Raw genomic sequence first — 72,089 nt, forward strand, 5'->3', positions numbered from 1 at the left:
CATTCCTTCACAAACAATATTTTAAGCTTAGTAATTAATTACTTTACAATAATGAACACTTTGAACTATTCATACAAATGCAGGCATTTGTGGTGATCCTCTTCCCTCTGTGAAATCACTGGGTTCCATATCTCTCTGTTTTCATAAAATATTCAACAAAAAACTTCAATATATATATTTTTTCTTTTCCGCTTGCCTTCCTTTCGTTTCTGTTATCTTTTTGTTTCTTCCTATCCTGAACAATTCAGTCCCAAATGTATTAGTAGAAGCAAAGTAAGATAGATGTCCATGGTTCAGGGACATGGGGACCACAGAAACCACAGACCTAGAGCAGGAGGTAAGGCCTTGAAGAGGGTGGGGTGGGTGTCCACACTGAAGAATGGGCAGTCCATGTGAAAAAAGTAGAGTGAAGATGGCGGCCTGGTTTGAGGTGTCACATCAAAGCACCATGAGGAAGGGCTGCATGTTGGGAGAATGACGACCGTTTTGTGATACTAGAGTTCAAGAAGTGAGCATAGGGGTATCTGTATGGAGCCAGTGATCTGTAACTTGTTGTAACTTGATCAAAAGAAGAGATGCCTCCTAGAATTGTCAGATTTGGGTTGTAATAGGTTGGGTGGGTTTAGAGTGTGTGATCAGACTGGTATGGTGACTTGGAGCTCAAATGAGATGAGAAAGTCATTCATACATTAGCGAGGCTGATATGCAGTTCCAGAGACCGAGAAGGGTGAGGAAGAATTTCCCATAGAGATTTAATGGTGTGAATTTCAGGGTCTAAGCAAGGTCAGGAGGGTGTCTAAGTGGTGCGTGGTCTGCATAAGAGGTCAAAGCCCAAGCAGAGGAAGAAGAGTAACTAACTACATAGGGGAAGCGGTGACAGTGAAAACAGGACATTTGTTACATATGAGAGAATTAATCAAGAAATTAAGTATAACAAGTATAATGTAAGCCAGATTTCTTACTGTTGAAGGAAGAACTAGTAGATAAAGAAAGGTATAAAATATACATTAATTGTGATAGTATATATTTGTTAGATACATGTATTTGTTGGATATATTTCTATATATTTTTGAACACATAAAGATATACATATATGTGTATATTTGTGCATATGGGTGAATACATGGATACACACACATATATAAAATGTAGATCTGTTCATTTAGAAAGTTTGGGAATAATCTCAATAGCAATGAGTAAAAATATTTCATTGGAAAAGAAACTAGGGCTTTATAGAAATGACTAATTTGGAGGCTGAGCCAGGGAAATGACAGGAAAATGAGCCTCTAACCTATTTTCATACACCTAAATATGAGTGTTTAAAGATTTAAGGAGTTATATTTAAATAACACAAAAACCAGTTTTGTTGGTTCCCTCTGGCCAATTGGGAATAACGAGTATCAAAATAATAGTAATAACAGATTTTATTTTGTAGTGAATAAGAAAGAAAATCATGAGTCCATACAAATGTAAGTAAGGGAATAAATAAGATTGTTTGATAAGCAATGGTATAGGAATGGTAATCTATATGTATAGATTAAAAACATCACTCTGTAAAAATTGTATTAATTACAAAGGGGTAAAAAAGTAACTTTATAGTGGCGAACCCTGGCAAGTAAAACCATAAGTGATCCAAGAGAACATCATCAGTAAGGAGACAAACTGATATTATGTATCACTTGATGGAAACAGTGAAAAAAATGTGCCATCATTGGTTGATATTTCTTCCTAACTTGCATAACGTAAATCTTAAGGAAATATTAGAGAAACCCAAGTAGAAGCACCCTCTACAAAGTAAATTACCTATAGCCTTCAAAAGTGTCAGACTCATGAAAATCAAGGAAAGATTGAAGAAATATTCTGTACTGAAAGAAACTAGGGAAACAAGACATTTAACTGCAATGGATAATACTAAATGGGAACTTCTTGCTATAAATGACATTATTTATATCCTTGACAAAATTTGAAGAGAGAATAAAGATTAAATGATATGGGACATACCCTCACCTTAGAGGGTACATAGGATTAACATCCTAATTCAGTCTCTTCCTTTCAGTGTGACCTGGACTTAAAATCTCACTTCTAATGAAAACAATATGGCAAGGCTTACCTGGTGACTCAGACAGTAAAGAATCTGTATTCAATGCAGGAGACCAGGGTTTGATCCCTGAGTCGAGAAGATCTCCTGGAGAAGGAAATGGCTACCCACTCCAGTATTCTTCCCTGGAATAGTCCATGGACAGAGCCTGGTGGGCTATAGTCCATGGGGTCGCAAAGGGTCAGATACAACTGAGTGATTAACAATTTCACATTCTAATGAAAACAATATGGCAAAAGTGATAGCATGCCTTTCTCAAGATTAGGTTACAAAGAGAATGGGTCTTCCATATTGTTCATCACTTGCTATCTTACTTTCTCATTCTGGTGGAAGAGGGCCCCAGGTTGTCATCTGCTCTTTGGAGAGGCTCATTTGGCAAAGATATGAGGGAAGCCTGACCAATAGCCAGTGTGGAACTGAGTTCCTTAGTTTAACAATCTGTCAACAATCATGTGAGTGGGCGTGGAAACAGGCCCTCACTCAACTGGTCCTTTAGATGAGACCACAGCCCAAGAGAATACCTTGACTGCAACATTACGACTGTAGACCCAGCTAAGCCAGTTTCCTGACCCACAGAAATTGTGAAAATAAAATATATTTGTTGTTTTAGGTCTTTAAGTTTTATGATTTTTTGATGCTACAATAGATAACTATTATGAATAGTTTTTTTTTTTTTTTAATTAGTTGGAGGCTAATTACTTCACAACATTTCAGTGGGTTTTGTCATACATTAATATGAATCAGCCATAGATTTACACGTATTCTATTATGAATAGTTTTAATAATATGTCATTGCTAATTTCTAGATTTTGATGTGGAAAATACATACCAGAATATATATCAATTATATTTTCTGCAGAAATTCTTTCCTTCTTTAGTACAGATAACCAAGAATTAACTGAGCAGAAATAAAGTATAGGAAGTGGGAAGGGAGTATTCTGAACCCAAGGCAAGTTCATTTCTTTCCTAGTTTGACATTAACCATTGCTGTTTAGGAGCATAAATTCAAAATTAATTATATTTGTTGTTAGGTATCAATCTTCACATTAGATATTAAGAAATTTTATTTTCCATAATTATGTTTTAATTCATGCATTTCAGCCCCTCCATAATTATATTTTCACTTATGCAAACACTTCTCTTTAAAGCTGTCCATTTGATGACCTATTTAAAAGTCTACCTTTTAATCATAAAATAGAAAAAGTAGAATTGCTAACATATAATAAACCTATATCTATAGAATTTTATATTCCTATGCTTACATTAACTATTTTGAAAGTATTTTTATAAACAAAATTTTTATGTCAATGCCTTCTTTCTTCAATTAACTGTTTATAAGCAATTTTACTAGGTGGTTGATAACTCATTAGTATACCTGCTGAGATAAATATTTCTAGGCTGAATCCATGAAGACCGAATGAGACTCTTGGTCTCATTTTACATTATGTGTCCTTGATTTTTTCCTTTTCCTTTCTACTCTTTTTTTTTTTAATACTCTAGCTCCTGCTTTCTTCATTCATACTTTCTGACTCTTTTATTCTGTCTTTGTTTTCTGAGCCTTCATATTCCTGCTTTTTCTCCATCATTCAATACTGCTCTGCAAAGATGGATTCAGGTCAGATGTTTATCTTTTTCAAAATTACCTATCTTAGTGATATTGAAAAAAATTATGGAACTATATGATTTAAAAATCATTACAAAGCTTAAGAAAGTGACCATTAATTGGGCCAAATGTAAGATTTCGTTATAGTTTTTATTGGAGTATAGTTGATTTACAATGCTGTGTTATTTTCAGGTGTGCAACAAAGTGAGTCAGTTATACATATATGTATTTCCACTATCCTTTTATTGTTTTAGATTCTCTTCCCATATAGGCCATTGCAGAGTATTGAGTAGAGTTCCCTGTGCTCTACAGCAGGTTCTTATTAGTTATCTGTGTTATATACAGTACTGTGTATATGTCAATTTCAGTCTCCCAATTTATCCCTCCACCCTTATCTCCTGGTATCCAGAAGTTTATTGCTTACATCCATGACACTACTTCTCTTTTGTAAATAAATTCATCTGTACCTTTTCTTTAGATTTTACATATCAGTGACATCACATGATATTTGTCTTTCTATGTCTGACTCACTTCACCTAGTATAACAATCTCCAGATCCAACCATGTTTCTACATATGGCAAGATGTTTGCACATGTTTCTATCCTGCTAATACCACCACCATTTTTAAACCCAATGATATTATCAGAACCACTTCTGATATCTGGGCTGCATGATGTTGCAGTCAGAGGGAAAAGTCATATAGAGTAATGAACATGTACATCAGCCTCAACGTCAGTTGTCTTGCTGTTCTCTAAACGTACATAGTGATATGGGAGTTCTGAAACCCTTTATTAGAACATCAGTCTTGAAAAATTCTTCTTGAAGCATATTGGAAGTCTGCGTGGCTTTTTGTAAACATCTTAATTTTAGGAAATTTGGCAGAACGTTTAATTACCAGAAGGAGATCATGCTATTAATCAAATTTGGAATTGCTACCATTACAAATAAATGATTGTAGGCAAATTGAGGATTTAATTACTTCTTTCAGATGCAACATTCTGTTTGCTTTCTCTTTTGAAATTGTCCCCAAATGAAGACTGTGCAATAACATCTTGAAGGGAGTACTGATAAACCTCTTTTAATTTGTTTCCATGCCTTTTAAGATTCTACTCCTATTAAAAAGGAATGGCTTGTTGATAAGAAAGCAGTTCAGTATTATGACAGATTCAATCTCCCCAAACAACTGACTTTCAGCTTGGCACCAGTGAAAGATTACTGCCTCAGATGATATTTATTTTGCTGGCTCTCATATAGTTTACACTCCATAGTTGAGTCAAAAATGTTAAAAGAATAAAATGGTCAGAGAGCTCTAAGAAATCTTATTAATTTTGTAATGGTGTTGAAAGCTTACCAAAGCTTTTTGTTCTCTAAAGCTACTGTGTTGAGCAAATCAGAGGGGGTTTCTTTTTCTTTTCTTTTTTTTTTTTTTGAGGGGGTTTCTTTTTAACTGCTGAAAACAGGCAGGGCTTTCTCTGGTTTGCTGTTTATGAAGTGGCAAATGTGGAGTCTATGGAGGTCTTGTGGAAGCTTTTCTGACTAGTTGTGATTTTTTAGACACACACACATGTACATGTGTTAACATACATGCATATACACATGTGCACACACATAAGTACACATATGCACATATATGAGATACACATGTATGTAAACACAAACATGTGTGTGTGTGTGTGTGTGTGTGTATGAAAGTAAAAATGGAAGTGTTAGTGTCCAGTCGTGTCCAACCCTTTGTGACCCCACAGATTGTAGCCCACCCTCCAGGATCCTCTGTCCATGGAATTATTCCAGGAAAGAATATTGGAGTGGATTACCATTCCTTTCTCTAGGAGATCTTCCCAACCCAGGGATTGAAACTGAGTCTCCTGTGGGCCACCAGGGAAGACCTTAAATAAATATATATGTATATGTATGTGTGTGTGTGTGTGTGTGTGTGTATTCATACACATATGTATATGAATATTTAGCAGTACAAATACGAATAAACACAAAGTATAAATAAACCAGTTGAGGGAAATTGTGTTTATGACTGTGATGAACACATACCTAACCTTAGCTATTATTAAAATAACAGAAATGCCACAAGTGGTTGCTTATGAAAAAAATGTGTTGTATTTTTAGGAGTAAATATAGAAGATGAATTAAAAAGCCTCTTGATGAAAGTGAAAGAGGAGAGTGAAACAGTTGGCTTAAAGCTTAACATTCAGAAAACTAAGATCATAGCATCTGGTCCCATCACTTCATGGGAAACAGATGGGGAGACAGTGGAAACAGTGTCAGACTTTAACTTTGGGGGCTCCAAAATCACTGCAGATGGTGATTGCAGCCATGTAATTTAAAAGACACTTACTCCTTGGAAGGAAAGTTATGACCAACCTAGATAGCATATTAAAAAGCAGAGACATTACTTTGCCAACAAAGGTCTGTCTAGTCAAGGCTATAGTTTTTCCAGTGGTCATGTATGGATGTTGAGAGTTGGACTGTGAAGAAGGCTGAGCACTGAAAAATTGATGCTTTTGAACTGTGGTGTTGCAGAAGACTCTTGAGAGTCCCTTGGACTGCAAGGAGATCCAACCAGTCCATCCTAAAGAGATCAGTCCTGGGTGTTCACTGGAAGGACTGATGCTGAAGCTGAAACTCCAATACTTTGGCCACCTCATGCGAAGAGTTGACTCATTGGAAAAGACGCTGATGCTGGGAGGGATTGGGGGCAGGAGGAGAAGGGGACGACAGAGGATGAGATGGCTGGATGGCATCACCGACTCGATGGGCATGAGTTTGAGTAAACTCTGGGAGTTGGTGATGGACAGGGAGGCCTGGCATGCTGCAATTCATGGGGTTGCAGAGAGTCGGACGCCACCGAGCGACTGTACTGAACTGAACTGAACTCCAAGATCAAGTTGTATGACTGGCTTCCGCCTCGAGAAGAAGGCTTGTCTCTCTGGCTTGCAGATGCCACCTTCTTGCCTTGTCCTCACATGGTCTTTCTACTGTGCCCACACTGGATGCCTTTCCCTCTCTTCATAAAGACACAAATCCCATTGGATTAGGGTCATAAATTCATGATCTCATTTAACCTTAATCACCAAATATAGTCACATTGGACATTAGGGTTGCAATCTATAAATTCGGGGGGGACAAACAATTCAGTTCATAAGAGGTAACTGCCATATTTTTCAGTAGTACAGTGGACAGGGAGGCCTGGCGTGCTGCGATTCATGGGGTCGCAGAGAGTCGGACACGACTGAGCAACTGAACTGAACTGATAGGGGTTAATAGTAAGTGAATTCCAGAGGGTAAAGGAGTAGCAATATTAATAGAGAATACATATTGTCTTGAATACCTGTAAATAATGCAAAGTGGAAACCTCCTTATTTCTTTTATTTTGTGTTTTCATGCATTGTGTTCAGTCCCACCTCTTTGGTCAAAAGAATCGCCTGTTGTCATCAGGCCTTGTATACTGAGAATAGATTGAAGTCATGAAAACCCATGGTCTTCCTTTTATCTATTAATATTTTTTTTTGTATATATTTTATTTCTGTTTAGAATTGACCCTTGTGAAAATCCCAGGTGGCCCTAGTGATAAAGAACCAGCCTGCCAATGGAGGAGACATAAAAGACAAGGGGTAAATCCCTGGGTCAGGAAGATCCCTGGGAGGAGGAAATGACAGCCCACTCCAGTATTTTGTCTGGAGAATTCCTTGGACAGGGGAGCCTGGCAGGCTACACTTCATAGGGTTGCAAAGAGTCAAATACTTCTGAAGCATGTATGCATTGTGAAAATTAGATGATAAAAGTAATTTTATTTTCTTTATTCCTTTGTTTTCTTCCCAATGCCTCAAGGCTTTCACTGCTCCAAGTCTTCTAGGTTCATTCATCTAGTCCACAAATATTTATTGAGCATTTATGAGCCAGACACTCAACTAATTTCTAAATATACTTTGAATAAACAAAAATTTTTTAAAGTAAAAATTCTTGACTTTTCTGAGGGAAGGGGGCTGGATCCTAATTTAATCAATTACCACCTATAATATTTATATACACTTAGAATAAAGGAATGAGTTTTCTGTTAATTTCTAATAAAATGATTTATTATCATTGTAATTTTATTATATTTATATCTTTTGATGACAATTTGCTAGAAATACAGTATTCTTTCATTTCTAAAGTGCTACTTGCTATGTATGTATTTATGTATACATAGATATAAGTATTAAATGGAACATATATCATCTTAAAATTATTTCTTTTGTGGCCCAGAATTTTTTAAAGAATGCTTCAATGAATTTTTTTTCAAAAAAAAAAAAATTAAACAGAGACTCCAAATATTAGTATTTTTATCCCAGAAACCTATAGACTTTATTTTCTTTCTCCAAAAAGTAGGTACAAGACATCATTCCCTGTAGGCTTTTTTTTTTTTTTTCTGAGATTCTCTACTTCAGGAAGCTTTTGGAATTCTATTTGCATTTATCCATCATCTATGGGGCTTCCCTGTTGGCTCGGATGGTAAAGAATCTGCCTTCAATGCAGAAGACCAGGTTTGATCCCTGGGTCAGAAAGATCCCCCAGAGAAGAGAATGGCTACCCACTCCAGTATTCTTGCCTAGAGAATCCCATAGGAGCCTGACAGACTATAGTCCATTGGGTTGCAAAGAGTTGGACACAACTGAGTAACATTTTCACTTTTTAGAGTCTATAGTCTCCTCTGTGCTTTTGTCTGTGCATCTTTCTCGTAGTTAAAATTGACAAAACCATACTATAAAAATGTGTCATTCTCATTTTGCTAAATTTTTGGTAGAAAATAAGCTGATAAATTTAAATATAAGATAAATTATGACATGTAATACACTGTAAGTATTTAGTCTCTTAGACAATTATTTATAGCATGCTTTAATTTTGAATACAGAATTTTACAATTTCTTGTGTAGTTTCTCAATAACCAAGTGTCAGTATTTCAATATTTCAGATATACTTTTCCTTTTATTTTATACAAGGATTATTTTTCATGTATTTATCTGATTCTGTGATCACTGAAAAAACTAATGATTTGAAGCAAAGCTCCTACTTTAAATTTTGAATGTAATCAAAGAAGGAAATAAAATTTGAAAGGAAATAAATAATAGAAAAATATATAAAGGACCACAAAAATCTTGAAGAATGGCCCTGCCATTTTCCAAGTGCCTCAGTCATAAGTATACTGTTTCACAGACATACTGTATGGAAGAGTGGTAGACAATTTCTGCTGTCCATTCACACCTTATTTCAATGATAGGTAGAGTGGAATTACTATAGAGTTTAGCCTGTAGAATTCCATGAACAGAGGAGCCTGTTAAGCTACAGTCCATGGTGCCCCAAACAGTTGGACATGACTAAATGACTAACATTTTCTCACTTTTTTCAGTGAGGGTTCAAGTTTGACCAAAGTTCCAAATGATAGTTCTCTGTCAGGGGACCCTCTAAAGCTCACAGAAGGTAGAGACTAAACATTTAGTATTTAATTTATGAAAGAAAAGTTGTAAAATATGTTCTGAGTAATCGTGTTTATTTCAAATCAGGGAAACAACACACAAATCAAACCATGGAAAGCAAATCTGGAAAATGTTTAAAAATATTCTAAAGTTATATTAGCAATTTTGCACTAACAAAAAATCTGCATAAGGTGAATAATTTGAATATGATGTGATTAAAGTCGTGATAAGGCCATTACTTTGAAGAGTTTATGATTTTTCTCTGTTCTGGGAATTATAGAAATAATAATAAGGATGTATGTTTTATATACAAGGTATAATAGAACTTCTGACTCATCCCACTATGTTTTGTCAGCAGTCTAAAACAGTAGTAACAGATGGACATGAAAATAAAATATAAGAGAAGAAGTAAGATGAGTGGCAAGATAGGCACTAGTAGTACTGGTAGGTAGGGAGAGCTACAAAAATACAAATATGATTCCTGGCAGACTGTGTAACAGTTATACCAGAAGTGATAGCAGAAGAGTAAAATACTGCTTTGTAAAAATAGATACTAGACACAATTATAATTATGTATAAAGAATGCATGTCTAACACTCTAGATAACTTACCTGTGAATTTTTGTTTGACTAATTATTCAAATATTAAGTATGTGCTTACTATGCACCACACCCTACTCTAGGTACTTCAGAAAAAGACAAGGAGTAAAGCAAACCAAAGCACATGTTTTTATGGACCTTGCTTTCTAGATGGAGGAGTGAGAAGGAGCAAGTTAGTTAAGCAAAATGAATCGTAATTTATATTGCCTATTCAAATACTGGTTTGGCAAAAAAATTTGTTCTGGTTTTTCCATACCTTCTTACAAAAAAACCCAGACAAATTTTTGGTCAACCCAATAAAGCCTATATTAGAAATTTATATAGAGTTACTATATGCAGCAAATATATAGTAATATAGATGGTGTTACCTGTTAAGCAGAGACACAAAATAGAGAAGGGCAATGGGAGTTCAAATTGAATATGGTGGTACCAGAAGGTATCATTTTGAATAAAAACATGGGGACAGTGAGGAACTAGCTCTATACAATGTGGGAATATAGTATTTTAGGTGCTTGAGCAGCAAGGAGATGGGTTGTGAGTGGGTAGAGCATGTTTGAGAAAGAATAGTGGGCAATTTTGTTAGAGCCATGGAGGAGGAAGAGTGACCTGGGATGGGACATGATTCAACAGTTATAAGTCAAATGATGTAGTCCTCCTAGCTCAAAGGATTCTGACTTTTACTGTGTGAAGAGGAAAGCACATGAGGAACATGACTTATGTTTTAAATATAAATTGTTGAAAACATTTGAGGTTGATTGTGGCATGTCAATTGTCGTGATGTTTTCGTGAATGTATACATGTGCTATATGATTTGCAGAGAGAACATACTGGTAATAGCAAACACCCTCTTCCAACAACACAAGAGAAGACTCTACACATGGACATCACCAGATGGTTAACACCAAAATCAGATTGATTTTATTCTTTGCAGCCAAAAATGGAGAAGCTCTATACAATGAGCAAAGACAAGACCAGGAGCTGACTGTGGCTCAGATCATGAACACCTTATTGCCAAATTCTGACTTAAATTGAAGAAAGTAGGGAAAACCACTAAACCATTCAGGTATGACCTAAATCAAGTCCCTTACGATTATACAGTGGAAGTGTCAAATAGATTCAAGGGATTAGAGCTGAAAGACAGAGTGCCTGAAGAACTATGGAGGGAGGTTCGTGACACTGTACAGGAGGCGGTGATCAAGACCATCCCCAAGAAAAAGAAATCAAAAAGGCAAAATGATTGTCTGATGAGGCCTTACAAATAGCTAAGAAAAGAAGAGAAGCTAAAGGCAAGGGAGAAAAGGAAGATATACCCATTTGAATGCAGAGTTCCAAACAATAGCAAGGAGAGATAAGAAAGCTTTCCTCAGTGATCAATGCAAATAAATACAGAAAAAAAACAAACAAACAAACAAACAAAACAGAATGGGAAAGACTAGAAATCTCTTCAAGAAAATTAGAGATACCAAGTAAACATTTCATGCAAAGATGGGCACAATAAAGGACAGAAATGCTATGGACCTAACAGAAGCAGAAGATATTAAGAAAATGTGGCAAGAATACACAGAAGATCTACACAAAAAAGATCTTCATGACCCAGATAACCATGATGGTGTGGCTAATCACCCAGAACCAGACATCCTGGAATGTGAAGTCAAGTGGCCCTTAGTGAGCATCACTATAAACAAATCTAGTGGAGGTGATAGAATTCCAGTTGAGCTATTTCAAATCTTAAAAGATGATGCTGTGAAAGTGCTGCACTCAATATGCCAGCAAATTTGGAAAACTCAGCAGTGGCCACAGGACTGGAAAAGGTCAGTTTTCACTCCAACCCCAAAGAAAGGCAATGACAAAGAATGTTTAAGCTACCACACAATTGCACTCGTCTCACATACTAGCAAAATTATGCTCAAAATTCTCCAAGCCAGGTTTCAACAGTACATGAACTGTGAACTTCCAGATGTTCAAGCTGGATTTACAAAAGGCAGAGGAACCAGAGATCAAATTGCCAACATCTGTTGGATCACAGAAAAAGCAAGAGAATACCAGGAAAACATCTACTTATGATTTATTGATTATGCCAGAGCCTTTAACTGTGTAGATCACAACAAACTGTAGCAAATTCTTCAAGAGATGGGAATACCAGACCACCTTACCTACTTCTTGAGAAATCTGTATGCAGGTCAAAACTAACAGTTAGAACTGGACATGGAACAACGGACTAGTTCCAAATTGGGAAAGGATTATGTCAAGGCTTCATATTGTCACCTTGTTTATTTAACTTACATTCAGAGTACACCATTGAAATGACAGAATGGATAATGCACAAGCTGGAATCAAGATTGCCAGGAGAATTATCAATAACCTCAGATAAGCATATGACACCACCTGTATGGCAGAAAGCAAAGAAGAACTGAAAAGCCTTTTGATGTAATTGAAAGAGGAGAGTTAAAGAGCCGGCTTAAAATCAACATTCAAAAAACAAAGATCATTGTATCCAGTCTCATCACTTCATGGCAATTAGATGGGGAAACAATGGAAACAGTGACAGACTGTATGTTTTGGGGCTCCAAAATCACTGCAGATGGTGACTGCAAAAGACACTTGCTCCTTGGAAGAAAAGCTATGACCAACCTACACAGTGTATTGAAAAGCAGAGACATTACTTTGCCAACAAATGTCCATCTAGTCAAAGCTATGGTTTTTCCAGTAGTTATGAATGGATATGAGAGGTGGACTACAAAGACAGTTGAGCACTGAATAATTGATTCTTTTGAACTGTGATGTTGGAGAAGATTCTTGAGAGTCCCTTGGACAGCAAGGAGATCCAACCAGTTCATCCTAAGTCCTGAATATTCATTGGAAGGACTGATGCTGAATCTGAAACTCCAATACTTTGGCCACCTGCTGTGAAGAACTGACTCACTGGAAAAGACCCTGATGGTGGGAAAGATTGAAGACAAGAGGAGAAGGGGATGACAGAGGATGAGATGGTTGGATGGCATCACTGACTCAAGGAAGATGAGTTTGACCAAGCTCCTGGAGTTGGTGACAGATAGGGAAGCATGGTGTGCTACAGTCCATGGGGTTGCAAAGAGTCAGACATGACTGGTCAACTGAACTGATACGTATGCTGAACCATATCCAGCTGAACACTTTACATGCAGGTTTTTAAAGTGTAAATGCTTTAATAAGAGCTGGCAAAAATTCTTTCTGGCTTCAGTGTTGAGAACAGAGTGTACCAGGAACAAGGCAAATTCAGGGAGACCTGTTGGGGGCTCATTCATTAATCAAATTGTGAGATCACAGTGCTTTGGACCAATACGACAGCAGCAAGGATGCTGAGAAGTGGGCGTGTGCTGGTTGTTTTTGTTTTTTTTTTAACTGAAGTATAGTTGATACAGGTTTTCTCTGGTAAGGAATATGTAAGGAATAAGTCTGCAATGCAGGAGACACAGATCCGACCCCTGGGCTGGGAAGGTGCCCTGGAGGAAGGAAAGGCTAGCCACTCCATTATCCTTACTGTAGAATTCCATGGATAGAGGAACCTGGCAAGCTACAGTCCATGGGATTACAATAAGTTACAGATGTACAGTATAGTGATTCACAGTCAGTTTTTAAAGGTTCTATTCTATTTATAATTATTATAAAATATTGGCTATATTATCTTCCCTGTGTTTTATAATATATTCTTATAGCTTATCTTATACATAATAATTTGGGCTTTTCTGGTGGCTCCTAAGGTACAGAATCTGCCTGGAATGCAGGAGAACCAAGTTCAATTCCTGAGTCAGGAAGATCCCCTGGAGAAAGAATGGAAATGGCTATGCTACCCATTCAGGTGGTGCCAGGGGTAAAGAACCTAGCTGCCAATACAGGCAGACACAAGAGATGTGGGTTTGATCACAGGGTTGAGAAGATCCCCTGGAGAAGGAAATGTCAACCCACTCCAGTATACTTGCCCTGGAAATTCCCATGGACAGAAGAGCCTGGCAGGCTACAGTCAGTGGGTTGCAAAGAGTCAGACACAGTTGAGCAACTAACACCCTTCACTTTTACTTTTGCGTCTCTTAAATCTCCTACACTTTTTTTGGCCCTCCTTTGGTCCTCCTTTTTCCCTCTCATGGGGCTTCCCTGGTAGCTCAGACAGTAAAGTGTCTGCCTACAATGCAGGAGACCTGGGTTTGATCCCTGGGTTGGGAAGATCCCCTGGAGAAGGAAATGGCAGCCTGCTCCAGTATTCATGCCTGGAAAATCCCATGGACTGAGGAGACTAGTGGGCCACAGTCCATGGGGTCGCAAAGAATCAGACACAACTGAGCGACTTCACTTCACTTCACTTTTCCCTCTCACAACTGGTAACCAATAATTTGTCCTCTACATCTGTGAGTCTGATCCTTTTTTGTTATACTCACTAGTTTTTTTGTTTGTTTAGATTCCATATATAAGTGTTCTCATGTAGTATTTGTGTTTCTCTGATTTATTTCACTTAGCATAATACCCTCCAAGTCCATCCATGTTATTGCAAACATCAAAGTTTCATTTTTTTATGACTGAGTAGTATTGCATTGTATGTGAGTGTGTATGTGTGTGTATACCACTTCTTATCCAGGCATCTACTGGTGGACATTTTAGGCTGCTTCCATATCTTGGCAACTGTAAATAATACTGCCATGAACATTAGGATACACTTATCTTTTGAATTAGTTTATATATATATATATATATATATATATATATATATGTATATATATATATATACACACACACATACCCAGGAGTTGAATTGTTGGATCATACAGTAGTTCCATTTTTAGTTTTTTTTTTTTTTTGAGAAATCTCCGTAACATTTTCCACAGTGACTGTACCAGTTTATATTCCCACCAACAGTGTACAAGTTTCACTTTCCTCCACATGCTCACCAGCATTTGTTTTTATTTTCTTTTTCATGACAGCCATTCTGATAGGTGTGAGGTGATATATATTTGTGATTTTGATTCACATTTATTTCTCTGATTATTAGCAAGATCAAGCATTTTTTTTTCATATGTCTCTTTGGCCAGCTATTTATATTTCTTCTTTGGAAAAAGTCTACTCAGATCTTATGTCCATTTTTTTAATTGAATTTTTTTATATTAAACTATATGAGCTGTCTACATCTTTTGAAAATTAATCCCTTGTTGGTAGCACCTTTTACAAATATTTTCTCCCAGTCCATTGTCTTTTCATCTTGTTTATGATTTCCTTTGCTATGCAAAAGCTTGTAAGTTTAATTAGGCCCCATTTGTTTACTTTTGCTTTTATTTCCACTACTTTAGAGGATAGATCATAAAACATATTGCTGCAATTTATATCAAAGTGTTTCCTTCCAATGCTTTCCTCTAAGAATTTGACAGTATCTGGTTTTACATTTAGGACTTTAATCCATTTTGTATTTATTTGTATATATTTTGTTAAAGAATGCTCAAGCTTCATGTGTGTGTGTGTGTGTGTGTGTGTGTGTGTGTGTGTTTACCTGTAGCTGTCCAGTTTTCCCAGAACCACTTATTGAAGAGACTGTATTTTCTACATTGTAAATTCTTGTCTGCTTTGTCATAAATTGATTGACCGTAAGTTCCTGAGTTCATTTCTGGACTCTATTCTGTTCCATTGATCTATGTGTCTCTTTTTGTGCCTGTACTATACTGTTGTGATGATCATAGCTTTGTAGTATAGTCTGAAGTCAAAGAGCCTGATTTTTCTAGTTCTATTCTTCTTTCTCAAGATTAGTTTGGCTACTCGGGGTCTTTGTGTTTCCAGAAAAATTTTAAAATTATTTGCCTATTTATGTGAAAAATTCTACCAGTATTTTGATAGGGATTGCATTGACTCTGTAGAATGCCTTGGGTAATATGCTCATTTTAGCAATATTAATTATTTCAATCTAAGAATATGGTACATCTTTTCATCTGTTTCTGTTTTCAGTTTCTTTCATCAGTCTTTTAGTTTTCTGGATACAGAATCTTAGGTGGGTTTATTTCTAGGTAACTTACTCTTGATTGCAAAGAATGGATTTTTTTTCTTAATTTCTCTTTCTGATATTTCATGTTAATATATAGAAATACAATAGACTTCCATATACTAATTTTGTATCCTGCAACTTTCCTGATTTAATTGATGTGTTCTAATGCTGGGTATATTTTGAAGCTAGTGCTAACAGAATTTTATGATACTCATCATGAAAGGAGTGATAAGATGGTATACAACAAGATTTTTAGCCTAAACAACTATGAAGATGGATTTTATGTTAACTAAGATGTGAAAGGTTGAAAGAGAAGTATGTTTGGATATGGACTAATGGGAGCTTAATTGTAGAAGTGTTGAGGCTGAGAAATCTATTAAACATCCAAGTGAGGCTATCAATGTGGAAAAATGTGTCAAGTTCAGGACAGCATTCTATTCTGGTGATATCAACTTAGACTTATCTATCAATTGTTCCTCTCTCTCTCTCTCTCTATATATATACATATGTATCTATTATATATAGTATATAAAATTCACCTATATAATCACATATCTATATATCTACTTCTGTGATATTTACAAGTATAAAATTATGTTTTATTACTTAGAGTGTAGCCAGTGAAGAGGAGACAAAAGTATGGCACTGTTTGGCATTTGCAGAGTTAGAGACTGGGGAGATGATATAGGGTCAGTACATGAAACTTCCAGAGAATATCCAGAATATAGAAGGAAAACAGAAGATACAGTGATTAACCATGTAAATGTCTGCTAATATGCCACATGAGATGAACCCTGAAAAACAACCTTTAACAACACAGAATTAATGTGAATCCTTGGCAGTTGAGAGTGAAAACCTTATCAAAAGAAATTTAAAGGAGACAAAGAGGGGAAAAATTGGAAATGGTGAATAAAAAAGAACTCTTTCTCAGTGTTTTTCTCCAAATGAATGAAAAGAATTATGGAATTAGTTGACGAAAGAATTGGAACAATTTGTTTTAATGTGGGAACACATATTTCATTATTAATAGGAATGAGTTTCTAGACTGGGGAATTTTGAAGTAAAAAGAGTTGCTGAAATCATGACCTTAAGTCAGCAAAAAGTGATATATATTCAAGTGGACAAATATAGAAATTTATCTTATATAGAGTGTGGAAAGCTCATCTAAAGATAGGATGCATGCATTCAAATCAGATAAGTGGATGGATATGGCTGCAGATTATAAAAATCCTTATTTTATTTCTTTTTTTTTTCTAATATAATGGGATGAAAAAATCATTAACAGAGATTAAAACTGGAGTAAGGGAAGCTGGAAGTTTGAGGAGAGAGGAGAAGTTATAAAATAGGTATTTAGGAAGGTGAAAGAACTAGGGTTATGTAATATGATTGCCTGGAGACATTAAGACCTACTTGAAACACATGATAAGAGATATAAGTGCTTATAAACAAATACCAGTCAGCACAGTATTATCACTTTTTTCTTTAGCCTTGTTTCAAAGCATGCACACACTTACAGGATAGGAGGAGAGTTGGATTTAATCAGGATTGTGGCTTAGTCAAAATAAAAGTAATACAGGGATCAGAGATCTAAATTCTATTTCTCTGGCTTCAAACCCCTTTTGCCTAGTTTTTCTACTAGACTCTTCCTTTTTATAGCAACCATATAGATCCAAGGATGAAAGCACAATAATTCTCTAAATACTTAGAAGATGTAAAAATATCTAGGTGCTAGAAATTAAAAAATTTATTATAACTATGTGCTCACATTTTTGTTAGGTTAAGGTAATGCATAGGTAAATATTTTGCAAGTTTCTTTCAATATGGCTAGACAAAAGTAGATAAATATTTTAAAGGGCCTCTTATCTACCAAATTTTTCAGCATAGAAGAAAACGTTTTAATAATTTTTATTCAGAAATACTGTCAAAATTGTTAATAGTAGAAAAAGCTCACTTGTTATAAATTTGATACATTCTGAAAAAGACTGCTCTTAAGATTACTTTTGATATCATGTATATAACAAAAATAATGCCCAGTTAAAAATAACCACAATATTTTAGGTTCAATTTTACAAATTCTTTTATTTCAAATAAATTGTAACATTTAACCTAGCTATGGATTATGTGATTCTAACTGAACCAAAATATTTAAATTTTAGTTAATATGAAGACAAAAATGCATTTTTATATCAAATGTTAGAAGTCTGCCTGAAACACATTATAAGAAATGAAAATTTAAGGGTTAAATTTGACTACTCACATTTACTACATTCTTATATTCCAGGTGCTATTTTCAGTTCCCACTTGAAGTGCACAAAAACTCTGAAACGAAACTAAAATTATTCCCATTTTACAGATAAAAAGGTATGAAGGTTTAGTAACAAAGTCTTACACATGGAAGGAATTCATGTGCAAATGTCCTTTATCTCTACAATGATGCTTTACTTTTATAAAATAGTGCACATATAATTTGAGAAATTACCATGTAGTTATTTGAAATTTTGACATTTGCTATTTAAAAGAATGTTCCAACTTAATACAGTTGAAAACTCTTTAATTTAGAAAAGTTCATATCATGGTCCAACAGAGAAGGCAGGGGAAAAAAGAGGAAATTTTTGTAGAGTTCATTTTGTGATGTTGACATTTTATACATTAATGACAAAATATCCCATATATACCAAAGTTCTTAAAAGGACCTCTGTGAACCTCCCCTCCTCCCCTGACTTCACCCAGAATGTTCTGTTTTCCCTCAGACATGACAACTAGATTTATTTTTTGCACCGTTGGACTTAATGGTCTATCTGCTTTTCTTTACACGATTTTTACTTATTTTTTTAATGTTTTATTAAATTCTACCTTCTCAATGCTATCCAAATTGATCACCTGAATTTAAGTCACAAAATTCCCCTTATGGTACTCTTAGTCCCTTTATCCACACTCTGTTTTTGACACATTTAGTAGGTACATTTACTACTTATTTACATAGTATGCAAACTACTTATTTAGTATTTTTATTATTATTATATTTTTGTCTACAATGTCACCTACGCCCAAGATTTTAAGCTACATAAAGTCGGGAATTTTTTTCCTGCTTTTTTTTTTTTTTATTCATGTATGCCAAATGCCAAAAGTAGTGTCTCACATATAGTCATTGCTCAATAAACATTTATTGAATATATAGCAAAGCAGCAGCCACATGACAGTCTGGAAAATTGAAGTGGTTGAACTGGTAGAATACATGAGCTGGAATAGCAAGACTGGAGAAAAATCACTCTAAAATAGTACAAAGTCCATTCTGACTCCATGTGCCAAATACAAGGAATACATTTACCTTAAATAAATAAGTGGAAAACCCAAGGCTTACCTTAAAATATGAAAAATGTATGTCAAGTGACAAATATTAATACTCTTAAATAGTAAGTGTTACTCAGAGGTGTAAAACTGCCGCATGAACATCTAAAAACCTTAGCTTGCTTAACTATGGTCAGAGAGAAATATTTAAAATGTGAACTCCTTCCCCTGTAAGAAAAAAAATACCCTAAGGATAATTAAATGTCTGGCCTCATACAGAAGTGTTAAAAAAACAGAATTTTTTTTTTTCTCCTTGGAGCCCTTGCAAAGAGCTAAGTGTATTCACGTTAAAATAAGTCTATTATGTCCCTGCAGGACTCAAGTTAATTGTAATAACAAGCTATATATGATTTTATAATAGAAAAAAATCCTTGCTCCCTGTGAGGCAAAAAGTCAAATACATAGACAAAGAAAGCTCCTCTTCATACGGATTCTCTATCTCTGTCACTACCTCTCTGTCTCTCTTTCTCTTATACTTTTTCTATTATAAATTAGAAATAAAGTTTAAATCACTTAGAAGATTATTTTTTATACCCAAGAAGCCAAGCAGGAGTATAATCTATTCTGAAATTCATGAGAAAATCCTTTAAAATGTCAGACAACATTTAAAACATTCTATGATTAAGGCATATTTTAATTTTCTTAATATCAAAACTCTGCTGTGGGAGAAGCTTATGAACCCTCATTTGATATTCACATGAGCTGATATTAAAATGGAGCCACACTCTTAGAAGTATCAATATCAGGAATTGAGAGTATCAAAAAAAAAAAGAGAGAGACCAGCCTGACCTTCAGAAGAGACAGTGCAGAATAAGATGAACCAGAAATGAAACAATTTTGAAACAATAATTTTTCTCATGGATGTTACTCATTAAGTACGCGTACATTCACTAATTCACACTTATATTCACAAACAGACCTGGGACAGGTACAAGTGAATTTGGATAAGATGATCTTAAATCTAAGATGTTTCTAGCCTTTTAAACAAAATATGGAGGAAAATGAAGGGATGAGTGGCTGCTTCCTAGACATTGATAGTGGTTGACTCATTGAGTACATTCAATATTTTACAAATATTTCTTAAGACTATTCATAAGAGTGTGCCAAACTCTAAATATTAAGCAATTTCTTCCTCCGTTAGGCACAGGTTTCATTAGCGGATTTTTGTGGGGTACTGAGCTATGTGCTAAGAATACAGGAGTGCCTGCCCACAGGGGTGGCAATGTAGTGAAAGAGACACTAAAAATATAACTCAGAATTGAATGTCATGTAGTAAACTGTGCAATGGAGGAAAAGCAAGAGAAAAATATGGGGTAAAATATGATGGGGAGGTGCTTTTTTTGATGATGGTCAGGAGAGTTCTTTTAGAAGAGGGACATTGAAGCAATGAGAGCAGTAATCTCCGAAGTTGAAGATATAGGAGTTAAATATATGGGGAAGAGCACTTGTGGAAAAGGGCACAGCAAGGTCAGCAGTGTTGAGTTGGAAAAATGCTTTGCCTATCTGTGAAAAATTACCAGAGAAGAGAGAAAAAAGGCAGGAGAATTGTAGGTATGAGGTTAAGTCCAGGAGATTTATTTCCATGTCAGGGGGAACGTGGCAAGCCAATGGCAAGAGTTTTAGACGTTATATTAATTACGGGGCTGGGAGTCATTTGGGACTGCCCTGGGGGTCCAGTGATTAAGACTCCACACTTCCAATGTAGTGGATGTGGATTTGGTCCCTAGTCAGGGAACTAAAATCCTGCATGTTGCGTGGCATGGCCAGAAAAAGAAAGAGGCAGAAGACATCTGCTACATCCATGTGTAATAAATCCATCATGTTAAAAAAAAAAGAAAAGCCATTGAAAGGTTTTCAGTAGGGCAATCATAGAGAAAAATAACCTGAGTCACACTTCAAAAGGCTGCAAGGAGTAAGTGTAAGCTCTGCTATAGTTTATATTCTAATAGCTTTGACTATGAAGAAATGCATTTACTTTGGGTTTGGTAATAGCAGCAACCAACAGCAAACAGTATGTTATCTCCTATCCTACCGCTGACTTGCCAGATGCCAAATCTTACTAAATGAAATATAAGAAGTCATAGTTGGTCAGGGAAATCTCAGTGTTCTTGCAAATTCTTTTTTTACTCAAGAGAAGCTTTTGACCATGGTCTGCTTAAGAGGGCAAAAGAAATCCAAAAACAATACATTTTGCTTGAAAAGTAGTGAAAAAGAGAATAGAGAAGACCTGACATGTTGAATGGTTATCAACAGAATTATCAGAGTGTTCAAATGGAGCATATAAAAAATAACAAGGAGATAGAAAACAAAAAATCTTTTATTCCTAAAATATGTTTAATATAAACATTGCAAAATGAGAATACCACAGTCCATTTAAAATAATGCACTTTTATCCTAACTCTTCTCTGAATCATCTGCCTTATTGTGATACACACGTATGGAAAATACTTTGCCAAATGGTGGACAGATTTCTTGGCAAAATGCTGGTTTAGAGGTCTCAGGAAACCGTACCAAAATAGTAAATTAATGTATGAATAATAACTTTTAGAATACCCTAACTCATGCTATAGGCTACCAGGAATTAGTCTTTAGTTATACTTAAAATTGAAATTCAGGTAATTGTTATTTACTTACAAGAATACAAGGAAGGACAGAATTTCTGGATTATTTTGTAGACTGACAGGAAATACTTAACTTCTATAAACCCTACTGAAAAACACAATTCAAGTCCAAGAAATTTGGAATAATATCTTAACATTTAAATGGACACATTAGTTTAATGTTTTGTTACTACCACAAAAAATTAGGTAATGGGAACATTATGAATACTTAAATGAGAGTACTTTTTCATGTAAATTTAAGGACAATGATTTTGTTGAATCTTCACTTAACATACATAGCATTCATTTATTGTTTTACTTGCATTTGTTACCTTCTGTGTTAAAATCTTTATTTTCCCTTAAAATAACAACAAGAACAGTTGAACTGAAAGTAAATATGCTTAATCAGACCTAAGATCATACATGTTCAAATTGATTTTATATTTATGTGATGTTATTTGGATACACATGCTATTTTTTTAAGTTCTTTAAATGCACAGTAAACTCAGTACTTGAACAAAAGTTTAGTCATAAGTATCCTTATTTTTGTTAAATGTAGTCTTTAACTTTTCCATAGTCTAGCTTTCTGTGTTACTAATTTTACTGCATTAGAAAAACATTTAACATATTGGAGAAGAATACTGCTAGACAGATTTTTCTAATTGTATCTTCATCTCATATATGTGGATATATGGTGACACATAATTTACACAGCCAATTGTTTGACATGAAACTAAGCCTTGCATATTATATTTGTACTTTAAGATACAAAAGTGACCCCTTATCTGCAGTTTTGTTTTCCACAGTTTCAGTTGCCAATGGTCAACCATGGTCTGATTGTATTAAATGAAAAATTCTAGAAATAAATAATTCAAAAGTTTTAAATTGCTGGTTGTTCTGAACAGCATTTTTCTTTATACATATTTTCCTTCCAGAGATGCCTTCTTTTTTTGATTCTGCTTCAATATTATATCCATTCTCACAACTTTAAGTATTTTCTATGCATCATTGACTTTCAAATTTTTAATTTCAGCCTGTTCACTCTTCTAAGCTCCAGACTTTTGGCCATACCACTTGCTTGTTATATCCACTTAGATGTTTCATAGGCATGTCAAATTTGCTAAGGTTAAATTAGAATCTTTGACTTTATCCAACCACCTAGAATATTTCTCTAGTCTTCCTTCTCTCAGGTCTCTTTTGAAGCTTAAGTATCTCTCCTCTTAGCCAAAATATCAGCAGGTTCTATTGACTTCTTACCAGTATATCTTGAACCTATGTGCTGTGCTTAGCTGCTCAGTAGTGTCTGACTCTGAGCCCCTGTGGACTCAGAATACTGAGTGGGTAGCTTGTCCCTTCTCCAGGGGATCCTCCAGACCCAGGAATAAAACTGGGGTCTCCTGCATTGAAGGCGGATTCTTTACCAGCTGAGCTACAAGGAAAGCCCCTATCTTGAACCTATGCATGCTTTATATTTTTACTATCACTAACTTTATCCGTGGTCATCCATCATCTCAGTATCCATGATATAACTCTAACTGATTCACTTATTAGTGTTCTTGCCTCCCTACTGAAGGAAACCAGAATATGTCATCCAGAAATATGCCTCTTTGACATAGAAATTATTTTGAGCTGAAGGCGGCTCAGAGGTTAAAGTGTCTGCCTGCAATGCGGGAGAACTGGGTTCGATCCCTGCATCAGGAAGATCCCCTGGAGAAAGAAATGGCAACTCACTCCAGTATTCTTGCCTGGAGAATCCCATGGACAGAGGAGCCTGGTGGGCTACAGTCCACGGGGTCGCAAAGAGTAGGACATGACTGAGCGACTTCACTTTCACTTTTGTGCTGAAAGTAGGATTTTTTTTTTTTTTTTTTGCCTAGACTCTTGTTAGGAGAGGGTGTCAAGGGAATCTGAAAGAAAGCAATCCATGCTAAACTCACTCTTATCTTCCTAGTTAGGTAAGGTAAGGACCAAGTAGACCTACTCAGACTACCTGTAGATCAAACTGCTAGGTCTTGTCAATTCTTCACAAATCTATAATTTCTCAGCTTCCTGAGCTGGACTCTTCTTTGGGTCATCATTCTCTTATGAAGGCTTCCTTGTACATGTAAAACTTTAAGAAGGTTTGTATGCTTTTCTTCTGTTAATCTGTCTTTATCAGTTTAAGTTTCAGACCCAGCCAAATAAAAATGTTCAGAAATTTAGGGTGTAACTTCACTCAAGTAATAGTATTTGCTATGTATGTTTACTCGGTCTCTCAGTTGTGTCCAACTCTTTGCAGCACCATGGACTGTAGCCTGCCAAGCTCCTCTGTCCACGGAATTCTCCAAGCAAGAATACTGGAGGGTGTGACATTTCCTACCCCAGGGGATCTTCCTAACCCAGGGATGAACCTACATCCCCTGCATTGCAGATGGATTCTTTATCACTGAGCCACCTATTGGCATATGCTATACATCATAATAATGTGCTAATTTCTTGCTTTAACATTGATTTGTGCATTCTTAGTAGAACATCATCATAGTACTGCAAATGTAACCTTCATCAATTTGTGATGTATTATCATACACACATAATCTGTGCCTGTACTTAAACAACTACTATCACTTTTGCGATATGAGCTCTGAAATGTTTTCTGTCCTATCAGTAAACAAAAATGTCACAGTCATCAGTATTTGCAACATTCCAATGTAAGCTAGTGTGCCCTAAGGGCACTTTCAATGGAGAAAAATACCGGCCATCAGACTGCAGCCATTCCTTATGGTGAGCCACAAGAAAGCTCAGGATGTTACAAACACAGGATACTGGCTCCAAAAGATGAGGTGAATATGAAATGAATGATTTCAGTGAGCTCAGACTCTTGCATATTCCCATATACAGAAAAGCACTAAATTCCTTCACTTGGGATATCTCATTTTCTTTGATTAACAATAACATTTTGATGTTAAGACTACCTGCCCTTTGCTGCAAAACTTCCATATAACCTGGTTCCTCCTCTCACCTCCTTGGAGCAGTTCTCTCAGGGTCACTTGCAATGCTGTCTACTGGGCTTGAAGTCTTAAAAATTCCCATGGAATAAAATATAACTCTCAACTTTTAAGTTGTGAAAAAAAAAACTAAGTCGACAGATAATATAGAGAAAAATACATATATAAGAAAAGATTTTTAAGATATAGGTGTCAAGTGTGAATTTGAAAAGGATAATAAAATGCAAGTATTTTTGTGGGTTGAAAATAATAAGAACATGAGTGATATGTGTTTATTTTGGTAAATAATGATCTCTGGTGGCCTTGGCCTGTAGGGCTTCAGTCCACCAGCCAGAGATTGAGGTTGGGTCAGGGTGGTGAGAGCACCAAATCCTAGCTGCTAGACCAATGGTCAGTAGCAAGGTCCTGGCCCTCTGGCTCTGCATAAAAAGAATTCCCACAAAGACAGAAAGTAGTGAAGCAAGTAAAGTATTTATTAGGAGGAAAAAGAGTGCAATATGTTTGGACAGACATATGGGCAGACTCAGACAGAGAAAGAGTCACTGAGTCATGCTCTCATGGCAGTTTGAATTACTTTTATCAGCTATTTCTTCTGGTTTTCCTCTGACCAATCATTTTGATTTGCCTGATTCAGAATCCATATCTGATATATCTCAAGATTCTCCCACGTGTGTGCACTCATCTCTTAGCCAAGATGGATTCTTCCAAAAAGGCATATGGGTAGAACATACCTTGGTATCACTCCCCTTTTGAACTCAAAGGAGCCTTTCTGTGTGTGTGTAGTCTGGGAGCTCTCCTGTCTTTGAGAAAGAGAAATATATGCTCTGGGCAGGGTCAAGCCCCCTTTCTCAATTGTTCTGCTCTTCTTGTATTAAGTTTCCATCCACAAGGAATGAATCTCCATTTGCCTTAGGCTGGGGTGTGCGGCTATCTACCTCCTGCCTCAGTAATATCATGAGAAAAGAGTTGGGAACCTTGAAGAATGAAGGATATAAATAGGGACAACAAAAGGTGTGTCAAAGAGTTGGTCGCTGCTGGGATAAATGGGTTCATCCCCATTTAGACCTTCCAAAGAGACTTGGCATGAATTTTAGAACTGTCTACACAAACAACAGAAAATGGATCTAAGTTTCTATTATTTTCTACTCAGGGAATGCTTATAGGTGTGAATTCCCTTACACTTCCAGCCTTGCTCAAGCAGAAGGGCTTCCCTAGGCACCCAGGAGGCTCATTTTTCAAAAACAGGTGTTGTTCTCTGCTTTTGACTCAATTTGGACTTCCCAACATTTGGATTCTCATGATTGCATGCTTCAGAGGGATGGTCTGGGAGCAAGGGGCATTGATTTCTCTCTTGGCTTCAGTCTCTGGAATGCTCTCAAAATTATGCAATATTCATTCAGCTGATTTTTCTTGAGTGAAAAATTAATCTAGATGCCATTAGAGTAAAATATACTTAGAAATGCATTTCAACTTGAATATAAAACTGGTAATTAGAGAACTTTGCATATAAAAAAGAAAACTCTTCACCTGAAATAACCCACTGCCTGCTGTTCATTTGCATATCCACACTTTAACAGTTAGATTCAAGCAGTCAGAATATGTTAATAGCTGCACCCATTTCATATCCTAATGCAGGAAATCCAATAGCTCAATGATAGGCATATGTGTGCTTTACAGAGAATCTTTGAAATTACTTGGCAAAGGAAAAATATTTCTTGCAGCTCTGCAGAAGGAGTCAGAAAGCCCTTTCAGGCACTTCAGTGAGCAGTCCATCGGCACCAGTTTTAAACTGCAGAAATGGCATCTTTCTACCACAGGCACTATGTAATCTGAATTTTAATCATCTGCTTTTCTTACCATGTCTAATCCTTCTCTATCTATTCTCAAACAGCCAATCAATATAGCTTTACCTTATAAAGAAATCTGTTACATAAGTTCTTATATGGGAGAGAAATTCTGTGGCAGCTAATGAAATGTCCTTGGTTCAAATTAGGAAGTAGAAATTTAAAACTTAGTTAAGTAACCTCATATGACTCCCTGTTACTATACTAAATCTCTGTTTAATTTCATACTTCAGATTGCCTAAGCATTTCTCAAGGCATTGTTTGGAAGAAGGTCTCTAATACCTACACCTGGAAATGTAAATTTAATTAGTACAGATGTGATCTGCATTTCAATGCTTTTAGCAATCACATGGGTTATTCTTATACCATCTTGAGAAATTTTATTTTAGACTGTTTGACAAGAAATATATGAATTGTATAGCAAATGTCAGTGGTATACAGGAGTTACAAACACATACCTATATATGCTTAGTTGCTCAGTCATGTCCAACTCTTTGCAACTCCATGGACTGTAGCCCACCAGGTTCCTCTATCCATGAGATTCTTCCAGGCAAGAATACTGGAGTGGGTTGCCATGCCCTCCTCCAGGGGATCTTCCCAACCCAGCGTTCAGACCCAGGTCTCTCCCTTGCAGGTGGATTCTTTATTGTCTGAGCCACCAGGAAGCCCATCTATATAATAAAATCTAAATCAAATATTTTCATGTATTTCAATAACTTCCTTCTCCCTCTTGCAAATATGTATAAACAATTTTATTTCTGTGTGTATGTATATGTGTGTGTGTGTGTGTGTGTGTGTGTGTGTGTGTGTATATATATACACACATATATATATATAGCCAACAGGAGAACATAATAATTGCAGTTGTAAATTAGAACATTGAATCCTAAGTAGAAAGTATTAGCTCAAGTTGCCAAATGCTCAACACCTGCCTGGTTCTTTGGGATAGTATATCATGAAGTCAACGGATGTGATTTTTCATTGGACCAGAGGAGGATAATGTCAATTAGTTAATAAACTCAGCTTTATAGACCACTTGGAGATAATTATCCTAAGGTGTGAAAATGTAGTACATGCTTTCACAATATATAATAGTTTTTATATAATAAATCCCAACTCTGGATTCTGTTTCATGTTCTATTTGTTTATTAATTTCTGCATCTGCAGTTCCTAGACCTAGAAAGCACTCAGTCAGTGTTAGCAGTTGAATAGATACTTGCTTATGAGTATATTTTTGGAAACTACAGCAGTTAACTGGTGTACTTAGACCCCAATGGTATCTCTCTTTACTTCCTTGTTTTGCTTGTCATAACCATTTGTATTAAAAGCCAATTTTGATGGGGCTGGTGGCAACGTTTCAAACTGAAGAGCCCTGCTTGGTGAGATAGTTTTAACACTTCCTTTCTTGAGCGATATTTTGGAATACTTCCCAGTACTACCTTGAAAACAGGTGGGACAGGGAAAAGATGAGTCTGTCAACAGGGCTGTATTACTACTTCAGTTTCTGTCAAACAGTCCACTGGCACGTTTACTTTTCCTTCTTAGCTATTCAAGATCCAAACATCAAGCTGTTGCCTTATGAACTGCTCCCTGTCAGTGTAGGCAGCAGTCTGGACAGAACACCAGTACCCCAGCAGCCTACTCAGACGAGAAGCACACAGCAACATTCCATGTAAGAGGAATAATTATTGGTGATCATTTGAAAGGGTCAAACTTAATCCACATGGAAGTTGAATGAGCTTCCCATTGTGTCTGAATCCCCAGTTTAAAGTCAAGTTCACTTTTTTAAAGAATGCTTACTGTTGTCTGATTGAGTTTGGTTGTATGACAGAAACATAAATCTGGCATATAATGAACAGCATGCCAAATATACAGAAACCACTGTTTGACTGAGCAGTTTGATTCAGAGGTTTAAATAGGCCATATTTTACTCATCTGCCTTTCACCAAGTTCAATAAAACACTCATGTGCCAGGAAACTTCTTGAATAAAGGACATGTCATTCTTTGGTATTTCAGCATATTGGTATAAGTTTAATGTAAAAAACACATGCTACTGTTTTCATCATATTTGTTTATTAAAAATAAAATAAAAATATATTTTACAATGATAGCCTGAAAAATAATTTAGGAGTGCTCCCTGAGAGACTGTTTTGAAGGTATTTTCAACTATTTTTATATATTTTTGATTTACTCTTTTGCTTCTTGTTTCACATTCATTATAAAGTTATTTTATTGTATACATTGCATGAAGATAAAACTAAATTAGAAATTAAAGTGAATTTTAAGCATAGACTTCTTTCTGATTTTACTTAGCTGAAAAGGCAATATTTAATAGGTATCAAAGTATTCACTTTTGAGAAAATTCATTCAAAAAACACCTCTTTTGATATCTAATTAATTCCCAAGTATACACTGACAAATTTAGAAAAGTATGCCAAAATAGAAGTGATAATATTGTATGTTTCCAAAAGTGATTTATAAAATTCTTCACTTCTGTCACAGCAAAACTATTATCTTTTTTACTTGTACTTTATATAATTAAAGAAACTGTAATAATGTTGATTTGCCATAAGTTCTACCCATTAAAGTTTTCAGTAACTTCTATAAAATGGTCAAATCTTCCAAAATTATTTTTCAACTTCAATTCAAATTAATTGAAAGAATAGCCTTGAAATAGTCCAACATAATAAGTTGGAATAAACTAGAAAGGAAGTAAAATTTTTAAAAGAACATTTCTATTTAAGTTGATATTAAGAAATAATATCATTTTACCAGTCAACACTTTCATAAAGCAGAGATATAAAAGAAGCTTCTTATCTGTAAAGAGGCAGATGCTCCTGAATTAATTTTTGTATATCACTTGGAATTTAGTCTTTAGGTGACATAAAATTTATCATACATGGTATAAGGCAGAAATATTACAAAGAACCTCTGTATCATTTATTGGACTCTTTTAAGAAAATAACTGAAAAAGGCAGGGATCATTCTCTTAATTAAGTATTCTTGTTGAGGAGTTATTTTTATTATATCAAAGATTTCAGCGTTCTCAATTTTTAATAATCTTTTAAAATTATATTTAAGTAAAAATTTGAAAATTTGGAAAATAAGTAAAAGGTTTAGGAAAATTAACATCTATTGAATACAATATCACATAAAATATTAGAATTACTCAAATACTATTCTACAACTAACTCTAATATGCTCAGATTTTCATAGAACCAACATAGTATCCTCTACTCAATAATTTATAATCTTTGGATAGACAGGATAAGAAAATTAAAAACAATAAAATTGTGTATTAAAGTAATTTCATTTTTGTTACACAGTGACTCTTTGTTAATATTATATATTACTATGTATTAGGTGGTCTTCACAGATGGTGTAGTACCTGCCAGTGCTGGATATTCAAGAGATGGGGGGTTTGATCCCAAGGGTCGGGGAGATCCCCTGGAGTAGGAAATGGCAACTTCCTCCAGTATTCTAACCTGGAAAATTCCATGGACAGAGGAGCCTGGCAGTCTACAGTCCATGGAGTCACAAGAGTTCTATAGGATTTAGCAATTGAGCAGCAACTATATATTAGTACACTACTGCTCAGTGAAGGGTAAGACCTCTAGGTAAAAGCCTGCTCGGTGAAGAGTAGGGGCTCTAAGTAATGGCTTCATGAAGGAAGTGGACTCCGTGGGATGGTTTGTTGTTGTTCAATTGCTCATCTGTGTCTGACTCTTTGCTGCCTCATGGACTGTAACATGCCAGGCTCCTCTGTCCTTCACTAACTCCCAGAGTTTTCTCAGATTCATGTCCACCGAGTCAGTGATGCTATTTAAGCAACTTATCCTATGCCTCCCCTTTTTCCTTTTGCCTTCAGTCATCAGGATCTTTTCCAACAGAGAAGAAGCAAGGGCATCTCAGAGACAGAGGACAATATATGGGAGAAAAAAAGAAAAAAAACTTAATATGAGTATGGAGATAGGGCTACTGATCTGACTAAATATACATAACGTTTCTTTAAGGACTTCTTTTACATATAAAGATATGAAATCATCTGGGAAGAGAGCCAGTCCATATAGATTTTGAGAATTTAGAAAACAAAGATGTTTTTGTGCAGAGTATTTCAGAAGTGAAAGGGTGAATTATTTTTCTTTGTTTCATAAAACATCGGACTGGAATGAGCTTGAAATGTTGCCAAATTTGTTATGAGTTCCTACGATTAGTACAAAAAGACACCAATAATCTGAAATTGCTGTCATCTTTCTCTCTGAATGTATAAAGACATTTTCAATGACCCTTTCTTCCACCCAAAGTTGGAATTAAATGACAGAATCTTAAACATTAAAAGACATTTCTTCTCTTTCCTTCTTCCAATTCATTTTTATCTAGCAGACTATATTCTTATGCTTCCAAATATACTTCCATATATTAACATTGTAAATGAAATGAAATACTATCTTCTTATTTTATGGAGATAATTTTCTTCTTCTTATGGCTTTATCTCCATATTTTTCTACTTTTCCTATTGCAAAGTCTTAAAAAAGTTATTTTTCTCAGAATGTTATTTTATGGTTTTGAACATTCATAAGTGGTTTGACACTCCGTTCTCCAGTGGACCATGTTTTGTCAGAAGAGGTGGTAAGAATACACAAAAGGTCTATACAAAAAAGATCTTAATGACTGGATAACCACAATGCCATTGTCACTCACCTAGAGCCAGATATCCTGTAGTGTGAGGTCAAGTGGGCCTTAGGAAGTATCACTGCAAACAAAGCTATTGGAGGCAATAGAATTCCAGCTGAGCTATTTAAAATCCCAATAGATGATGCTGATAAAGTGCTGCACTCAATATGCTAGCAAATTTGGAAAACTCAGCAGTGGTCACAGGACTAGAAAAGGTCTGTTTTCATCCTAATCCCAAAGAAGGACAATGCCAAAGACTGTTCAGAGTACCTCACAATTGTGCTCATTCCACATGATAGCAAGGTAATACTCCAAAAATTTCAAGCTAGGCTTTAGCAGCATGTGAACCGAGAACTTCCAGATGTGCAAGCTGGATTTAGAAAAGGCAGAGGAACCAGAGATCAAATTGCCAACATCCATTGAATCATAGAAAAAGCAAGGCAATTCCATAAAAATATCTAGTTCTGCTTCATTGACTGTGCTAAAGTCTCTGACTGTGTGGGTCACCACAAACTGTGGAAAACTCTTAAATTGACGGGAATATCAGACAACCTTATCTTCTGAGAAACCTGTATTCAAGTCAAGAAGCAATAGTTAGAACTGGATATGGAATAACAAACTCTTCCAAATTGGGAAAGGAGTGTGTCAAGGCTGTTTATTGTCACCTTGCTTATTTAACTTAGTGCAGAGTACATCTTGAGAAATCCAGGCTGGATGAAACACAAGCTGGAATAAAGATTGCTTGGAGAAATATCAACAACCACAGATATGCAGATGATACCACCCTAATGACAGAAAGAGAAGAATAACTAAAGAGCCTCTTGATAAGGGTGAAAGAGGAGAATGAAAAAAGTTGGCTTAAAACTCAACATTCATAAAACTAAGATCATGGCATCCAGTCCCATCACATCATGGCAAATAGATGGAGAAAAAGTGGGAACAGTGACAGGTTTTATTTTCTTGGTCTCCAAAATTACTACAGAGGGCGACTGCAGACATGAAATTAAAAGACTCTTGCTCCTTGGGAAAAAAAGTTATGACAAACCTAGACAGCATATTAAAAAGCAAAGACATCACTTTGCCAGCAAAGGTCCATATAGTCAAAGCTATGGTTTTTCCCAGTGGCCATGTATGGCTATGAGTGTTGGACCATTAAGAAGGATGAGGGCCAAAGAATTGATGGTTTCAAACTGTGGTGTTGGTGAAGACTCTTGAGAGTCCCTTGAACTTTAAGAAGATCAAATCAGTCAATCCTAAAGGAAATCAACCCTGAATACTCATTGGAAAGGCTGATGCTGAAGCTGAAGGTCCAATACTTTGGCCACTTGATGCAAAGGGCTGACTCATTGGAAAAGTACCCTGATGCTTAGAAAGATTGAAGGCAGCAGGAGAAGGGGCTGACAGAGGTTGAGTTTGCACAAACTCTGGGAAATAGTGAAGGACAGGGAAGCCTGGCATGCTGCAGTTCATGAAGTTTCAGAAAGACAGGACTTAGGGATGGAACAACAATATAATTTTTTGAAATCTCGTGTATAGTGAATTATTTTTTTCATATAGAAAGGTATGGGGAGGGGATGCTTATTCAATGTATTTCTATATATCTTGTGATAACTTTTTCCCTAGAATATCTTTTTTAAGAATGTTTTTTTATAGCATTCTTCTGATTTTTACCTGCACCACTCCCCACCATGGGACTATCAGGTAAGGGAGACCATGTGAACATAAAACATATGACATTTGTTGTGCTATAGGTACTGAAGTCATTTGTCTCTGACCCAGAAATCTCATGTCCTCTGCCATCATCTCTGACACCACGGTGGGATAAGTTGTTAGTTTGCAAGTATGGTAAAATCTCAAAGACTTCAGATTTTGACTGAAGGAGATTTCTCTTTTGGGGGAAAGTTTCAATGAGGACCTTATAGACATGCAGTGGAGATATTAGATTAGTTGTCAATTCTACTTAATGAAACTGTGATTAATTTACTCTGTAGTCCAATGTAGTCAAATAGCTGTATAGTAAAATATAATCACTCACAAAATCTTGCTCAAAAATGAAGCATATTCTGTAATGAATGAATTCTGTACTTTACCAAGATGATGGGCAAGCTTGGCTTTTGTTGTTCCGGGAATGAGGCAGAGCTTCAACCTCCACATTTGTCAATCTGTACCCATTTATTAGCACTGAAATTGTTCTAGAATCTAGCATCTAGTTGAGAGTAATTGGTAGATGATTTGATTGAAACTGCTGTCACCCGTGTACCTGCTTTTTACAGCAAGACTGCAGATGTTAGAATATTATTTGTCAAGCACACAGTGAGTTAGAGAATTTAGAGATGCTATTTTTCCATGCCACAAAAATTAGAGAGGATATGCTGAAAAGATAATATACTGTACAGCTGGGTCAATCTTCCAGGCCAAAATGGAATGTCAAAGTGTCAGTTGTGATAATTATAAGATACATTATGATTAAATGGACTTCCATCTGGAGCTCTGGCAGAAGAATTATGCCTTGAGAAATTATGCCTTGAGAGATATAGCTCAAAGGGTTGATGGCGCTTAGTACTGAGTAACCCCTGAACACATTCAATTGGCTACACAGCAGAATTCAGATTGATGGTTACTGACCAACTTTGGCACTCTGCTGAAATATTGCTACAATAGACATATCTTAATTGACTGTTAAAAATAAAATAGGAGCTTCCATATGATGTTAATAACTAACAAAATTTAAAACAGGATATGAATTTTTAATATTTAACTTAATCCTAAACATATTCTCTTTATACTCTCTTAATTTGAATAATTAATATTTTCTTTCCAAAAAACAGAAATTGCCTTCATGTCTAAATAACCTCAAACAATTGTAGTGTATCTTTCAAATAAAACCTTCATATCTTTGTATTGTATTAACACTGATGTGAGCTTTAGGTGATCTTGCTCTCCCATAATAACTTAATGTGATATTAACAAAATTTGTACTCAGAATTTGTGAAAATGTTCAAAAATTTAGTATCCAATTTCACTCAAGTAATAGTATTACTATTTGCTATACACATACTATTTCCAAAATATTTAGTAGAGGTAATACAAAAGGAAGATATTTTAAGGATGTTGATATTGAAACACTTGCAGACCAATTAGGGATAAAAAATTTATATGTTTGAAAGGAAGCAAGCAATTAAATTCATTTAAGAGATTAGTAATTTGGGGATATATATGTGATTTGAAATTATAATGCTCAGTACACAGAATATTATCTCCAGCAGTTCACTGAAAGTGCATAGAGAATGAAATAATCAAAATATAAACCTTCAAATCATGTGAATAGTCATGATTTTCTTCTCTGAATACTACTGTGACATTATTTTCCTGGCTGGAAGGTTTAATTTTATGTATAAATTTGATATGTAAAAATATTCAATACTGACCTGTACATAGAATTTTAGAAGTCACTGAGCTTAGCCATCTCACCAATGTGACTGTGATTCATTGAAGAAAAAAGAATTTTTTTTTACATTAATCCCTACTCTTCCTACTAAAAACCTGTGTTTAGAGAAAGTCAGTATATTCTTGGCCTTTTTAGTCTCACATAAAAGTATAATTCATTTATCTAGTTTACCTCAACTCTCTTCTTTCTGAGTACTGAGTATGTATTTAATCCAAGTCTATCTATTTCAAACAGTTTACATAAATTTTCACTGAAGTTAAACAATAAACTCCAACCTACTAGGTCTTATTGCAAAGAATTAAAATCTCAAGTTTTCAGTGAAAAATAATTATTGAAGTATAATTAACAAATTTGTAAGATATTTAAAGTGTACATTGTGATAATTTGAAATATATATATATATATATATATATATATATATATATATAGTGAAAGAATTTCCCAACTAGTTAATTAATGCATCCATCAGCTCACATTTCTCATACATTAATCTGTGTGTGTGTGTGTGTGTGAACATTTAAGTTCTACACCCTTAGCAAATCTCAATTATATAATACAGTGTTATCAACCATGTGCTGTGCTTAGTCGCTCTGTCATGTCTGACTCTTTGTGACCCCATGAACTATAGCCTTCCAGCCTACACGTTCCAGTGGATTCTCCAGGCAAGAATACTGGGGTGGGTTCCCATGCCCTCCTCCAGGGGATCTTCCCAACCCAGGGATCAAACACAGACGTCCCGCAGTGCAGGTGGACTCTTTACCACCTGAGCTGCCAGGGAAGCCCGGTTATCAACTATAGTCATCATGTTATACATAAGTCTTGATTTATTCTATAGTTGAAAGTTTGTATCCTGTTACCAACCTCTTCCTAATTCCCCCACCACCAGCCCTTGGCAACCACTTTTCTAATCTCCGTTGTTATAAATTTTACTTTTTTCAGATTCCATGTGTAAGTGATATCATGCAGTATTTGTCTTTCTCTGTATGGCTTCTTTAACTTAGCATAAAGCCCTCAAGATCCAGCCAGGTTGTCACAAATGGCAGGATTTCCTTTCTCCTGTGGCTTAATAATACGCTATTGAATACATAAGTCTCACATCTTTATTCACTCATCCATTGACAGACATTTAGATTGTTTCCATGCCTTGGCTATTATAAATAATGCTGCAACAGATATGAATCTAGATACATCTTCAAGATATTGATTTTGTTTTGTTTGGTCATACACCCTGAGGAATCAATGAATCATATGATTGTTCTATTTTTAACTTTTTTGAGGCACCTTAAAATCAGCATTTTTTTTTCCCACACTGTTTATAGTGGTTGCACCAATTTACATTCCCATCAACCATGCACAGTGTATCCCTTTTTCCTACATTCTTGCCCACACTTGAAATTACTTGTCTTTTTGATGATAGTCCTCCAACAGGTGTGAGGCATGGTTTTGGTTAACATAAAATCTCATTTTAATAAGCTAATATTTATGACTAATTTTCTTTCTAGATGTTTACATTTTCTTTTCTATTCATGTTTACTTACATTAGAGATTGGGATTTGATTTCTGCTGATGGTGATATCTTGTTTTTCTCTTTTCTTTTTAGTTTTGCAAATGGTATTCCATCTAGGGAAAGTGATATATCCACTGACAGATGAAAATTACCTAAAGTGCATCAAGAGATTGGCATATTTTCTAATATCTCTTAAGTATCTTTTTTATCCACTGCTTTTTTCAGATATGTGCTATCTTCGCATCAGATATTTTTATTTCTCAGGCATATTTCCCCTACCCTTTATTTTAAATTCTCATCTTGTTATTTTGAATTTAGCTTCCATTGCTGATTTTCTAAATCTTTTGAGAAAGGCTGGCAAAATGGAAATGAGGTCTGGCACAGGGGTGTTGAGATCTCCTGCTACTCAGAGAGATATAAAATAGATAAGACCATGAAACAAAATGTCCTTCTGGGTATTGGCAATTGTAGTGCAACTTTCATTGCTGTTAAAATAGTTTAGCCTCTAAGTACAAAGACTATTTTATGGTTCATGCAGCTGTTTCAACAGATTGTCTTCTCCAGTGAAGTACAAGAAGAAATAAGAAGTGGATATTTGTAAATGACATCTGAATTTAATTATTTCTTAATTAAGAAAATGTTGTTGCATGATACCAAAGCACAACACAAATAAATAGAATCAAATGGCTAAAGATTTTTTTTTTTTTTAACCAACACAATATGAAGCAAAATGTAGAAAGTAAATGTCAGTGAAGATAAAAAGCAATAAGGGATTTAAGGAGAGACCTGACAGAAGATAAGTTATATCAGGAGCAAGACTCGTCATTTTGTTTTATTGCTTTTCTGACATTAATTATAAATGACAGGTGACCTGTCAGCTAAGCACAGTGTGTTCACAGAGACTGAGAAAGTTTTAGATCCTCTAACAACTAGCCTGGGAACAAAGCGTACAATTTCAAGTTAATTTTAGCAAGACTACATTATAAATAGTGGTGTTAGCACTAATCAGCTATTCAAAACATTACAAACATTTGCTAATTAATTCTTGCACTGTTGATAAATAATGCTTTCATTTACCAAGGCATAGAAAAAAACAACTCTTGCAATATTAAATCTCCAAAGTTTCTAAGTTTCAGGAAGTACAAAAGCCTGTCTTTTTCATTTCTCACATTTGCATATATGAGAAACACACATATACACGGACTTCAAAAATATATTTTCATAATAAAAATTAAATAGCATTTTCATCACAAAAGAATGTTCCATAAGACATAGTATAGGCATAGGGTGCAAGCCTGTAGCCCATAATTTTTCAGTACCCACCTCTTCATCACCTGGCCTTCCTAAGTCCAAATTAGATTGCTTCTTCTGCAATTTACTAGTATCTTGATTATTCCCTCTCTGTAATTTATATTAATTTTCAAGTTACTTTTTATTTGAGATTTTTGATTATTTTACATCTCCTTTGTTAGAAAGCGCAATCCATGAAAGTAAGGACCATGTTTATTTCATTCATCACATACCAGGTACTCAATAAATATTTATTAAGGAAATGGCTTATCTAGAAACATATGAAAGTATTATACTTTATACAAAGTGAGATTCTTGTATATTCTAAAACAGAAAACATACTTTTATTAATGTGTTTCTGTCTCACATGTGTACAACTCTTTACAACCCCATGAACTGTGGCCTGCCAGGTTCCTCTGTTCATGGGATTCTCCTGGCCAGAATACCAGAGTGAGGCCCATTTCCTCTTCTAATGTGCTTACACCTTTGCAATATTTAAGTAAATATGCATGTACATTTCAGAATCAATGTGAGTAGAAAAGTGCAATTTAATTTTAAAATATTTTCAGTCTTCCTCCATCCCTCTGATTCTAAAACAGATCATTTCAACCAAACTAAGTACATTATTTGTTTCTTCTTTCTTAGCTGTGGAAGATATTGAATTTTGAAAAGAAACACAAGAAATTGTAGGTGAGTAATGAGAGCTACCATTTATTGCACCCTTATTAAAAGTCACTATGCTCTTATAATGCCAGACATATAAACGAGATATTATTAGTATGCCTATTTTGCACATTTAGAGAGTTAGGTAACTAATCAGAGTTATAAAAGGAAAATACTTGTTTTACTAGGGAATACACCTTCTAGCAAAACATTGCTGAAGGTCCTTTTTTTTATTGTGACACAACATCTTGGTAAGATAAAGAGTGCCATCTCTACTGACAGTAAATAGCCAACAGATATAGATCTGGCATTTCTAGCTCAGATCAGTAGGGAGAGAAATGATGGTCAAAACTGTCCAGGAATTCAAGCAGCAGATCATTCTAGTTCTTGTTCACAGTAGCCATGATAGTAAGGTCAGTATTGCTATAGACATGTAATCAAAATCAAAGTTCCTTAAATACCTATAGCAAACTATCAAAGAATAAAAACTATGCAAGAAGGGATCACAGTTATGCTCTTTTGGCACTTCAACCTCATCTCCAAAAGGCAGCTCTTCATAATTTGGTATATAACTAATGTCTCATGGGCTTCACCTCTCAGTGAGGACAGGCATTCTATATTTGTAGGAATGTCTACATCTAAGCAATACTCTCAACACCTACATATCTGCATTAACACCATCTCTGCCCATCCCCAAAGATATCTGCAAGTATAACTTGAATGTTCCCTATACTCCATCACTGGGGTCCTATCCAAGATCACTTTCCCTTTAAAAGGTCAGATTAATTCCATTTTTTATTAAGATCTTCTGATTAATCCCTTCATCATGTAGCCTATGTGCTTCTGCAAGATTACAGGCAAACCTCTGCCCTTAATCTCTGCCATTGTCAACCTCCGTAGGAGATATTTGAAAAGACAAGTATCACAGTTCATTCCTTTGTCCCAGAGATTTCATTTCCCCATTTTTATTGGGGCAAGGGAGCCTCTGAACATAGTGTATTGTGAGAATATGCAGTTTTTCCTTGAGAATAAAGCTGCAAGGGCTAACATCAAATGCTTGCCTGTTAGACAGTGGCTCAGCGTATACAGGTATAGTTTAAAAAAAAATCACAAGACATTGAAATAATGCCAAGAAGACTAAAATAAAATGTGATTATGTATTCAACCACTGAGGAAGTTAATTGTATTTGTAACATGAGCAAGAACTACTCAGGGAAACAATCTTTAGAAGCCCATGGGATTAAACACTGAGTGACTGAAAGAAACACCACCTATTTTGGGGATCATTTTAAAAGAGATACTTAGATTTAAATATTACAGCAGATGGACATGGAACTAGACTGAAATTTAGAGATTTCTTACAATTTAAAGGCCAAAATCCTTTCCTGATTTAAAAGAAAGAAAAGGAAGGAAGAATACAGTCTAAATTATCTGAGTTCATTTTGTACTTTTATCCTCCACATAAGCTACATTCTGCCAAGCTATATTGTTTTCTTAAGTAGTAGTGAAGGATCCAGAAGAAGAATAAGATGCTATAATTTTCAGAGAAGGATATGGTGAATTCAGTAAATTGTTACTCTTCTATAGTGAAACTCTAGAATTGTTCATTAAATGGAGCTTATGTGACAATTGGGGAACATAGTAAAAATAAGAAATAGAAAAGAAATAGGAAAACTGCAAGTGATCAAATGCATTCTCAAAAACCATGCAATTTTTAATCTCCTTTCCTTTTTTGTTTTTCAATACACTGTCAGATTCCTAGTTCAAGAGAATGTTTGAGGTATGGGACAATGATTTCAAAAATCTTCATGTTTTGGGGTACATTTTGTACATATGCATGAATAGTTAGATATACTCATGAATTATTAAAAGGCTTTTAAAAAGATGGTTTTTAAGGATGAACATTAACCTGAGGGGAGATCTCTAGGTGTATGTTCTTGTGCTATCATGATAAATGTATTCATTGTGTTGAATTAAAAAAAAGATAAAATGTGCTCAAATTTTTATATTTCTTTTCTTATTCAACAAACATTTATTAGATTATCAAATTACTATGTCCAAAATGAATAAGACATAGCTCCTACCTTTGAGAAACTTGCAGTCTAGTAGGGAAGATAGATGTAAATAACTACCATAAAATAGGAAAAGTGCTATAATGGATGTGTATGTCAATGATTTAAAGGGAAATCTAATGGATGACAGAGTGTTGTATTGATTACAAGATCAATATGGGTCAACAGTGTGATGACTGCCAAAAAATTAAACAAAAAAATCTAGCTTGGATTTGCATATATTTAGGGTTCCAAATGAAGGAAATAATTTCATAATAGTTTAAAAATTTGGCCATATTTGGACCATTTCTCACTTTGGGCTATTACATTTTAAAAATAACTCAAAATAGGACCATTCTAGAAATGGAATCCAGGATAAAGATTTATGATGTTATGATATTGAAATACATAGAAAATAATGGGACTGTTTAATGTATAAAATTTTATGAGGAAAGTACATGGGTATATGAGTGCAGACTTCAAATATTTGAAGAGTTGCCACATTAAAAAATACCCAAATAGTTTGGAAGTGTATAGCTAAGATGATTTGAAGTATTGCAGGAAGGAAATTTCTGTTATAAAACAAAAGGCTGCTTTCTAATATCAGAACTATTCAGAAATTGAAGGCATGTTTCTTAAACTTGCCTTTTTGACTTCCTCAACTTAGAGGTGGCACATGAACTGCCAGAATTGTTGTAGTGTGACTTGGTATACTGGGTGGATGATGAGTGAACTGGGTTACTTCATGTTGTTTCTAAAGCTCATCTCTCTCAATTTCTCTGTCACACACACACACACACACACCAAATCTGCATTATTTCTCTCAATCTCCCTCATAAATTTTCCCATCATTCAAATACACACTTATACATACACATTATATATATCTGTGTAAATATTAATAGAAAAAACAGCTATCTGGATTATTTGGAGCAATTTTTATTTGAAATGAGGTGAGGGAAAAATCCATTACCTGTGGAGCATGTCAGCAAAGACACATTAACCAATGATTATACATGACAATGAGTAAAGGCAAAAGAGATTATTCCAAGGAACTGCTTAATCTTTGAAACTGGAACTATTTTTAAGTGGAGAAAAGTATAAGGACCTTTATATCAGTAGCTTATAATGTTAGCATCTAATTTGTCTTATAATAGGCTTGGCCTTCATTTTTTAACCTGGTTCTTATAAATAAGCTTTTGCAAAGATCCCCAGTGCCAGACCCATTCCTTGCACTCTAATTCCTGTGTGCAATTCCTATTTTTCATTTGCTTGTTAGTCTAGCGTGTGCATGCTCAGTGGTGTCCGAATCTTTGCGATCCTGTGGACTGTAGCCCACCAGACTTCTCTATCCATGGAATTTCCCAGGCAAGAAATACTTGAGTGGGTTGCCATGTCCTTCACCAGGCAATCTTCCCAACCCAGGAACCCCCAACACAGGGATTTAACTAGCAGCTCTTAAGTCTCCTGCATTGTCAGGCAGATTTTTTACCACTTTCATCACCTATTTTTCATTTGCTTGTTAATTTGTTTTTAAACTTTTGTCTGCATCCTTACCTTTGAGTTCTGCTTAGCTCCCCACTATTTCTAAAATCCCGACACCACTTCTTTCCCACCTATATCTCCCAAGAACTTAGTTCCTGCATTGTTAGACTGTTGATGGTTGCATCCCACTTGCTTTGTTGCTGGCCTTACCTGGAATCAATTCCCTGGTTATATATCTTTGTGTTGACTACTGAGCAGGTTTCCCTGAGACTTGAGCCATTTTTGAAAGTTAGACTTACCTTTCAAGTGTGTTGTTGACTTCCTATTACAAACTGAGCTACAAATATGTCATTATTGTTTTTAATGGAAACAGTTGTCCTTACAAAAGTTGAAGGCTCATAATATTCCAGACATCAAGTTAGTTCTTTAAGAAACATTTTATCATTAGCTTCTCATAATACCACCCTATAAGCTGAATTGTAATTCCATTTTAAAGAGATAATGACTAAGTCTCCAAATAAAATTTCTGTCAATGTCTCACATACTTTCAGTATTCAAGATAAAAATTAAACCCAAATCATGTATTTTAAAGCGAAGCACTTTGTAAGCAAGTTAAAATAGGAATATTCCTCCTAAATTTTAGAGTTTAGATTTCCAGCATGTGCCAAAAATTAGTTTCCTAGGTAAGCACAATAAAAAATTAATACAGTAGCACAAACTTAAAACTGGAATGGGCAAAGTAATAATTTTATATCTAATATCACAAGAATAATCTATTAGGGCAAAAATAGACTAGGATTTAGACATTAAAATATAGTTACAAGAGATGAGAAAATGAAAGACATTTAATAGATATGAAAGAATATTACATCTAAATCAAACATATTTTAAGATCACTTATAATTTGCCTTCCTCAGTTATTGCTATGTTCTCCATATTTCTTATCATGTATTTTTATATCAGTTTTCCAAGTAAATACATTAATATTATTTTAATGGTAAATGACATGTGCTAAAATGTAAAACTTACTGAGATTAAGTAGGGTTAGGAATTCCCTGGTGGCTCAGATGGTAAAGCATCTATCTACAATGTGGGAGACCTGGGTTTGACCCCTGGGTCAGGAAGATCCCCTGGAGAAGGAAATGGCAACCCAACCAGTACTATTGACTGGAAAACCCTATGGATGGAGGAGCCTGGTAGGCTATAGTCCATGGGGTCACAAAGAGTTGGACATGACTGAGTGACTGAACTGAAAGAAGCAAAACTATTTCTATAACAGAGAAATACTTCTGTTTTTGTGCACTAACAAAATAATTGTTTTGCTATTTTCCATAGTACTCAGGGCCCAGAATCCTGTGCCTACTGTGTCTATAGCATTAGAATACTCAGTAGAAAAAGGTCAGGAAGTTAGTTTCTTGTAGTTTCAATTTTTTTAATTTTTTGTGAAGTTTTTCATAGAAAGAGACAAATTCCTAAAAGTAGTTCTTATTATAGAGATGATTTTATTTTTTAAAGAGGCAAAGGATATTAGGCTATGGTAACAATCCTTAAAATTCAGTGTCATACATTTAGCAGATATTTGAAGCTCATTCATGTGACGTGTTGACTATACATTGGCTGCAGCTTTGTAGCTTTGATTCACTTATCCTTTAATTTGGGATTCAATCTAAAGGGTTTTGTGACAGAAGGAAAAAGGACATTAATAAAGCACATAATGGCTCTTAAATCTACTGATTGGATATGGCATACCTTACTTCTACTTTCTCTTTTCTATTGGACACCTAATCAAGTCACATGATCACAAGGGGGAGAAGTATATTACATGGATGTGGGAATGACCAGGAATATATAATCTCTTTCATGGTAAGAAAGTAAATAATTATAAACAGTAATATAATATACTGTCTACTGTTTTGTTTTCATATATTCATTTCCTATTTCTGTATACAAAACATATCTACATATATTCAAGGAAGATGTCAAAATTTCCACCCCATCAAGACTCAGATTCAAAGTCTAGAATGTCAAGATAATCCATACATCAGGTCTGGTTGTATCTCCACTCGATTTACATACCTAGGAATGAAAATATGATAACACAGAATGGTCCAGGAGGGTCGGATAACTACCATAAACACTTTGCCATATTCTATAAAAGAGTAGACAATAGAGATGCATAGCAAGGTTAAAATACTGCTGGGCAGATGTTTTGAGGACCTTCTCTCTTGGTGGTATAAAATGTTGTTTTATAATGCCCAGATTTTATTCCCTGTAATCAGTTCTTGGTTTTGCCCTCTGGAAGATTAGTTGTTGTTGTTGTTGTTTTCCCCTACTGCCTTCTTTGGATAAAGCTGAAGAAGACATTGGAGATTATGTCATTCTTAGGTCTGAATATCTTTTCCAACCAGCTTTCTGCCCATAAAGATTAATGTATCACATAAAGTTTGCTTTCATCACCCAAAAGAATGCTGATGAATGCATCATGTAGTCAAGGAGGCAATGGTGCCTACCACCCCTGGCCATGATTTCAAGTTACCCTGGGGGCAGAAGTCACAAAGCTATCAAGTCATAGGTAGAGCAGTTATTACTAGACACATTGAAAGTCCCAGGCCACAGTCAGTGGCCTATTAAAGAGCAGTAGACCCTGAAAGAAGAATCCCACAAGGGATATTCTTTATATTATCCATTTTAGAAGATGTTCTGGATTGCAAAAGAAACTGATTTTTCACATATCAGAAGCTTGTCAGGTTTTCTGCCATTTGCAATCAAAAGAATACTACATGAGATGAAATCACCCCCCTTCTACATATTTATATTAATGGTGTGGAAATTACATGATTCGTCAATTTGTAAGGAGACATTCTTTAAGAATGCATTTATTATTTGGTAGAAATATGCTTTACTTGAATATTGGTGAATCTATTTTAATATTCTTTATTTTATAGGGGAAAAGTACACTGTTGTAGGTAAAGGGTTATTGACAGATATTTCTACTTCCTTCCATTAGGCACATGCCGGGTGTGGTAGATTACAATAATGGTTGCCATTTTTTACCCCTTCATGTATCTGCAATCTTTGCCATGCAATGTCATTTTCTCCTACTAAATAGGAAGAACATATTTTCCAGTCTCTGATTTTATGTTTGGGCTTATGACTTGTGTTGGACATTTGAATAAGATAGAAATGTCATTATGCCAGTTCCAAGTCTAGGTGTTAGGAGGACTTTCATACATCTGCTTACCTTCCTGGACTTCTACTATTATTAAAAGCAGAACTTGCCTGAACAGGCCTGTGACCCAGGACAAGGAATATGAATATCTGAGTAAGAGCTGAGGTCTGAGATATAAATGAACCCAACATAAACAGCAGAGCTCTCCGGCCAGGCCAGCCTAAATCAGCCATCACCCAGCTGATCCACAGACTCATAAGTTCATTGTTTGCATATATACTAAGGCTCTAGTTATGTGATACAGTAGAGAGATGTTCCCTTCCACTTAAATCCAGTTGTAGCCATATGTCTTGCTTTCTCTTTGAAAATTTAGGAACTGAAATGCAATTTGCAAATCTCTGTGTATCATAACAAAAGAAGTACTCTGAAGAAAGAGGGCTCCATTAATTCAGATCTTTGAGTACAGACAAGTTGTACCAAAACCATAAGAGAATCAAGACAGGCAACAGACATAAATGAGAAATAACACTGTTGTTCTTAGCCCCTTGTAATTGGTAAGTTGTTTTTTTCCTTTGAAAAATATTTAAAAAACAAAATTGACAATAATAAAATAAGTTGTTAAAAAAATACTTGTTCTAACACCACATTGTAAATCAATTATACTCCAATAATTTTTTTGTTTGTTTTATTTTTATTTTTTTCTTTCTTATTTATTTTAATTGGAGGCTAATTGCTTTACAATATTGTGGTGGTTTTTGCCATACATTCACATGAATCAGCCATGGGTGTAGATGTGTTCCCCATCCTTACCCTCCCTCCCACCTCCCTCCCCATCCCATCCCTCAGGGTCATGTCAGTGCACCAGCCCTGAGCACTCTGTCTCATGCATCAAACCTGGACTGGCGATCTATTTCACATATAATAATATACATGTTTCAATGCTCTTCTCTCAAATCATCCCACCCTCGCCTTCTCCCACCGAGTCCAAAAGTCTGTTCTTAACATCTGTGTCTCTTTTCCTGTCTTGCATATGGGGTCGTCATTACCATCTTTCAAAATTCCATATATATGTGTTAATATACTGTACTGGTTTTTTTTTTTTTTTTTTTTCTGACTTACTTCACTCTGTATAATAGTCTCCAGTTTCATCCACCTCATTAGAACTGATGCAAATGTGTTCTTTTTAATAGCTGAGTAATATTCCACTGTGTATATGTACCACAGCTTTCTTATCCATTCATCTGCCAATGGACATCTAGGTTGTTTCCATGTCCTGGCTATTGTAAACAGTGCTGCAATGAACACTGGGCTACACATATCTCCTTCAATTTTTGTTTCCTCAGTGTGTATGCCCAGCAGTGGGATTGCTGGGTTGTATGGCAGTTCTATTTCCAGGTTTTTAAGCAATCTCCACACTGACCTCCATAGTGGCTGTGATAGTTTACATTCCCACCAACAGTATAAGAGGGTTCCCTTTTCTCCACAACCTCTCCAGCATTTATTGTTCGTAGACTTTGATAGCACCCATTCAGACCGGTCTGAGATGGTACCTCATTGTGGTTTTGATTTGCATTTCTCTGACAATGAGTGACGTTGAAGATATTTTCATGTGTCTGTTAGCCATCTGTTTGTCTTCTTTGGAGAAATGTCTGTTTAGTTCTTTGGCCCATTTGTTGTTTGGGTCGCTTATTTCTCTGGAATTGAGCAGTAGGAGTTCCTTATATATTTTTGAGATTAATTATTTGTCAGTTGCTTCATTTACTAGTATTTTCTCCCATTCTGAAGGCTGTCTTTTCCCCTTGCTTATAGTTTCCTTCATTGTGCAAAAGCTTTTAAGTTTAATTAGGTCCCATTTGTTTATTTTTGCTTTTATTTCCATTATTCTGGGAGGTGGGTCACAGAGGATTCTGCTATGATTTATGTCAGAGAGTGTTTTTCTTATTTTCCTCTAGGAGTTTTATACTTTCTGGTCTTACATTTAGATCTTTAATCCATTTTGAGTTTATTTTTTGTGATTGATGTTAGAAAATGTTCTAGTTTCATGCTTTTACAATTGGTTGCCCAGTTTTCCCAGCACCACTTGTTAAAGAGAGTGTCTTTTCTCTATTCTATATTCTGGCCTCCTTTGCCAAAGATAAGGTGTCCATAGGTGTATGGATTTATCTCTGGGCTTTCTATTTTGTTCCGTTAATCTGTTTCTGTCTTTGTGCCAGTACCTTACTGTCTTGATGACTGTTGCTTTGTAGTAGAAACTGAAGTCAGGCAGGTTGACTCCTCCAATTCCATTCTTCTTTCTCAAGATTGCTTTGGCTATTCGAGTTTTTTTGTATTTCCATATAAATTGTGAAGTTATTTGTTCTAATTCTCTGAAAAATACTGTTGATAACTTGATAGGGATTGCATTGAACCTATAGATTGTTTTGAGTAGTATACTCATTTTCACTATATTGCTTCTTCCAACCCATGAGCATGGTATATTTCTCCATCTATTTGTGTCATCTTTGACTTCTTTCATAAGTGTTCTATTGTTTTCTATATATAGGTCTTTTGTTTCTTTAGGTAGATTTATTCCTATGTATTTTATTCTTTTCATTGCACTGATGAATGGAATTGTTTCCTTAATTTCTGTTTTCTCATTGTTAGTGTATAGGGATGCAAGGGATTTCTGTGTGTTAATTTTATATCCTGCAACTTTACTGTATTCATTGATTAGCTCTAGTAATTTTCTGGTAGAGTCTTTAGGGTTTTCTATGTAGAAGATCATGTCATCTGCAAACAGTGAGAGTTTTACTTCTTCTTTTCCAAACTGGATTCCTTTTATTTCTTTTTCTTCTCTGAGTGCAGTGGCTAAAGCTTCCAAAGCTATGTTGAATAGTAGAGGGGAGAGTGGATATCCTTTTCTTGTTCCTGAGTTTAGGGGAAATGCTTTCAATTTTTCACCATTGAGGATAATGTTTGCTGTGGGTTTATCATATATGGCTCTTATTATGTTGAGGAATGTTCCTTCTATGCCTGCTTTCTGGAGGGTTTTTATCATAAATGGATGTTGAATTTTGTCAAAGGCTTTCTCTGCATCTATTGAGATAATCATATGGCTTTTATCTTTCAGTTTGTTAATGTGATGTTTCACACTGATTGGTTTGCGAATATTGAAGAATCCTTGCATCCTGGGAATAAAGCCCACTTGGTCATGATGTATGATCTTTTTAATATGTTGTTGGATTCTGTTTGCTAGAATTTTGTTAAGGATTTTTGCACTTATGTTCATCCGTGATATTGGCCATAGTTTTCTTTTTTTGTGGGGCATCTTTGTCTAGCTTTGGTATTAGGGTGATGGTGGCCTCATAGAATGAATTGGAAATTTACCTTCCTCTACCATTTTTTGGAAGAGTGTGAATAGGATGGTGTTATCTCTTCTCTAAATTTTTGGTAGAATTCAGCTGTGAAGCTATCTGGTCCTGGGCTTTTGTTTGCTGGAAGATTTCTGATTACAGTTTCAATTACTGTGCTTGTGATGGGTCTGTTAAGATCTTCTATTTCTTCCTGGCTCAGTTTTGGAAAGTTATAGTTTTCTAAGAATTTGCCCATTTCTTCCAATTTGTCCATTGTATTGGCATATAATTGTTGGTAGTAGACTCTTATGATCCTTTGTATTTCTGCATTGTTTGTTGTGATTTCTCCATTTTCATTTCTAATTTTGTTGATTTGAATCTTCTCCCTTTGTTTCTTGATGAGTCTGGCTAATGGTTTGTCTATTTTATTTATCTTCTCAAAGAACCAGCTTTTAGCTTTGTTGATTTTGGCTATGGTCTCCTTTGTTTCTTTTGCATTTATTTCTGCCCTAATTTTTTTTATAATTTCTTTCCTTCTACTAACCCAGGGATTCTTCATTTCTTCTTTTTCTAGCTGGTTTAGGTGAAGAGTTAGGTTATTTATTTGATTTTTCCCCTGTTTCTTGAGGTAAGTTTGTGTTGCTATGAACCTTTCCCTTAGCACTGCTTTTACTGAATCCCATACTTTTTGGGTTGTTGTGTTTTCATTTTCATTCATTTCTATGAATATTTTGATTTCTTTTTTTATTTCTTCTGTGATTTGTTGGTTATTCAGAAATGTGTTGTTTAGCCTCCATATGTTTGTATTTTCAATAGTTTTTTTTTTTTTTTTTCCTCCCTGTAGTTGACATCTAATCTTACTGCATTGTGATCAGAAGAGAAGATTGAGATTATTTCAATTTTTTTTGAATTTACCAAGGCTAGATTTATGGCCCAGGATGTGATCTACACTGGAGAAGGTTCAGTGTGCACTTGAGAAAAAGGTGGAATTCATTGTTTTGGGATGAAATGTCTTATAGCTATCAATTAGGTGTAACTGGTCCATTGTATCATTTAATATTTGTGTTTCCTTGCTAATTTCCTGTTTAGTTGATCTATCCATAGGTGTGAGTGGGGTATTAAAGTCTCTCACTATTATTGTGTTTCTGTTAATTTCCACTTTCATACTTGTTAGCATTTGCCTTACATATTGCAGTGCTCCTATGTTGGGTGCATATATATTTATAATTGTTATAACTTCTTCTTGAATTGATCCTTTGATCATTATGTAATGTCGTTCTTTGTCTCTTTTCATGGCCTTTATTTCAAAGTCATTTTATCTCATATGAGTATTGCTACTCCTGGTCTACATTTGCATGAAATATTTTTTTCAAGTCCTTCACTTTCAGTCTGTATGTGTCCCTTGTTTTGAGGTGGGTCTCTTGTAGACAGCATATATAGGGGTCTTTTTTTTTTGTATCCATTCAAAGAGTTTTCTTTTGGTTGGGGCATTCAATCCATTTGCATTTAAGGTAATTATTGATAACTATGATCCTGCTGCCATTTACTTTGTTTTAGGTTTGAGTTTATAAACCTTTTTTGTGTTTCCTGTCTAGAAAAGATCCTTGAGCATTTGTTGAAGAGCTGGTTTTGTGGTGCTGAATTCTCCCATCTTTTGCTTGTCTGTAAAGCTTTTGATTTCTTCATATTTGAATGAGATCCTTGCTGGAATCAATAATCTGGGTTGTAGGTTTTTCTCTTTCATCACTTTAAGTATGTCCTGCCATTCCCTTCTGGCTTAAAGAGTTTCTATTGAAAGGCTCGCTGTTATCCTTATGGGGATCCCCTTGTGAGTTATTTGTTGTTTTTCCCTTGCTGCTTTTAATATATATTCTTTGTGTTTGATCTTCATTAATTTGATTAATATGCGTCTTGGGGTATTTCATCTTGGGTTTATCCTGTTTGGGACTCTGTGGGTTTCTTGGACTTGGGTGACTGTTTCCTTCCCCATTACAGGGAAATTTTCAACTATTATCTCCTCAAGTATTTTCTCATGGCCTTTCTTTTTGTCTTCTTCCTCTGGGACTCCTATGATTCAAATGTTGGGGTGTTTAACATTGTTCCAGAGGTCTCTGAGGTTGTCCCCATTCCTTTTAATTCTTTTTTTCCCCCCTCTATGTTTCATTTATTTCCAACATTCTATATTCCACCTCACTTATCCTATTTTCTGCCACAGTTATCCTATTGTTGGTTCCCTCCAGAGTGCTTTTGATCTCAGTTATTGCATTATTCATTATTAATTGAGTCTTTTTTATTTCTTCTAGTTCCTTGTTCTTGCATCTTCTCAATCCTTGTCTCCAGACTATTTATCTGTAACTCCATTTTGTTTTCAAGATTTTGGATCACATTTCCTATCACTTCTCTGGTGGCTCAGACTACAAAGCATCTGCCTACAATGCGGGAGACCCGGGTTCAATCCTTGGGTCAGGAAGATCCCCTGGAGAAGAAAATGGCAACACACTCCAGTATTCTTGCCTGGAAAGTCCCATGGATAGAGAAGCCTGGTGGGCTACAGACCATAGGGTCACAAAGAGTCATCAGACGTGACTGAGCGACTTCACTTTCACTTCCACTTTTCCTATCATTATTCTGAAGTCTTTCAGTTAGACTCCCTATCTCCTTCTCTTTTGTTTTGTTTGGTGGGCTTTTATCATGTTCCTTTACCTGCTGAATATTTCTCTGCCTTTTTATCTTGTTTAGGTTGCTGTGTTTGGGGTGGCTTTTCTGTATGCTGGAAGTTTGTGGTTCCTCTTTATTGTGGAGGTTCCTCCCTGGGGGTGGGGTTGAATGAGTGGCTTGTCAAGGTTTCCTGCTTAGGAAAGCTTGCATTGGTGTCCTGGTGGCTTCAGCTGGATCTCTTCTCTCTGGAGTGCAATGAAATGTCCAGTAATGAGGCTTGAGGTATCTATGGGTTTGGTATGACTTTGGGCCACCTGTAGTTTTTGCTCAGGATTATGTTCCTGCTTCGTTAGAGAATTAGCTTGGTATGTCTTGATCTGAAACTTGTTGGCTCTTGGGTGGAGCTAGGTTTCAGTGTAGGTATAAAGGCTTTGGATGAGTTCTTGTCAATTAATGTTCCCTGAAGTCAGGAGTTTTCTGGTGTTCTCAAGTTTTGTATTTAAGCCTCCTGCCTCTGGCTTTCAGTCTTGTTCCTACAGTAGCCTCAAGACTTCTCCATCCATACAGCACTGATGATAAAACATCTAGGTTAATGGTGACAAGATTCTCAACAGTGGGGGACACCCAGAGGGGTTCACAGAGTTAAATGGAGAAGAGAAGAGGGAGGTGGGAGATAGAGGTGATCAGGAGGAGAAGAGGGGGGATCAAAAGGGGAGAGAACAATCTAGCCAGTAATCAATTCTCTATTTGCTCTCCACAGTCTGGAACACTCAGAGAGTTTCATGGAGTTCCATAGAGAAGAGAAGAGGGAGGAAGGAGATAAAGGTGACCAGGAGTAGAGGAGGAGGAGTCAAAAGAAGAGAGACCAATCTAGCCTGTGATCGGTTCCCTAAGTGTTCTCTACAGCCTGGAACACCCAAAGAGATTCACAGAGTTAAGTAGAAATGAGAGGGTGGAGGGAGGAGATAGAGGTGACCTGGGGGAGAAAAAGGAGAGTCAAAAGGAAAGAGAGCAATCAAGCCAGTAATCACACTCCTAAGTAAAAATGGGTACTGAAGATTGGATTCTTAAAGGTACAGAATTGATAACAAATACCAAAAAGCAAAGATTAAAAATCTTGAGTAGAGGTTAGACTTTCAAAAATACAATATTAAAAAACAAAGCAAAGTCACAAAAGTTATAAAAAATATGAAATTTGTTTTAAAAATAGTCTTTTTTTTAAACAAGGTAATAGTAGATTTTAAAAATGAAAATTAAGTAATAAAGAACTTAAAAATTAAAGAAAAAGTAAAAAAAAATTTAAAAATGATAATAGTAAAATATATTTAGGAGTTTCTCTGGAGCTCTGAGGTCAGTGTGGGGTCAATTCAGATTCAGATAATTCCTTGTTCCAGCTTATATGTCTCAAAGTCTACAGGTCCTTTCCAATGTAGCTGGTGCTAACTGCAGGGCTTTAATCTGTTGCAGCTGTCACTTCCAAAGCAGTTCCCTCTTGTTTGTTTATTTTGGCTTCCTCTGTTTGCAAGTCTTTCAGTATCTAACTTCCGCCCTGACATAAAGGGTTGAAGGTGGTCACTTATTTAGGCTCACTTGTTCAGTCGTGCTGTGGAGAGGGAGGAGCACTGCAAACCTCACTGGCGTGTGTGGGGAGCGCTCGCAGTGTCTCAGCCACACTGGGTTTGCCCCCGCTCACGGCCTGTGTGCTTTCCTGGTCTACACTGCTCAGGCTCCAGATTGCTCTGCAGGGGAACTGTCTAAGGCGGGCCCAGGGTTGCGTGTACTTCCCAGGTCTATGCTGCTCAGGTTCAGGTTCTTGGGTACTCCACAAAGGCACAGACTCGGTTGGGCCTGCGTTTTGTGCCCTTCCCAGGTCCGGGCAGCCCAGGTGACCATGTGCTTGGCGAGCGCACTCTCCCCAGGTGTGGTGCGTCTCATCACCTTCCCGGTCTGGCCACTCAGTTTCCTGGGTGCGCAGTAGGAACACCGTCTCAGGTGGGCCGTGTGTCTCCTCTGGGGAGCTGATGTCTGCCGCGACCCTCCTGGTGGATGTTAACCATTCAGGATCCTAAGGAAGATTTGGTTAGCCACTGGGAGCCTGCTCACAGTTTGGTAGAGGATGCCATCTCTGGGGCCAAGTTTGCCCCTTGCCTTCCGGCTCTGGCTGTTGCCCGCCTGCCTCTGGCAGGTGGGGGATGCGCTGGTCTGCTGCCGGCTAGCTCTCCTCTGGTATTCTCTCAGCCCTTTGTTCTGTGAGCAGGCGGGCAGTGCCTTAGGTTAGAGCTTTTCAGGGAAAGTTCTCTCTCTCTCTCTTTCTTTCCTTTCTTTTTTTTCCCTCTCTCTCTGGCTATCCCACAGGTTGGGGATATTAGCTCCCTCATGTTAGCTCCCTCAGATTGTCCTCAAGGCATTCAGGCCTGGTCCTTACCCTAAGCAATGCAGCCCGTGCCTCCCTGTTCAGCAAACATTTGCTGGTGGTGGATGCGAGCATCGGGGCTACTTCTCCACTGGGAGTTGCAGTTAGGTGTGTAATCTGTGGGTTTTATTTATTTATTTTTTCCTCCCAGTTATGTTGCTCTCTGAGATTCCAAAACTTCCCACAGACCTGCTGGTGAGAGGGTTTCCTGGTGTTTGGGAACTTCTCCTCTTTTACAACTCCTTCCCTAGGATGGGTCTCCATCCCTAACTCTTTTGCCTCTCTTTTTATCTTTTATATTTTGTCCTACCTCCTTTCAAAGACAATGAGCTGCCTTTCTGGGTGTCTGGTGTCCTCTGCCAACATTCAGAAGTTGTTTTGTGGTATTTGCTCAGCGTTCAGATGATCTTTTCATGAATTTGTGGGGGAGAAGGTAGTCTCCCCATCCTATTCCTCCACCATCTTCTATTCTACCCTCCAATAATTAACAAAAAAAAAAACAAAACCAGTCAATTGAGAATAGCATAAAATAAAAATAAGTATGCAGTTTTCTCGGGCTCTGATAAAATATTGAAAATATGATCTTATAGTTGTATATTTTGAACAAATAGCAATACTTGCTAAACAGGCAATTAAAACATTTTAATGACATAAAGAGCTTTATTTTGTTTATAAAATTCTCTTAGATGTTGAATTTTGATACCTGTTCTCTTACAAAATGAAAATCCAGACATTTTCATGTAAGTTTTATTCTATTATGTCCTAAGTCTTATAACTAGAAGATAAAAATAAATCATACTGCAATAAACGTATGGATGTTTAAAGACAGTTATCCAGAAATAAGAGCACACACCTATATAAATCAGGTGTGAAAATAAGCCGTTATTTGATAAATATTTAACATGTGTCGTTCCCTGATATATCAGCTGGTATGAATCTGCCTGCAATGCAGGAGACCCAGGTTTGTTTCCTGGGTCAGGAAGATCTGCTGGGGGAGGGATAGCCTACCCACTCCAGTACTCTTGGGCTTCCCTTAGAACTCATCTACCTGCAGTGTGGGAGATCTGGGTTCAATCCCTGCATTGGGAAGATCCCATGGAGAAGGGAAAGGCTACCCTCTTCAGTATTCTGGCCTGGAGAATTCCATGGACTACAGTCCTTGGGGTTGCAAAGAGTCGGACACAACTGAGCAACTTTCACTTTCATTCTCTTTTAGCAAGCATTTTGAATCCATTTTCTCATTTATTATTTCAAAAATTCCTTGAGTTGACTATAATCATCACCATTTTGTGAGGAGGGGACCTATACCATGAGGCCAGTGCTTTGCCAGGCTCCTCTGTCCCTCTTCTGGACACACCCCTCTCCAAAGGGTAAAGTGTCTGAGGGCTCAGCGGTATGTGGCTACCTGTAGCTCATATTTCCCATCCCAGACTATGCTCTGAGGAAACCCAGAATCTGAAACTCTCGCTCTGAAATTACCCATGTTCACTTTTAAGGTGTGTGTAAGCCTCTTTCTGGTGTCCATTCTCCCAGTACTTACTATCTTGCCAGATTTGGGGCGCACATGATGATGAAGGGGCAGCTGCTTGAGGCAACTGGATGGAGATTGGAGGTTCTGGCTGAGGTATTCCTCACGTCTTGAAAGAAGCTACAAGGTCAAAGACAGAACTAGGTGTCCAAAAGAAGTGAGGTAAGCTGAGGACCAGCTTCCCTAACCTACTACAAATGGCATAGAACTCTGGAGAGACCTCAGAATTTTAAACAGAAAGCTGACCTTGCAAGTTGTAATGGTGTACTGTGTTTATGATGGTAGAAGAATAAAACATGTTATTTAGCAGTTTTTGAATTTTATTTATCACTTTTAAACTAGATATATGGCAATTAGATGCCCATTGGTACTCCTGCCCCACTGTACAAATCAATTGATTGGGGCTTAGGTTAAGTCACTTTTTCAATTTCATGTAACTGGTAAATAGAAACTATAATGAAAATTCAGAGTATTTTAAAGCTCTACATGTTACTCATTTTAATTTCTTACTTCCCAGAAATGAAATGATAAAGTCAAGCAGCAATATATATTCAGAGTATGAGAAGAGTAAAATGCTATTTAATTTTGCTAATAAAAGGTTATGTTATATATGTTTACTGGCGACCACCAATATCTTAGCCCAAACATTTTGGTCATTTATCATTTTTATTGCAACTAATCTAATATCTCTTAAATTTTTAGTTAAATTGTATAAATCCTTGATCTTAATACCTTTAACTTAACAAAGGAACATTGTATCTCCAATGCTATGCTGTTGCTGCTGCTAAGTCACTTCAGTCGTGTCCAACTCTGTGCGACCCCATAGATGGCAGCCCACCAGGCTCCCCCATCCCTGGGATTCTCCAGGCAAGAACACTGGAGTGGGTTGCCAGTTCCTTCTCCAATGCATGAAAGTGAAAAGTGAAAGTGAAGTCACTCAGTCATGTCCGACTCTTAGTAACCCCATAGACTGCAGCCCACCAGTTTCCTCCATCCACGGGATTTTCTAGTCGAGAGTACTGGAGTGGCGTGCCATTGGCTTCTCTGCTCCAATGCTATATACAATGCCAAACACAAGAATAATTATTCAAAAATAATATCTCATCTCTCTTGAAAAGATATAAGTTCCTTGAAGATATTTGCATCTTAATACATCTTTATATGAATGAATTAAAGATTAAATTAAAAAGATTTCTTAGTACTTACTTCTATAAGTGGCTCTGAAATCATTAAAATCTTGTAAGTAAAACAATAAGCCTGGGCAAGGATTACAATGATTTGATTTGTTATCAATAACTGATTATAAATTCAGAAATTTGAAGCAATAGTATCACCGTTTGGTAATGTGAGAAAATGAAAACAAAGAAATCATAAATAGAACAACTGTTTTTAATAAGGTAAATATCTTATTTTGTTCACATATTAAGATTAAATTCCATATCATTTTTCCGTTTCTACCATTTAATATTTTTTTAATTTTAAACATATATTATGTGTGGTCTTTCTACATACATTTAAATGAACTAAAGTTTCATCCAAGTTTCTTATCAAAAATTTTTAAAAGCAGAATGAATGCCAACATATAATAAAAATATTCTATCATTTAGCATTTTTAAGAGATCAGTTTGCTTTATCAAAGCATATAGAATCTCAGAAAAGTTCTGCATTTTAATCTATATTTAATGATTTGCTAAACACCAGGCTGGATGAAACACAAATTGGAATCAAGATTGACAGGAGAAATATCAGGAACCTCAGATATGCAGATGACACCAACCTTATGGCAGAAAATGAAGAACTAAAGAGCCTTTTGATGAAAGTGAAAGAGGAGAGTGAAAAAGTTGACTTAAATCTCAACATTCAGAAAACTAAGATCATGGCATCTGGTCTCATCACTTCATGGCAAATAGATGGAGAAACAGTGGAAACAGTGGCTGGCTTTATTTTGGGGGGCTCCAAAATCACTGCAGATGGTGACTGCAGCCATGAAATAAAAAGATGCTTACTCCTTGGAAGGAAAGTTATCACCAACCTAGACAGCATATTAAAAAGCAGAGACACTACTTTGCCAATAAAGTTCTATCCAGTCAAGGCTATAGTCGTTCCAGTGGTCATGGATGTGAGAGTTGGAGTATAAAGAAAGCTGAGCACTGAAGAATTGATGCTGTTGAACTGTGGAGTTGGAGAAGACTCTTGAGAGTCCCTTGGACTGCAAGGAGATCAAACCAGCCCTAAAGGAAATCAGTCCTGAATAGTCATTGGAAAAACTGATGCTGAAGCTCCGATACTTTGGCCACCTGATACGAAGAACTGACTCATTTGAAAAGACCCTGATTCTGGGAAAGATTGAAGGTGGGAGGAGAAGGGAACAACAGAGGATCAGATGGTTAGATGGCATCACCAACTCAATGGACATGAGTTTGGGTAAACTCCAGGAGTTGGTGATGGACAGGGGTGCCTGGCATGCTGTGGTCCATGGGGTCGCAGAGAGAGTCGGACATGACTGAGCAACTGAACTGAACTGAACTGAATTTTTCTTATAAAGCTTTTTGTAAATATTATTTCCATATTATTTGAAAATTTATTAACTAAATATTGTATTTACAAAGTATTAATCTAAAATATTTCAAAGTTAATTCTACTTTCACGAAACCATTTCAGAACATTCCCATAATAGCTTTCAATCAAGTCAAGTTAATTGTTTTCATCTCAGATGTGTGATAGTTGTCTTGTTTCTGTCTCTTGGAACATTTAAACAAAATTTTCAAAATACATTTAAATCAATATGGTGTCAAATTTTTGAGGTTTTTTATTATTGCATCTCTGTGTTGGCTAACTGGTTTATCAACTCAGTTTGAAATTACTTGCAAATTAATACTGCCTCTGAAGCTTTTATATACACTTCTTCCATATTGTCTTTGAAATGTGTTTCTGACATAGTCAAATTATCCTCTCTTGATGATATGTTTTAAATATAATTTTTCCCTAAATAAAGCTTTCTTGTAAGTAAAATACAAACAATGGTTACTTGTAGCTTTTCTGCCCACTGACATACATTTATATCTTTCAAACTTAGCTACAGATGTCAAAACAATGACATGCAGAGTGAAAAAGGGAAAAAGATTTCTCCCTGATTCCTTTAAAAATAGACAGGAGTCATGGGAAATAAAAGTGATAGGGATTGCCCACAACTGAATGTGTGTATAATAAAACTGAAAATAGTTAAGGTATTTTTAAGGCAGACATGAATCAGTTAATTATAATATCTCAGTGGTTTTGAAGCAAATCACATAGGTCAGTGTTTCCAACCAGGGGTACAGATGCAAAACTTCTAAAGAACTGTTTAAAAATGTGTGTGTTTAGGTCCCACCACAAACCTACTGAATAAGCATCTCCTGGAATCCATAAGGAAAAGAAACATGTATTATAGTTAGACTATTTAAATTATAACTTTAGGAGTGTTACATTTTATGTAGTCACTGACTGTGTCTATTGACTGGGAAATAAAACACTCATACATTAGGAAGTTAAGTGTTACCAAGTAACAATGTCTTAAAAATCTCACTGTGATATTATAGTGGAAGCTGAGAAACCAATTCAATGTTGATATTGTATGTTTTATTTTTTCAGGAAGTAAAATACCTTTTCTATACCTCAGCTTTCAATTGTATTTGACCTTGAGACTTTGGACAGAGTCGTGTTGTGATTTCTGAAACCACACAAGAAACTGCATTGCACTGAAATAGTAGCTTAACAAAAGTTCAGTTGCAGCATTTCTCATCTATGAGCACAAAGTCAGTTTGAGTAAAGCAAAATTATAGCATATAAGACAATACATAGTCTAATCAGCTTCAAAACCGTGCCTAGACAGAAAACTAAGGCAAACTTCATTGATAATTTCTTGTTTGGTGATCACTCCCTGTAAGTCTTCCAGAAGTGCATCCTGACATTTTATTAATTTCTCAGATTCATAGAAACACTGATCATGAATTGAAGGCAATTTCAAGAAATTTTCTGACCAAGACTACTCATAAAATAGCTAATATTTATTAAGTACTTAATGAATGCCAGGTACTCTTCCCAGCACTTTAAATGGATAAACTAATTTGTCTCACCTCCTTGTGAAATACCTTTATTATTATCTCACATTGTGGAGAAGGGAACTTATGTACAAAGCGCTTAAGTAAGGTGCCCACCGTTATTCTGGTAGTAAGAGGTAGATCTGGCATTTGGACTCAGGCTGTCTGGAAGTTTTTGCACATAACAGTTATGCAATGCTAAATGTTACTATATATATTTTCCACATGGCTAGACAAACTCAGGAAAATTAATCACTATACCCAAGGTCGAGTGATGTGAATCTGGTGTTTCCTTTCACTACATGCTTGAAGCTGTAGTACACTACCTCTCTCATTAATTCTTTGTCTCAGGCACTATATCATCCAAGATCTGGACATCCTCCCCGCCACCTTGGCTGTGCCACAGCACTGAAGATTTGTCATTTTCATTCTTGTATGCCTGGCATTGAAACATACCTGTCCCAAGTCTAGTTTCTAGCCCTCAGAGCTTCCTTGCCTTCAAAGACTTTGGATATACTACTATTATTAAAAAAGAAAAGGCAGAAGAACTATTTCTTCATAAAGAAGCAAATGCACATTCTAAACACAAACTGTTGGACTTTGTTAGCATGGTGAATAAAACATGCTTAGCAACAAGGTAATTCCTTCAGAGAGTTATCTCTCTATTGTTATTGTTATTGATCTCTGGCTGGTGGTGGAGAAAAATGAGCATTTCCTAGTTCTAAGCAACTGGTACTACTATCTCTTGAGGCCTGGAATAACAATGTTGTATTCAAATGAATGGTTAAGAAACCAAAGTGAAAGTGTGAGGGTCTCTCAGAACTCTGGAAGAACAGATTGAAAAATGATCTTATTTCAAGGTACTTTTCAATGCCTTTTTTTGTTGTTGTTTTATGAAAAACTCGTGCTATTTAGTCACTTATTTTATTTTGCCATTACTCCCAACATAAATTTTCTATTTTAAAGCACTCTTCTTGGTTTTAAATATACTAATTTAGTACAAGATATCTAGAAAATACATTTTTCATTGCTAATAATGTGTACTTTTCATCTTTTTCCTTGTTTCAAATGAGGTTTATGATATATTATTAATCACTATTTATGATATATATTAGCAAGTTTAATGTATTACACACATTTTATAAGTATTTTTGCTTTTCTGCTCATCTTCTATTTTCAATTTAGATGTTCTTATGTATAGTTTAATATTTTATAACCCCAAACATATTGTATTTTTCTTGATTTCACACACAGAAGCTCCCTTCCTCTTTTGGGACTGGATGAATATTTACCTACATTATCTTTTAGTAATTTTTATTTAATTTATTAATATTTATCTCATAAATCCATCTTGAATGTGTCCTGTTGGATTGTGGCCATTTGCTTTCCCTGAGGATTTTTTCCTCCATTGTACTCCATAGAGACAAAGAAAAGAAAACAACTGATAACTTTTATCTTGTCTTTTATTCACAAATATCTTTATTTACAGAAGTACTGTAGCTAAATCTGAAGTTTATATGAAAAATTGTTTTTAATGTATTTGTTTGAGACCAAAAAAAATAAAATACTTTTGTAGTTGAAGAGCTACTTATTCTTTACATTTTGAAGTTAAGTTGAGGGGAAAGTTTGAAAATGTTCTACTTTAAACTCATTGACATGCATGTGATTATTTAATGCAACAATATATAAAGGGAATATTTTATTTAGAAGTAAAACACTTCATACTACTTATATATACCTAAAGTTTTTGTTCTTTTTTTCTGGCAGAAAACATAGAATTATTCTATTACAGCATCTTAATTTGGTAAATTTGTTTTTGTTGTTGAGTCTCTCAGCTGTTTCTGACTCTTTGTGTTGAAATGGTGATGCCATTCAACCATCTTATTCTCTGTCATCCTCTTCTCCTGTCTTCAATTCTCCCAGCATCAGAGTTTTTTCTAATGAGTCAACTCTTGGCATCAAGTAGCCAAGTGTTGGAGCTTTAGCTTCAGCATCAGTCCTTCCAATGAATATTCAGGGTTGATTTCCTTTAGGATTGACTAATTTGATCTACTTGCTATCCAAGGGGCTCAAGAATTTTCTTCAGCACCACAGTTTGAAGGCAGAAACTCTTTGGTGCTCAGCCTTCTTTATGGTCCAACTCTCACATCTGTACATGACTACTGGAAAAATCAAAACTTTGACATACAGACTTTTGTAAGCAAAGTGATGCCTCTGCCTTTTAATTTGCTGTCTAGGTTTGTCATCGCTTTTTTTTTTTTTTTTCCCAAGAAGCAAATGTCTTTTAATTTTATGGCTACCATCACTGTCCACAGTGATTTTTGGAGCCCAAGAAAATAAAGTCTGCCACTGTTTCCATTGTTTCCCCATCTATTTGCCATGATGTGACAAGACCAGATGCCATGATCTTAGCTTTTCGAATGTTGAGTTTTAGGCCAGCTTTTTCATTCTCCTCTTTGACCTTCATCAAGAAGCTCTTTAGGTCCTCTTCACTTTCTGCCACCATGCAGGTCATATTATCTGCATATCTGAGGTTATTGATATTTCTCCTGGCAATCTTGATTCCAGCTTGAGTTTCATCCAGTCCGGCATATCACTTGATACACATTACATATAAGTTAAGTTAAACAAGCAAGGTGACAATATACAGCCTTGACACACCCCTTTCCCAATTTGGAACCAGTCCATTGTTCCATGTCCAGTTCTAACTGTTGCTTTTTGACCTGCATATAGGTTTCTCTGGAGACAGGTAAGGTGCTCTGGTATTCCCATCTCCTTAAGAATTTTCCACAGTTTGTTTTGACCCACACAAAGGCTTTAGTGTAGTCAATGAAGACATAGATGTTTTTCTGGAATTCCCTTGCCTTTTCTATGATTCAATTGATGTTGGCAATTTGATCTCTGGTTCCTCTGCCTTTTCTGAATCACTCTTGTACATCTGGAAGTTCTCAGTTCACATACTGTTGAAGCCTAATTTGCAGCATTTTGAGCATTACCTTGCTAGCATGTGAAATGAGTACACTTGTGCAGTATTTTGGACATTCTTTGCCATTGCCCTTCTTTGGGATTGGAATGAAAACTGACCTTTTCCAGTCCTGTGTTGCCACCATCAGATTATCAAAATGAATCATTTTGTGATCAAATAATCTTGAATTATTATAAAGCTACTCATCTGTTATTTTAAAATAAGGCTAAAACAAAGCTTAAGAAAGTACTCCACCTCCTACCTTCTATTTTCTAAGTACATACTCTGTAAACATTATCATTTGATCTTTTGCTGAGAAAACTTTTGTATTTCTAAGTAATTTCTCTCTGTTTCCCTTCTCCCAACCACATATACTCCCTCATGCTAGAGTCCCTGGCACAGTATCTGGTGTCTGGTTTCCATTTTAAATAAAATAGAACTCATTTTACAATGAGTGCCATAATGCAAGGCTTCTATCCCCCAAATACAGTGTTTTAATAATCATATCCACTTACTGTCCAAAAATGTGATGTACCAATATTTTAGGGCTTTCACATTCTTATTGACTCTGTTGACTGAAAAGTATATTTCAATAAAAATAATTTTCTTCTGCCCAAACACATTTGAAAAGTTAAAATATTTAGATACAGTCTAAGTTAAACCGGTGCACTGAATTTTAAAAGACGTTTTTTTTTTTTTTCTTATATGCAAAATGGTTCACAAAAATTCTGAAATATTTCTACAAAACTGGAGGGAAATTAAGACAATTATCCAGATTAATTCAGGAAAACAAATTGTATTTTAGGAAATGGTTGCTTAGATTTTTGTTATCCAACTTAGCTATCTATATGTAAATTCTCCAGAAAACTTCTTATACCTTTCCTTGCTTCCAATACTTATGTTAGTGTTTTATATTTAAAGGCAATTTTCTTGTAGCAAAATGTGACTGTGTGGAGAGAGAAAGTGTGTAAATTCACATTGATAAAAAGCAAACTTATGCTGATATTTCATACCTCAACAATGAAAGTGAGCTACATTAAGTTCACATATAATTTAACCAGTTAATTTACAGAAACACCTCTCTGCAATAGAAAATGCTTCATTTCAATTTGTTTTTTTTTTTTTTCCCTCAGAATTGTATTATTTAGATGACTAGTTGTAAGATTTTAATATTTGGTTTTAATTGTCATATATACCATTAGAATTATCTGTAATTTGGTTGTGTTTTAATTTATGGAAGATCAACTTACATAGACATAATGAAGCTAAACTCAATGGAATTTATTTGTTAGAGCTTAAGAAGAGGTTTAGTTAGTGATATTATATCTTAGATGGTATCCATAGTATAAATTACATATTATAATGTAAATATGCAAATAAATTTTGCAAGCTACTTCAGAGACCATTCAGCTTTTCAGTGTAGAGAAGTGTTTTTACATTTATGTTTTGACTTTGTTAATGAGAGTTCATAAACAAAAAGGAAAATAAAATTTATAAACACAATTTATACTACAAGAAAGATCTATAGTAAAATAATAATTTCTCTGAATATTAATTTGTTATTCTAACTTTATATTGGTTTTAGATGAAATAAGACATTCTATTTAAAACATCTATAATCTCTTAGCAAATAGAAAATATTTCTTTACAAATAAGTGCTGATATATTTTTGCTAGCTAGGAACTCTTTATTTCTAGTTAATCTTTCTGAACTTTATATTACATTCCAATTATGGTTTGTTTATATAGAGAAAGCGAGAGAGAGCAAGAGAGAGAGAGAAAAGTTTGTCTTCAATGTAAAATTATAATTTTTCCTTTTATATTTACTAATACTGAGATTTATTTCATTTGGCAAATGTATATGATGGCTCCAGACTAATTATATTAAATTCTTTTTATCAGCCCTAACTGAACTTTCATATCTTGATCTATAGGTGATTTATTAATTGCACTTGTGATTGCAGATTAATATATTTTTTATGTTTCCTGGTATTTTAATTGATAACATAGTGGTTTATTTTTCAGGTTAATAGTAGTATTCATTTTAAAACTTTAAGTTTTTTCACATACCTTGATGTATCATCCTTATTTTTAGTCTCTGCTTCTTTTTTTTTTTTTTAGTCTCTGCTTCTTAAATAATTTCTACAACTTGAAAATTGTTCAAAGCTCTTTGCTGTATTATTTATATTCTGAGGTACTGTGCAACATGTACATGGACATAATCAATTCAGAGAAAATCCACCAAGGTCAAAGATCATATGCATAAAAACCCATCTCAGTTCTCATGAGCTACCTAGACTCCTGCTTGCCCTATTTTCACCAGTGTATCCTGAGAGAAAGTATGTTTGAGGAGCAAATGTATTTTATTTTATTTATTTATTTATGTTTTTTAGTTCTACCACTTTGTTGCTACCAGCCCATCTCCCTCCACCCTCGTGCACACATGCTCAGTCATGTGACCCCATGGACTGCAGCCCGCCAGGCTCCTCTGTCCATGGACTTTTCCAGGCAAGAATACTGGTGTGGGTTGCCATTTCCTTCTCCAGCAAATGTATTTTATAAGTTAGTGCTCAGTAAAGGATTCTATTTAGAGTTTTGATGATAAGAAAAATATACCAGTTGCTATTTGATTGTTCCAAAGATTTTCTCATTACATACTTTCGTTTGTCTTGTTTTTAGATGAATTTAGTAATGCATTTAGTATTTTAAGAAAGCACTCATATATTAATGATTTCATAGTCCATAGTTACTCATTATGAGAAAAGCTAAATATCTATAGTTTAATAGAGGAAATCAACCATTAATCATATACTGCTTAAGATATATCAACCTTATCTGTTGACTTTTGATTAAAAATGATCTGAAGGTGACTACATGAGCTATAATTGTGGATCAATACTTAGTAAGTGTTTTGAATTATCAGAAGTCCATGTAAATCTCTTTCTTAGGTGCCATTTAATTATTCTTTGGTGATAGGTCTTTATGTAATTCTCTTCTAAATAAGCGGAATCAAATTTTGTACAGGGCTGTTCCTGACCACAGAAGATAAATCCAACATTTCAGTGCAATACCCATTTTATTTGAAAATAAAGAAATCAATTCCCATGGTTATGAAAATAATTGGAAGAATTAAGGTTGCTCTGTGTTGGTTATACTAAGAAGCACATCCTGGTATCCATTGTATTCAGACACAGCTTTTGCTTTATGAGGCAACTAATACGAGAATTATGTAGTTCATACTCTGAGGAGAATAAATAGCATTAGGCAAAGGAGGCTGCTCTCACAAAATAATTGCAGAGTTTGTTGGAAAAAAAGAAAAAACCTGAAATATTAACAATTATTTTTCCTTAAAACATTCAGTTCAGTTCAGTCACTCAGTTGTGTCCGACTCTTCACGACCCTAAGAGCCGCAGTACACCAGGCCTCCCTGTCCATCACCAACTCCCGGAGTCTACCCAAACCCATGTCCATTGAGTCAATGATGTGATCCAACCATCTCATCCTCTGTTGACCCCTTCTCCTCCTGCCCTCAATCTTTCCCAGCATCAGGGTCTGTTGAAATGAGTCAGCTCTTCGCATCAGGTGGCCAAAATATTGGAGTTTCAGCTTCAACATCAGTCCCTCCATTGAACCCCCAGGACTAATCTCTTTAGGATGGACTGGTTGGATCTCCTTGCAGTCCAAGGGACTCTCAAGAGTCTTCTCTAACACTACAGTTCAAAAGCATCAATTCTTCAGTGCTCAGCTTTCTTTATAGTCCAACTCTCACATCCATACATGACTACTGGAAAAAAGCATAGCCTTGACTAGATGGACCTTTGTTGGCAAAGTAATGTCTCTGCTTTTTAATATGTTGTCTAGGATTGCCATAACTTTCCTTCCAAGGAGTAAGCGTCATTTAATTTCATGGTTGCAATCACCATCTGCAGTGATTTTGGAGCCCAGAAAAATAAAGTCAGCCACTGTTTCCACTGTCTCCCCGTATATCTGCCAAGAAGTGATGGGACCAGATGCCATGATCTTAGTTTTCTGAATATTGAGCCTTAAGCCAACTTTTTCACTCTCCTCTTTCACTTTTATCAAGAGGCTCTTTAGTTCTTCACTTTTTGCCGTAAGGGTGGTGTCATATGCATATCTGAGGTTACTGATATTTCTCCCGGCAATCTTGATTCCAGCTTGTGCTTCCTCCAGCCCAGCGTTTCTCATGATGTACTCTGCATATGAGTTAAATAAGCAGGGTGACAATATACAGCCTTGACGTACTCTTTTACCTATTTGGAACTAGTCTGTTGTTCCATGTCCAGTTCTAACTGTTACTTTCTGACCTGCATACAGGTTTCTCAAGGGGCAGGACGAGTGGTCTGGTATGCCCATCTCTTTCAGAATTCTCCACATTTTATTGTGATCCACACAGTCAAATGCTTTGGCATAGTTAATAAAGCAGAAATAGATGTTTTTCTGGAACCTTCTTGCTTTTTCGGTGATCCAGCAGATGTTGGCAATTTGATCTCTGGTTCCTCTGCCTTTTCTAAAACCTGCTTGAACATCTGGAAGTTCACGGTTCACGTATTGCTGAAGCCTGGCTTGGAGAATTTTAAGCATTACTTTACTAGCGTGTGAGATGGGTACAATTGTGTGGTAGTTTGAGCATTCTTTGGGATTGCCTTTCTTTGTGATTGGAATGAGAACTGACCTTTTCCATCCTGTGGTCACTGCTGAGTTTTCCATATTTGCTGGCATACTGAGTGCAGCACTTTCACAGCATCATCTTTCAGGGTTTAAAATAGCTCAACTGGCATTCCATTACCTCCACTAGCTTTGTTTGTAGTGATGCTTCCTAAGGCCCACTTGACTTCACATTCCAGGATGTCTAGTTCTAGATGAGTGATCACACCATCATGATTATATGGATCATGAAGATCTGTTTTGTACAGCTCTTCTGTGTATTTTTGCCACCTCTTCTTAATATCTTCTGCTTCTGTTAGGTCCATCCCATTTCTGTCCTTTATTGAGCCCATCTTTGCATGAAATGTTCCCTTGGTATCTCGAATTTTCTTGAAGAGATCTTTAGTCTTTTCCATTCTATTGTTTCCCTCTATTTTTTTTGCATTGATCACTGAGGAAGGCTTTTTTATCTCTCCTGGCTATTCTTTGGAACTCTGAATTCAAATGGGTATATATTTTCTTTTTTCTGTTGCTTTTTGCTTCCGGTCTTTTCACAGCTAAATGTAAGGCCTCCTCAGACAGCCATTTTGCTTTTTTGCATTTCTTTTTCTTGGACTCTCTTTTTATTTATACTGCCAATAAAAGAACCATAGATCCAAATGAAGATGAGTTTACAAAATGATTCCTAGTTTAAATCAAAGCACTGTTTTCCTTTGTTGTTTTAACAGTGCTTTGTTGTAGGAACAAAAGAACAAAACTTCACTGTTTAGCTCAGTCACTCAGTCGTGTCCGACTCTTTGCAACCCCATGGACTGCAGCACACCAGGCTTCCCTGTCCATCACCAGCTCCCGGAGCTTGCTCAAACTCAAGTCCATTGAGTCAGTGATGCCATCCAACCATCTCATCCTCTGTCATCTCCTTCTCCTCCTGACTTCAATATTTTCCAGACTCTGGGTCTTTTCCAGTGAGACAGTTCTTCACATCAGGTGGCCAAAGTTTTGGAGTTTCAGCTTCAGCATCCATACTTCCAATAAATATCCAGGACCAATTTTCTTTAGGATTGACTGGTTTGATCTCCTTGCTGTCCAAGGGATGCTCAAGAGTCTGCTTATAGCTCCTCCATTTGCATTCTTTATTATTATTTTTTTTTAAAGTAGGCAAAATTGTACCTTTCTTTTAGTGAATACATCCATCATCTATTTAAGTAATCATGTTTCTAGAAATGTCCTTTTAAATGTTTGAATATATAATAAAACAATTCCATTTCAATTTTAAGTATCACTAAATGAAAAGTTCAACTTGTTACTATTTTAACTCTCTTTTTATAGCCGACTACTCTGCTTTTTTTTTTTTTTTGACATTATGACTGTTAGAAATTTAAGTTAATGATCTTTATTTTATTTTGGCAAGGTTAGATGTGGTTAAAAAGTAGACACACAAATTGTAGTGACTTACAAAAAGTAATTTACTGCTATTATTTGTAACAAGTCTACACTGGGGATTCTAGATTTGAGGCTCCTCATCTGTGGTTGCCTTGCTCCATGTGGTCACACAGGGATCCAGGCTGTCAAAGTGTGGACTTTATTCAACTGTGGCTATTGAGGTCACCACAGTTATCTCCATGCCCACCAGCTGGAAAGGAGAAAGAACATAGAGAAGATCATAGAAAAGGTTCTTAGAGACCAGGCCAGAGAGCAGGAGACATCATTTCCACTTTAGGAGACCACCCCAACTCAGTTTCTTGCCTCTTTCCTGAATTCTGCACTTAAATTCCCATATCCTGAGAACCACCTTAATTGTAAACAAGATGGTTAGCCATCTGATTTCCATTTACATTCCATTGTAGAGAATTTAGTCGCAAGACAACACCTAAAGGCAAGAAAACTAGATACACCTAGCTCTGTGGTTAAGAGGAAGAGGATTTGAGGTTTGATGGCTGTTGGCAAGGTGCTCCACGAAAGACTTTGGTTTATTAATTTTTAAAGCAAAGACTCTAGCTTACTACTTGGCTTAGAGTAGGATGTAAATATATACAGAAGAAATGAAAATAATGGCACAGCAATTTTATTGCTCCTCTTAGCTTAAAAAATGGCAAAGCTGAACATATACATCGCTTTTTTTTTTTTTTAATTGAAGTATGTGCTTGTTTAATTGCTCAGTAGTGTCCGATTCTCTGTGACCCCATGGACTGTGGCCCGCCGCACTCCTCTGTCCACAGGGATTCTCCAGGCAAGGATACTAGAGTGGGTTGCCATGTTCTTCTCCCAGGAATCTTTCCAACCCAGGGATCAATCCAAGGTCTCCCACATTGCAGGTGAATTCTTAACCGTTTGAGACACCAGGGAAGTTGATTCAAATATCATGTTAATTTCAGGTGTCCATCAGAGTGATTCAGATATATGTATATGTTCTTTTTCAGGTTCATTTTCCTCATAGATTATTGTAAAGTATTGAGTATAATTCCTGGTGCTATACAGTACACCCTTGTTGGTTATGTAACATTGTCATTATGATCAGTCACTAAACTGTGACTGACTCTTTGCATCCCTGTAGACTGTAGCCCCCCAGGCTCCTCTGTCCATAAGATTTCCCAGGCAAGATTACTGGAGTGGGTTGCCATTTTTCTCTCCCAGAGATCTTCTCAACCCAAGGATCAAAGTCTCAGACTCTTATCCCGTGCATTGGCAGGTGGATTCTTTACCACCAAGCCACCAGGGTATTATGTATAGTAGTGTCTAAATGTTAATCCCAACCTCCTAATTTATCCCTCCCCAGCTTCCCCTTTGGTAACCATATGTTTGTTTCCTAGATGCATGGTTGTTTGGTATGAATATCTGGTAAAAGTCTTTGTTCAAGAAAAAAAAAATTTATCTAATATGATTACTTGGTACTATTAACACAGTCAGCTTTCTATCCTTATGCACATTCTTCTTTGTCTCAATCAGCTTGTCTTGTTTTTAACAAAGTAAGAAAATGTGTTTTCCTTAGATGGACTATTCAAAATTATACTTAATTGCCTTCTCTTTTTGTGACTTTGAAAGCTCACCTAATTTTAGCTGAATATGTAAGACTTAATTGGCAGGATGCTCTCGTAAAAAGAACAAGGATACTGGATTTAGTGGATTTAGGTCACCTAAGTGTTATCTCTTAGCAGGTAAATGCTTTTAAGCATGACACTTAAACTGTCTGAACATCAATTTCATTATACCTCAGTTTAAAATATTAATGTGTTTCTGATCTATACCAAAAGGTTATGTTAAAGGTAAAATTGGACAATGTAAACAGAGTACTTATGAACAGTAAAGTGTTATGAGAACATTTGTTCCCCTAAGCCATGGTGTCTACTTATGGGGCTATATCAAGCACCAAGTTTGAATTTTAGAACTATGATGGAATGCAAGTTTTAGAAATCTGTTAGCATTCCCTCCTCACTGTAGATGAAAATAATTAATAAATCATCCTGTTTTTGTGATCTTTGTTATTTCCTAATTAAAAAACCTTACTTTACTGCCTATTGACAGAGAAAGTTAGATTGAGAAGTTTCACAAGTTGCCTCCAGACATAATACATACTTAAATTATAGGATGGTGAACTTTGAGAAAAAAAAAAAATGTTCAAAGTGATAACTTTGTCCATGCAAGATAAAATTATCTACTTATTGAAAAAGTGTTAAGATAAATATACATATGGATTTATAATTGATGATGATAATGTAAACTGAGGGATAGGTATTAGTCAGTCCGTAAGATAAGCATTTTTATGTCCCAAACCCTTTACATATGAATTGGCCAGAAACATTTTAAGAGTTCTTTGTTCTTGGTGGTAATATAAAGGAAGTTGAAGGAGCAGATAGCAGAAATCCACTGGGAAAAGCAGGGGTAGACTTAGAGCACTTGTTTTTAAACTTTGTCTCTTGGGCAACTCAGAATGCCTCAGATGCTAGGCAGAAACTGAAAGGGGAAACACAACAGCCAAACTCAAGATCTGCCCTTCTATCTCAGCCATATTAGTGTTGTTTTTTTCTGATCAAGATATCTTGAAAAGAGAGTCCACTTCATTAAAGGGATTTGAAAACTAGTGTGTTTTTTTTTTTTTTTAATTTTACTTTTTATGTGAATATTTCATTTGTTGCTGAAATTAGAATAGTGCCAAGCAAGTGTCCAAGAAAGAGAGAAGAGGCCTACTGAACTGATATAGATTACATTATGCTTTATATAGTAAACATGTATCTAGGGGATATTCTGAAGTGAAAAAATAGCAGTGTAAACAAAATACTGGTAAAATATTGGCAATAAAAAGTCACAGAGTTGAACATATAGTCAACTGAAGCTGACACAGGATAAGAGAGCCCTGAAGAAATACATGAAATGTGATAATGCCCTTGTTCAGACTAATCATGTTACTTGCCATGGCCACCACCACCTAGATATGAAGTATCCATCTGTTAGAGGTTCTTGATGGTTGGAAGTATCACTGGACAGAATAAGAAATTAAAGTGCTGCTATAGAAAGATTAATTACATTTTGAGTTAATAATATCAGTAATTAACATTGAAAGAGTGCTTCCAATGAGTCAGACACCTTCTTAAAAACTTAAACTCAGTATCTAATACACACACACACACACATACACACATATATAATTATTATTATTATTCCCATATGTTAAAAAGCAGAATACATTTTATAGTGTGGATTATTTCCCAAGATCACACAAGTGGTAAATTTTAGTGTAAGAATTTGAATCAATTAGACCAATGTTCATCATTTTTTTACAGTACTCTACTTCCTTTTAAAGTCATGAGCAATTTCAATATATTCCTTCAAAATAAAATTATTGTCTTTTATTCAATCTCCTTAGACTCAACATGCAATGGTTCTTTATAGTTTTAAGGAATTATGTTGAACAAAAGTTGCCATTGTTGATCAATTTTTAATTGAGTGTTCAAAGACAGCATAAGCTCAGAGTTTAATTTTAGGAAGGCCTGGTTAAAGTCCTAAATCCATCTTTTCTTTCCATTCTTACATACAATATGAGGACAAGAGAATCCACTGTGAAGGATAGTTTTAAGGGGTAGATGATGCCCTATATAAAAGTGCTTAGATGTGGGCTGATAGCTGGCTTTGTAATTGTTTATTCCCCTTGATTTCTATTTCATATTCACAATATCTTTGCTATTTACATTAACATGTATGCCATATATATATATATATATATATATACACACACACACATATATGTGTATATATACACTTATGGAAGTTATTTAGAGCTATTGTTTATTCTTAAAATTCTGAATAGAATTAAAACATAGATAACTCCTAACTATCTCCTAACAGATAAGATATTCATATCAGTTGGATGAATACCATAGATTCTTTTTTTTTTTTTTTAATTTTTTTATTAGTTGGAGGCTAATTACTTCACAACATTTCAGTGGGTTTTGTCATACATTGATATGAATCAGCCATAGATTTACACTTATTCCCCATCCCGATCCCCCCTCCCACCTCCCTCTTCACCCGACTCCTCTGTGTCTTCCCAGTGCACCAGGCCCGAGCACTTGTCTCATGCATCCCACCTGGGCTGGTGATCTGTTTCACCATAGATAGTATACA

Source organism: Cervus elaphus, chromosome 31 (assembly GCF_910594005.1).
Source record: "Cervus elaphus chromosome 31, mCerEla1.1, whole genome shotgun sequence".
Lineage (NCBI taxonomy): Eukaryota > Metazoa > Chordata > Mammalia > Artiodactyla > Cervidae > Cervus > Cervus elaphus.